The 60948-nt window shown below is 45.9% G+C and overlaps 3 protein-coding genes across 4 annotated transcripts; 2 read left to right on the top strand and 1 right to left on the bottom strand.

The window, feature by feature from the left end:
* Nucleotides 1-4366: 4366 nt before the first annotated feature.
* On the top strand, nt 4367-12249 carry NACC1 (nucleus accumbens associated 1). 2 transcript variants are annotated; one of them, XM_060240673.1, is made up of 5 exons: nt 4367-5309; nt 9185-9355; nt 10641-10746; nt 10950-11047; nt 11428-12249. In XM_060240673.1, the coding sequence occupies exons 1-5, from the start codon at nt 4394-4396 to the stop codon at nt 11685-11687; spliced, it is 1551 nt and encodes a 516-aa protein (XP_060096656.1). In that variant the 5' UTR covers nt 4367-4393; the 3' UTR covers nt 11688-12249. The 2 variants fall into 2 exon arrangements, with proteins under 2 accessions (XP_060096656.1, XP_060096655.1); XM_060240672.1 differs by having other exon boundaries at nt 9182-9355.
* Nucleotides 12250-26393: 14144 nt separating this feature from the next.
* On the bottom strand, nt 26394-43058 carry STX10 (syntaxin 10). The gene is given in 9 exon segments (XM_060238864.1): nt 26394-26465; nt 27208-27248; nt 28434-28524; nt 30396-30515; nt 34460-34549; nt 35184-35246; nt 36848-36929; nt 37220-37349; nt 42989-43058. Coding segments are annotated over 9 exon segments (759 nt in total).
* Nucleotides 43059-53666: 10608 nt separating this feature from the next.
* On the top strand, nt 53667-54151 carry IER2 (immediate early response 2). Its single transcript, XM_060238348.1, has one exon. The coding sequence runs from the start codon at nt 53672-53674 to the stop codon at nt 54149-54151; it is 480 nt and encodes a 159-aa protein (XP_060094331.1). The 5' UTR covers nt 53667-53671.
* The last annotated feature ends 6797 nt before the right edge of the window (nt 54152-60948 follow it).

Genomic DNA, 60948 nt, shown 5'->3' with positions numbered 1-60948 from the left:
GCTGCTGTGAGAGCCCTCTCCAGCCCCACCCACCTCACAGGGTGTCTGTTGTGAGGGGAGAAGACATAGGAGATTGTAAGCCGCTCTGAGTCTCTGAATCAGGGAGAAGGGCGGGATATAAATCTGCAATTCTTCTTCTGCTGCTGCTGTTCCTTGCACGCCTACATACACATCTTCCTTCTTCTTTCAGGTACTTGAGTTGGCATATTCATAGGCTCCTCTGAAGGGAACAAGACCTTGCTAGGGCCAAGCCAAAAGAATACTGGTTGGCTAACTACATGTGCCATTCATTGGACCCATCAGATTAACTTTTATTGAATTTACCTCTTTGTAGGCAAATCTGGCAATTGTGCTGTCTGCATATGGCAGATGATATGGGCTGATTTCACGGGGGAGTTTGGGTGTGGAAAGCCATGGCTTGATGTTGGAGGAAAGGAAAGTTCCCCTGTGCAAGCACCAGTCGTTTCCAACTCTGGGGTGACACTGCTTTCACAACGTTTTCATGGCAGACCTTTTTACGGGGTGGTTTGCCATCGCCTTCCCTGGTCATTACATTCCCCCCCCCCCCCCCCAGCAAGCTGGGGACTCAGTTTTACTGACCTCGGAAGGATGGAAGGCTGAGTCATTCTTGAGCTGCCTACCTGAACCAGCTTCTACTGGAATCGAGCTCAGGTCGTGAGCAGAGGGCTCAGACTGCAGTACCGCAGCTTTACCACTCTGCGCCACGGAGCTCCTCTTTGATGTTGGAAGCAGAGCCTAAATGACATTTGGGTTTTTGTTTCAAGACCAATACATATCTTGTCTTGAATTCTCAAGGGACTGAAAAAAATAGCTAAAATTAAAACTTTTATTATTTGCCCTCCATGGCATCCTTAATCCCAGAATTTTTAAAATTGGCTTGTCTTCTGTGTGCATGGCTCCTAACCACATTTGTGATTTTTTCATTGGTTGTTTCTGTGTTCTGTTGCAGGCACGCAGTTCTCTGTGATATATACCAGTCTGTTGTAAATATTGAATATCGACAGTCCTGAGCCTTCGGTTCAAGAGAACTGTGTGCCTGTAACAGAACATACAAACCACAAGTTGAAGTGGGCTTCTGGCTCGTCTTCATCCTTGTGCACCTATGATGCAAAACGTTTCAAGAACCCTATTTGAAGCTTAAATATATAAGTGGCCAAAAGAGTTTCTGCTGCATGTTTTTTGTGTTTGCAATTTTGGCTGGTTTGTTTTAAATTCTGCTTCCCAAAATTTAAAGCAAAACATTTCTGTTTCCAAAGTATTTTCAGAGCAAACGGTTAATGGGTCCAATTTTGTAGAAATTTTCACTGTATGTGAATTGTAGCAACAATATTTAGAAAAGCTTAGTGATAAAAACATACCTTGACTAAGATTAGAATCAGGCATTTGTTTAACTGAGGAAAGGGTGCACTAATACATGTTTTCCTGAGACCTCCATATCCGTAAAACTTTCTTTCTTGTATGTGTTTCCATACAGTTTCAGAGGGTAGCTATGTTGTTTGATAGTAGAATTGCTAGATTTGAGTCCAGTAGCATTTTAGAAACCAACAGTATAAGCCAGGAGGGAAGCTTGAATCTCAGAAGTTTATACCCTGAAAATACACGGTTTCTAGGGACCCAGATCTAGCTATTGAAACAATGCAGACAGCCTACTTATTGCATGGTTGCTTGGTTATCTGTTTTACTAAAAATGTGGTCAGATTTTTCTGCCTTGAGTACTTGTGTGGTAACATTTAGGGTCTTTACGAAGTGGTGAGACTTCCTGATATAGTCACATAGTCATCTGGAGCAATAATCTGTGACTTCAGGTTGAGTGGGGAAGTATTCCTTTCACTTGTATCATGGCCAGTGTTTTCTTTTAAGTAATGGTGTTCCTTACTTTTTATTCCTATCGTTTCAAATTTCAGATCACTGAGTGATATTTGTTTACATTTAAAGATTTAAGTAAGAGTTTGCACAAGGCATTTCATTGTTATAATTTCAATTTCTAAGAACTAAACAAAATTCACCATATTTCCTATGGTCATCCATATTCATTCCCTCAAAAAACATTCTTCCATCCAAATTCAACCTGTGGTACTTTTTTCTGTTTTCTTCTTCCTTGCCATTATTGCCTTAAACTTAAAACAAAATCTAGTCTTTTTGTCTACTAAAAAAGTATAGAAAGTGGTATACGTATACAGTGTAGTAATGCAACTGTTCATAATGTTGTCCCATAGAGACTTTACAACAAATGGCTTTCTTTCAGCTGTGCTGAATTTCAGATCCTCAGACCTGTATCTGCAAAAGCAATTTCACAAGTACCCTTTTCTAGGGTTGCCAATCCCCAGGTGGGGGCAGGGGATCCCCCGATTTGGAGGCCCTCCCCCCGCTTCAGGGTCATCAGAAAGCGGGGGGGGGGGGATTTCTGCTGGGAACTCTGTTATTCCCTAGGGAGATTTATTCCCATAGAAAATCATGGAGAATTGATCCGCGGGTATCTGGGGCTCTGGGGGGGCTGTTTTTTGAGGTAGAGGCACCAAATTTTCAACACAGCATCTAGTGCCTCTCCCCAAAATACCCCCCAAGTTTCAAAAAGATTGGACCAGGGGGTCCAGTTCTATGAGCCCCAAAAGAAGCTGCCCCTATCCATTATTTCCTATGGAAGGAAGGCATTGAAAAGGTGTGCCATTTAGAAGAAGAAGAAGATATTGGATTTATATCCCGCCCTCCACTCCGAAGAGTCTCAGAGTGGCTCACAATCTCCTTTACCTTCCTCCCCCACAACAGACACCTTGTGAGGTGGGTGGGGCTGGAGAGGGCTCTCCCAGCAGCTGCCCCTTTCAAGGACAACCTCTGCCAGAGCTCTGGCTGACCCAAGGCCATTCCAGCAGCTGCAAGTGGAGGAGTGGGGAATCAAACCCAGTTCTCCCAGATAAGAGTCCGCACACTTAACCACTACACCAAACTGGCTCATTTAAAGAAAAGGTCCCTTTAAATGTGATGGCCGGAACTCCCTTTGGAGTTCAATTATGCTTGTCACAGCCTTGATCCTGGCTCCACCCCTAATGTCTCCTGGCTCCACCCCCAAAGTCTCCTGGCTCCACCCCCAAAGTCCCCAGATATTTCTTAAATTGGACTTGGCAACCCTACCCTTTTCTGATCCCACTGCCTCCTCTCAGTTTTTTGTGTGTGACCCATTTTTAGTTGTAACTTTCTCTATAGCTGGGAATGAATCTTGTGGGTAAGTGTGTGTGTGTGTGTGTGTGTGTATCACCCATGTTATGGCCCAGGAACAAGGTGCAGAACAGTCCCATTCTCAAAGCAATGGTAGTATAGAATGAATACTGCATAGTTAAGGTCCACCTTGGCAGGGCCCTTAGCCTTAAACCCTCATTGTTCAAAACCCCCCTCCAAACCGGCTACTGAAGCATGAAAAAGAACCGTAACGTGTTAACAATGTTATCATTTCTAAAAATTACACCTTCGTTTGGATCCTACAATTCAGCCATGTGCGGAGCTTTCATCTGACTGCTGTTCTCCGGTGTAAAGCTGAGAACTTAGCTGAGCCAAGTGGTAGGATCCAGTGTGTAAAATATGATTGGGTGGACTAGGTGGGTTAGATACAGCAGTCTTGTAAGTGGAAGGGTGCTGATGGTCATGGATCTTTCCTCTCCCTCCAGCAGTCCTTTCCAGGATCATCACAGGACCCAGTGGAGTACAAGCCATGTGGGTTGTGACAAGGGCAAGCATGAGAAATAACTCCCTTTTCTACTGGTGGAGTTTCACATGCAGGAGCAAGCTTTGGGATTGAAGCCACTGAGAACACTGAACTTGTATTATTATCATACACATCAGCAGATTAATTGTGGATAAAACCAGTCACATTTAAACAATTTAAACATACCCTTGAAAATTACATGTATGTATTTACAAAATGTATATCCCACCTTTCTGCCCGATCAAGACATAGATGTCCACAGGAATTATTATTGTTCTGTAGATCCTTTTAAATAAAAATCTACTTGCTTTGAGCTACTAAAACTTCGTCACAGAAAGTATTACACTTCCAAAAGACAATATATTTCATTGACTTTTTTCAGTGCTTCTCAGCATTTTTTTTTTCTGCATTGGAAGGTGGTTCTAAGACTTTGGGGGGAAACTGGGGGAAACAAGGATATTTTTAAAATTTCCATCCCCCCCCCTCCCCCAGCCTTCATATCTCTCCCTACCAGGTAGTAAAAGGAAATGGTTACCCTTCCCTTCCCTTCTCTTCCTTGGTTGTTTCTGCTCTCTTTTGGTTCTGTATGTATATTTCCATATTGGTCCCATATACATCCTCTCTGGCTCCTTATTTCCTTTGCAGAAGACCTATCCAAGTGAGGAGAAGGAGAGGATGGCTCAAATTCTCCAAATGGAGATCCCCAACTTTGGCAACAGCATCTTGGAGTGTCTGAATGAACAGCGGTTGCAAGGTCTGTACTGTGATGTGTCGGTGGTGGTGAAAGGCCACGCTTTCAAGGCACACCGGGCGGTGTTGGCTGCCAGTAGCTGCTACTTCCGGGACCTTTTCAACAACAGCAAGAGTACAGTGGTAGAGCTTCCTGCCGCTGTGCAACCGCAATCCTTCCAGCAGATCCTCAGCTTCTGCTACACTGGCCGCCTCAGCATGAATGTGGGTGACCAGTTCCTCCTAATGTATACAGCGGGATTCCTGCAGATCCAGGAGATTATGGAGAAGGGGACTGAGTTTTTCCTGAAGGTCAGCTCACCCAGTTGTGACTCCCAAGGCTTGCACGCTGAGGAGGCGCCTTCATCCGAGCCACAAAGCCCTGTGGCACAGACGTCCACCTGGCCCTCTGGTAACACACCCCTGCCCCTGGTCTCTCGCGTCAAGACGGAGCAACAGGAGTCGGACTCTGTCCAGTGCACATTTGTGGTTAAGCGGCTTTGGGAGAACAGCCAGAAAGAAGGGGGAGGTGGTGGGGGTAGCAATGGCAGCCGCAAAATGGCCAAGATCTCTTCCCAGCAGGAGCTGAGTGGTGGTAACCGGCAGTCCCAGCAGCAGCAACAAGCGCAGCAGCAGGGGGCGCTGTCTGGAGGAGGTGGAGGGGCAAATGTGGTCAGTGGCCCCAGCACGTCAGACCAGACGAGCCCCGGCACCTCCAGTGCCTACACCAGCGACAGCCCTAGCTCCTATCATAACGAAGAAGATGAAGAAGAGGATGCTCCCGAGGAAGGTTCCGATGAGCAGTACCGGCAGATTTGCAACATGTACACTATGTACAGCATGATGAATGTAGGACAGACTGGTGAGTACTGGGCAGAAAATGGTGATGGGTGACATTCCTGCTTCCCTCCTCCTTGAAAGGGTGGGATTATTCAAGTGGTCTGCCCAAGTTTTCAGGAAGAATTCTGAGCTAGTTCCAGACTGGGAGTTTGAGAGCTTGGAAACAATTGTGATAAATGGGCTCTGACTTGCAAAAGCTTCTGTCACAATAGATGTATTAGTCTGCAAGGTGCCTCAAGAGTGTTGTTTTGGACTGTAGCAGTTTAACACAGTGCTCATCTTAGAGCTTGATCTGGTTAGTCTGTGGGCTGCTTCAGATATTCAAGTGGAAGTATTAGTTGTGTGTTCATATCTACCCTGAACACAGGCTGTATGTCTTTTTTTTACATTTATATGTGAAACAAAGTGAGGAATTGTTTCTAGGCCACTCTCAGAAGCTGCTGGCCCAAAATGGGGGAGTTGGAACACTAGGTTTTAAGATAGATATAGTGAGCATAAAAGAAACCTGGTGGAAGGGAGAGAACCAAAAAGAAACAAACTCTATAGGAATGACAGTGAAGGACATATTGGAGAAGATGTTGCTATGTACATCATGGAGGGCATAGTATCTAACTAACTAGAATCCTTACAGGGGTTGACTCCACCACAGAATCACTGTGGGTGACAATAGCACATCCCAAAGGAAATTTAGTACTGATGATGTGCTGTTGGCCCTGTGAACAAAATGCTCAGGGTTATTTTGAGATAGAAAATGAAATCAGTGAGGCATCCAAAGGAGAGAGAGTTGTACTAATGGGTGACTTTAACTACCCTCATACCGATTGGATAAATACATGTGCCAGTCATGTCAAAGAGTAAAATATTGTAATGACTGTGCCCTAGAACAGCTGATCATGGAACTGACCAGAGAGGAAGCAACACTGCCCTTATTCCTCAGTGCTGCTACTCAGGGCCTAGTGCAAGGTGTGGAGGTGGCTGAACCAACTTGAAGCAGTGGTCACAATGGCATCAGATTTATGCATGTGGGAAAGTGCCAGGGAACGTCAACACAGTAACATCTGACTTCAAAAGAGGAAACTTCTCTTAGATGAGGAATCTGGTGAAAAAGAAGTTAAAATGAACAGTTAAGAGGAGGGTCAAATCCCTTGAAAAGGTTTGGGGGTTATTCAAAACCTCAGTACTAGAGGCTCAGTTAGAACGTATACCACAGGTCAGGAAAGGTGGCACAAAGTCTAAGAGGTCACCAGCAGGGTGAACAAGCAGGGTGAGGAAGCATTCGAGTGAAAAAAAGACTTCCTTTAGAAACTGGAAGGCATACCCAAACAAGGCAAACTAAAACCAACATAAAGTTGCAGAACGAAAATGCAAGCAGACAATTGGAGAAGCAAAGAAAAGATTTTGAGGAATGCATAACTACAAGCATAAATACCAACAATAAATACATTAGGAGCAGGGAAACACTTGAACCATTAGATGACAATGGATTAAAGGAGTACTAAAAGAGGATTAGGCAAGCAGCAGTGACAGTAAAGGACATTCTACAGTTTATAAGACTGCAAACTAACAGATCACTCGGACCAGATAGTATCCATCCTGGAGTTCTTAAAGAACTCAAATGTTCTGTATCTGAGAGGGAGATATGAGAGAGAGAGAGCAAGTAATTCCAACTTCATATAGATACATGCTGACTATAGTTAGAACAGCATGTATCTATATGAAGTTGGGATTACTTGCTCTCTCTCTCATATCTCCCTCTCAGATACAGAACATTTGAGTTCTTTAAGAACTCCAGGATGGATGGATGGATGGATATATATATATATATATATATATATATATATATATATATATATATATATATATATATATATATAATGATCAGGGGACTAGAGCAACTGCTCTATGAGGACTGGTTAAAACGCTTAGGGCTGTTAGCCTAGAAAAAAAGGCAAGTTAGGGGAGACAGGATAGACATTTATAAAATGATGCATGACACGGAAAGAGTGGACAGGAACGAACTTTTCTGCCTGTCTCATAATACTAGAATCCAGGGTCATCCACTGGAGCCGAAGGATGAGAGATGCAGGACAGATAAAAGGAAGTATTTCTTCACACAGCGTATTTAATTTGTGGAACTTGCTGGCTCAGGATGTAGTCATGGCTGCCAACTTGGAAGGCTTTAAAAGGGGAGTGGGCATAATCATGGAGGACTGCCCTGTCAGTGGCATGATTGATGTCTACGTCCTCGAGTACCAGAGGTAGCTTGCCTCTTTGTATCAATTGCTGGAGAGCCCTGGCGAGAGGAGGCTGTTGCGGTCTTCCTGTTTGTAGCTAGCTCAAAGTAGCTGGTTGGCCACTGTGTGAACAGAGTACTGGACTAGATGAGACTTGGGTCTGATCCAGCCTGGCTTTTCTTATGTTGTAGGGAGCTGCAGTTGGCCTTTATTATTTTGATATGTTTTGCACAGTATACTGATGGTATAAAAGATGTAAAAAGGTCTTACAAAGTAATTGTAAAGATGATGGAGATGATGTGCGCAAAACACATTGAACCCTTAGGAAAAAAATGTCATATGAATATGAAATACTGTTATAATCTTAAATTCTAGAAAGGTAGTCCTGTTAGTCTGCTGTCGTGAAAACAACAGAGTATAGGAAAGGAAAGGTCCCCTGTGCAAGCACCAGTCATTTCTGACTCTGGGGTGACATTGCTTTCACAATGTTTTCACGGCAGACTTTTTGCAGGGTGGTTTGCCATTGCCAAGAAGAGCCCCATGGCGCAGAGTGTTAAAGCTGCATTACTGCAGTCCTAAGCTCTGCTCACGACCTGAGTTTGATCCCCGGTGGAAGCTGGGTTTTCAGGTAGCCGGCTCGAGGTTGACTCAGCCTTCCATCCTTCCAAGGTCGGTAAAATGAGTACCCAGCTTGCTGTGGGGGGGGAGTGTAGATGACTGGGGAAGGCAATGGCAAACCACCCAGTAAAAAGTCTGCCGTGAAAACGCTGTGAAAGCAACGTCACCCCAGAGTTGGAAACAACTGGTGCTTGCACAGGGGATCTTTCCTTTTTCCTTGCCATTGCCTTCCCCAGTCATTTACACTTCCTCCCCAACAAGCTGGGTACTCATTTTACTGACCTCAGAAGGATGGAAGGCTGAGTCAACCTCGAGCCGGCTACCTGAAAACCCAGCTTCCATCGGGGAACGAACTCAGGTCGTTAGCAGAGCTTAGGACTGCAGTACTGCAGCTTTAACACTCTGCGCCACGGGGCTCTTTTGAACAGAGAATAACTGGACCTTTAAAAATTACTGTGGTACAAACTTTTGTACACCAGAGACTGCACCGGCTCCAGAAAGCTTGTGCAGCAATAAATTTGTTAGTCTTTAAGGTGACACAAGACTCTTGATTGTTTTTATGATGAACACCAGGCTCATGTTTCAGATAAGCAGAATGGATACATAAAGCATTCAGTCCATAGGGGCTGTCAGTCTTTTTGCCACTTGCTGGTATTGCATCTCCATTTATGCAATTGCATGTGGGCAGGATGAGGTAAGACATGCTGAGTCAAGGCCTTTTCCATGACTGGCATCCATCTTAGTAACAGCAGTGCAGAGCTCTTCCCACCCTCGCCTGTTTAAGGCTTTTTAAATGAAATGTGAGTTGAGGCATCCTGAGTTCCGTACATGGCAGGGGGGTGGGGCTGGAAACCTCTGTTACCTTGCATAAACATTCTATTTAAGAATGTGAGGTTTTGGTGACAAATTTACAAGCTTTGTAAGTGTCTTTCTGGCTAAATCTAAGTGTCTTTCTGGCTAAATCTTTCTTTGCTTGTTCTTTCACTCACTTCCTTGCTGTTTATCCCTTTCCTCTCTTTGTCCTCCCATTCTGCTTGCCCAGCAGAAAAAGTGGAAGCTCTGCCAGACCAGGTGGCATCAGAATCTCGGAACCGGATACGAGTGCGGCAGGATTTGGCTTCGCTGCCTGCTGAACTCATCAATCAGATTGGAAACCGCTGCCATCCCAAGTTGTACGATGAAGGAGACCCTGCTGAGAAGTTGGAACTTGTGACAGGTAATACCCTACGCCCTCCACCATTAACGTAAAATGCGTGCATGTATTTCTCGCTATCTGCGGTGAGCAAAAATAGTCTGAGTAGGTTTTTGACTGGTTGCGTCAGGTTTTGATGGCACAAAGTAGTTGTAGTTTATCCTGAATCAACTGTTTATTCTTTCTCTCTCCAAAAGCAGGGTAGAGCTGATTATTAGCCTATGAGATGTTGGTACTTGGAAGGTGTTTACTAGTTATATATTGTATTTCCTTAAAGATCCATCAGATTTCAGATTTCCCTTTCATATACAAAACTAAGTCATGCAGTCGCACGCTTCCCATGATGGCAAGAGTTGGACAAAAAGGAAAGGCTAATTAAGTGGCAAGATGAAGTTAGAAAGCAATGTGTGCATAGAAATGGAGTTGGCGTTGTGGGTGTGCTTAAATGCATGGCCTCAGAGACTGGTTAGCCCTTGGGAATATCATATTTAATCATCTTCCAGATCAGCTTCCAGCCATCCTTGACATTCACAGCTCTGGGTAGCAATTCTTTTTTTAATGAAACCTTGTTTCACTTTGTGGTGCGAACGCTGTAAGCGCATAATACCTGGCATGCTTTGTATTAGCTGGAAAGACTTAATTTCCTCTCTTTAAACACTATAAAGGAAAAAAAAGGCAGACCACAGAGCTCAGAGGAAATTAATTTCCTTACCTTGATGCCTTGCTTATAAGTTAACCCACTTACTGAGGCAGGAAGGGGAGAAAGTTGCTTCAGCAGCCACCTTTGTTTTAAATAGTTCAGGTTTTGCTAGAGATCTTAGAAGATTTTGGTTTGCTGTAGAATGGGCTGCTCAGGATTCAAACTTCTGCAGGTCCAACAGACTAAACTTTTCTCTGATGACTGTCCCACAGAAGTAAACTTCCTCTTTCCTAGGCATTGGTCTGAATCCACCTTCTGAGTATTTGTCCTGTGGCCAGCAAAATTGTTAGCCCCGAGCATGTCTCCAAAAGCTTTGTGTAATATCCTTGGGATGTTTTGTGCAATGTGGGGATGGCCTCTCGGGCAGCTTGAATTAATAAGAAAGATTGGTTATAAAATGTACCCTTTAATGGCTATTAGGCAACCTCATGCTTTTCATTTCTCTGGAAGTGTTATTGGAAGTTGAGAGGAAATGGATCCTATCACAACTGCATTGTTTCTTGTCACTTCCCTAAAGCATCTGATACTATCAATATTTGGTTCCTTGGTCTCTATCCAGTTTTGAAGTACGCTTTTTTCAAAACAGGCTTATCTCTCTTCCCTGTTCAGGTACCAATGTGTACATCACTCGAGCACAGCTGATGAATTGTCATGTCAGCGCTGGGACCAGGCACAAAGTGCTTCTCAGGCGGCTACTAGCATCCTTTTTTGACCGGTGTGTATTTTTCCAATTGTTTGTGGTAATGGGAAATTCTGGTTCTCTCCTTCCGGTGGGAAGTATATGAGATTTAGTTAGGAGCAAGAAGTTCAGCTAGTAGCTGAAATGATGGTAAAGATGGGCAGCATTGGGCAGTTAGAGACCATAGTATACAGAAAGGTGGTTCACTAGGTTTTAATTGCTTTCTCTTCACTTTCTAGGAACACCCTTGCCAACAGTTGTGGCACCGGAATCCGCTCCTCCACCAATGACCCTAGCCGAAAACCCCTTGACAGCAGGGTGCTGCATGCAGTGAAGTGTGAGTGTCCATTCAGTAGGATTTCCCGGTGGGGGGGGGAGGGATGTAAGCTTGTATTAATTCTGCTTTCTTGAAAAGTAGGGAGCAGGGCTGGGATCAGGACACTTGGCTGTCTATCCCATCTGAGTACACAAATCTATGATTGTGGCAAAGGAGGTAAATTTGGAGTTGTACCTGAAACCTTTGAAGTAGATCACTGCCTCATTGTTTGTGAATTTTATATGTTAAGTGTTAAGTGTGCAACTGACGTAACTGAAAGCCTTGGCAGACAAGGGGAGATGGTGGTGTTGGAGTCTAGAGGGGGAAGGAGCTGTGGGGTACGTTCCCAGTCTCATGCCGTACTAGCATCGATAGAGATTTGTATCCTTTCCTTTTGTCAGTTTACTGCCAGAACTTTGCCCCCAACTTCAAGGAGAGTGAGATGAATGCTATTGCTGCTGACATGTGCACCAATGCACGGCGTGTTGTCCGCAAGAGCTGGATCCCCAAACTGAAACTACTGATGGCTGAGGGAGACACCTACACCACCTTCATCAATGACACTGGCAAGATGGAGCCAGACATCATGGGTGTGGAGCACAGCTTTGAGACCGGCAGCCATGACGGCGACGCAGGCACCTCCACTGAAGGCCTCCAGTAAAACGTGCCCATCTCTTTTTTTTTTTTTCCAATCAATGATTTTTATTTCCTAATTTGAATTTTTGTAGGATCGTTTTCCACCTTTTTTCATTTCCCTTTTTTCCCCTGTTGTTGGTGTGGTTTTTTGTTTTAATTTTGGGCTGGGGGTTGGCAGAGGGGAAAGCAAACGTTGTACCATCTTTAAAAAAATGAATATCCAGTCGGGGCATCGATGCCTCAGGCACTACAAACAATGTGAGCTCAGAGGGGAGGCTGTGCTGCTTCGCGGGCAGTTCCGGCTGGTGTCTTCTCCTCCCTCTCCTCTGTTCTCATTGTGCTGTTGATTGTTTTTAGACATATATTTTAATAGCAATTGTTAAAAACCAAATCCATTTGCAAATGGAGGCCACAATCCAGAAAAAATGTTTTCCCAGACCACTTCTCCTTCATCATATCTGGTTCTCCCAGGTCGGGCTGTACCGCAGAGACTGACCATCATCGAGTCTTTCCTCAGGGTCATGCCAGAAAGGGGGAAACTCTAGTGCCACAACAAATAAATACAGGGAAAGAAATGGAAGTCTAAAGTTGCTGTCATATCTCAATTCCTCCCTTCCCCATGCTTAGGTGTGCACAGGCTTTGACGGTGAGGGGAATTACTTTCCAGCTATTCTCAGTACCCTTTCCTTGAGCTTTGCTTTTCCACTCCCCCACCCCCCACGCCCATGCTCCTTCCAGTCTGTGGCAGCTCTTTATTTGGGGCTAAACCAGTTACCTGTAAGACACTTCAATATGTCAGAACAGGCCCCATTCAGTGAAGGGAACAAGAATACCTCCTCAAACAACTAGGTAAGTGAGGAGATGCAAACATTTCATTTTCTAAGCACAACAGTGCTTGTGCTGAGGATTTGTCTCAATTAACCAACATCCTTTGGCTTAGCTGTAACTCCTCCCTTTTCTTCTTTGAGGTGGTGAATTTTAACACGGGGCGTAACTTCCAAACAGTTTTCAGTCAGCCTAAATTCCTGTGCCCTGATCTGAATGGCCCTGGCTGGTTTGATATTGTTAGATCTGAAGAGCTAAGCAAGGCCGGCCCTTGTCAGTGCAGCGCTCCTGTGTCAGCGGCAAGCCTAGAGTCAGCTTTGTCTGCCACTCCCTGCTGCCCTAGTCTGGAAACGCTCCTGTTGTCTAAAAGATCTCAGCCAAGTAGTGGGACAAATAGCATTTGCCAGCTATTTCTGCCTCTTGAATTAGGTTGTCCCCAACAAATATCGTGAGATTTGGAAGTTGGGTACTGAAGGAAGGGGGGAATCCAAGGGGGAAGTATCGAATCGTTGTTCCTAACTTTGCCACTAGCTGTCCAGCACTGTTGTCACTGTTACAGTGCAGCTCATGGAGCAAGGAGGAGTAGCATCGGTTGGACTCTTAAGTCCAGTGTGTTTTATCAATGGTTGAAACTCTTGATTAAGCTCTGTTCTCCAACAACTCATCATAGGCTTGTATCAGATCTTGTTGCATTTTCATCTCAGGGAGAGGGAGTGACAACTTCTGCAGCTTTTTTCCACACACTGTGGTCCCTCACTTTCCCCCTGTGCCGTTGCCGAGGTTATGCTGACTGGTGGGAACAAAGGCGCAGTGGGCTGTAGTGGTAGAGGGAAGCAGGAAGGTCCCAGTTATGTGAAGAGAACTTGTTGAACACAGAGTGTGGGAGCCAGCATAGTCTGTGAAAGGAGAGGCAGAAAAAAAGTCTTCTGAACAATTTATTACGTGTGAGGATAAGGTTCTGCTTCTACCAGTTGTGCCCATGATGACTAAATAGACCCTCCATTTTCAAAGGCAGTGTATCCCTGAATACCAATGGCTGGCAGGGGCAACAGCAGCGGAAGGCACTTCATCTATTTGATAAGGGTTGTCATCCAGTAAAGTTTACTCCATAAGAACGCTGTTACTTTTTAAAGGTGCTACAGGCCTCTTTTTTTGTTTCTACTCACCAGATGAAACTTTACCCACTTGCCTGCCTTCTTTCCCCCCTATTCCTGGCTGGTTTTGTATTTGTTATGCTTCCAAGTGGTGCTAATACAGAATGAAAAAAACTTTCATCCTTGGGCTTGTAGACTATATCTTAGGAACAGGAAGTAAGCGGGGCACAGACAGGGTTTTAGAATGTTTGTATTGTAGTTGGCGTGGAGAACATGCTCCCAGTGTACCAACCTGGCTTCCTTTTTGCATTTCTATTTGTATGGTTGAGATAATGCCTCTTAAATCACGTTGGGGGAGATCTCCTCTCCTTGGAAAGCTTTGAAAAATGAACTAGCTGCTTACCTGAAATCAAACCCTGCAGACACCAGTTTTCAGAAAGCCTCTTTGTTAATAGCAAAGTCAGTGCTGCAATCTTTAAATGTTTGATAAGGAGCGGGGATGGGAGAGGCTTAGTAACACCTTTCTTTGAACAAATCAAGCTGTTCTTTCAAAATATGAGGCAGTGGGCAGAAATCTTTTCTTTAAACAAATCAAAAACATTTTAAAAGGGTAGCAATCCTTGCCCTTGAATTCCCATGGAAATAAATTCCAGCGCATTAGCCATGTCAAATCTGTAGCAGCAGAACGATGGCCAGTTTTATGGCACCTAGAAGACTAGCAGTTCTAAGCAGAGTTATACCCTTGTAAGCTCATTGATTTGCATGGATTTAAAAGGTTTAAGATTGTGCTATAACTGGTTTAAGGGTAGCTGCTAGTCAGAGTACTTCAGATAGGTTCTAAACTTCTCTGTAAGTTGAAACAACTTTGTTTTGGAAAGAGTTCCTCTAATGAGGGGTTGCTAGCTGAGTCTCTGTCATTGTTTGAAAAGGGGAAGTGATTCTTAGAAAGAGAAACAGGCCCAGTTGCATCTTGTGAAATTACCTTTTTATAATCATTTATAGACCGTTTTACTGGATATTGGGCCAACTGTACTGGGTGTGTTTAAGTCAGGGCTGCAGTCTTTAAATGTTTGGTAAGGAGCGGGGATGGGAGAGGCTTAGTGACAAATGGAACGGAAGTCTTTGCTGCAAAACAGATTTAAAAGCAGCCCAGCAGAGAGAGAGGTCCCTTCAGTAATCTGTGAGTGCCCCTCAGTAGCTAGTCCCAGTTTATTGAGAGGAGACAACTTTCACTAATCACAAAGGAGCTCAGATAACATCAAAAGGCATTAATGTTTACAACACAGGCGGGACATGTCAATACAAAACAGGCTAACTAATTTTGGTTGTATTCCCGCGCTCTGGAGAAAACATCTATGACACGAAGAACACATTTTGCGATTCAGCATCTTGGTCAGAACTTTGCCTCCGTAATTGGACAGAACTGCCACCCACCAGATAAGGGTACCAGCATTACCGGAGAAGAACTGTGGTATAGCCAGGGGTTGTTTTGTAGAAAAACAGATGGTGGAGCTCATCCAGGGATTGATATACAGGTGCACCTACTATTCAGTGGACAAGGTAGGTAGGTGGGGAGGAGAAGGGGGAACCTTCAGAAAGGTTCAGGAGCTGTGAATCCGAGGCCTGAGTATAGCTGATTTTAGAAAACCAGTGTAGGATTTTGCATGGCCCGCACACATTCATTTATTTACTTTATACCCCACCTTTCTTTCCAGGGGGGGTCCCAAAGGGGCTTACTTTGTTCTCTCCTCCGTTTTATCCTCACAGCAACCTTGTCATGTAGCTTTGGCTGTCAATACTTAACAGACCCAGGCTTGCCTTCAAGCTTCTATTGGCTTGAACCTGAATCTCCCAGATCCTATTCTGCCACTTTAACCACTACACCCCACAGCTGTTGCTTTATCCTGAAAGGGTTGGTGGCTTCTTCAGAGCACAGTACTGGTTTCTTCTGTTAGGACAATTGGCAGTTCTGCTTCTAGGGTTTGGGGGGTGCTTTGTTTTTGAGGAAATTCTTTGCTAATAAGTGCAGGATACTTCTCTTACCCACCTGTGCCACTGTGTATTCAAAAATCAGTATTTTTAAGAGGTGGGAATACAGCCAAAATTAGTTAATAAACCTGTTTTGTATTGATATGTCCCACCTGTGTTGTAAACATTAATGCACCAGGGACCTATTTCATGGGAGACAATTTTTCCACAAACCGATGGGGGGGTAGGGTGGTGCTGGGGTTTTTGCTGCCTCCCCAATATGTGGCCAGGTGCCAGAGGGCCAATCTACCTCCCCCTCCCATTTAAAGACCCCCATTGATCAGCTGATCGGTGCGGGTCTCTAAATGAGGGGTAGGCTAAGGAGGCAGCAGCACTGTCCCTTCCACCGACCTGGGACCCGGATGGATGAAAGAAGCAGCGCAGTCTTGCTCCAAGGCTGCCTCCCTTGGAAGGGGAGGCAGCCACTGAGTGAGGCCATGCTGCTTCTTTTGTCCACCCAGGACCCGGGTGGGCGGAAGGGGAGGCGAGGCTGCTCTCAGCCCAGTTGCTAGCAGGCCATGGACCAGTATTGGTCCGCAGCCTGGTGGTCGGAGAGCCTTGCATTACACAATTGGCTGAGGACGCTCAGTTAACTGGGAATTGAGGAATGAAGCACATTACGCTGGATAGGCAGAACCCCCAATTCTGGTGTGCTAACCCAGGGTACTAGTACTTGATATCAAATGTTTTTAATAGGGTCAGTGACCATCCTATCATAAATTTACTTTACAAATCTAGGTTGATTTTATACTGCTTTAAATGGCATGCCTTCCCAGAGGAACCCTGCAAACTGTAAGTTTGTAAAGGAGAAAGAAAATTTCTTTTACTAACGTTTTTTTTTTTAAAAAAAAAAATTTGTGAAAGCCAATGATAAATGTATAGCAGTGTAGTCATGTCTTGACTATTTCACTGTTTTGCGCAGTGCTTTGAGAAATGAATAGCATTTTACCAACATCTGAAACTTAAGTTTTTGTCATTGACAGAATTTCAGTAGAACACTGAATTTTCAGTTTCCTTTTCCCCTCCTCTCTCTATAGAACTCAGGAAAGGGTTCTGTTATCACCAGCCACTAATACTGCATGTGTGGTTATTTATGTAATTAAACCCATTCACTCTTGATGTTATTTTCCCATAAAGAATGATAGAACACAGATTTTTTTTGGGGGGGTGGGGTGGAATAGACATTTACTAGAAACCAAATAGGGGTGTGTGAATAGTTGATTACTTATGTTTAATAATCTTTAGTCATGCTCTAGTTATAGGAACAGGGGAGGGTAGAGCATGGCTTTGAAAAGATAAGTAATATATCTGCACACAAAGTGTGTTACATGCTAGTTTCCCTCTTCTACTTTCTTAAATGGCTTAAGAGGGAAATCTAATGAGCTATCAGGCAATGATTAGCCTTAGTCAAGTTATGGAGAACACTAGCACTGAACAACAACCAATTTCTAAACCAAACACCTGAACAATTACAAAGCATTTCTAATCCCAATCCAACAAGGAAAGTGCATGCACGTAAGTTTAGTGTTAGTGTTGATGTCTGGAAGCACATCTGTGTCGCAGTGCTCATCTTGAGTCCTGTAGAACTGGCTGTCCAGATGCCTTGATGCATTTTGGAATATACAAACAGATGGGAGGCTGCCTTTTGTCACAGGTAACTAGTTGTCTACAGCCGTAGCTTGGATCAAGGTCAAGCCCATCCCTTTTCCTGGATGCCTTAGTCACTCTTCCCTCAGTGCTCCACTGGCCAACCGCTGCATAAATACACACATTGTCTTTTCTTCCTCCCATCCCAGACCTCTCCTGTTCACTTGTGGAAGGGTATGGCTCAGTGGTAGGGCACCTGTTAACACATGCAGAAGGTCCCAAGTTCAGTCCCCAGCCCCACCAATTGAAAGGATCAGGTAGGAGAGTATGCAAAAGACTTTAGCCTGAGACCCTGGAGAGCCGCTGCCACTCTGAGTAGACACTACTAATCTTGATGGACCAAGGATCTGATTCAGTATAAGGCCGCTTCATGTATGTCCATGTGAATGGGTTCTAAACTGAAGGAGTGCAAGGATATCTCCTGCTTTTGCAGTGATGTCAGTACTGAAATCTGTAGCAGAGAGACCTGTGAGAAGTGAAGACTGGGCAGCTTAGATTTGGTTCGGAGGTTACTACAATAAATGTGGAACTAGAAGTCTTCCCCACAGACACACCCCCTCTACCCCTTTCAGTTATAGAGAATTGCTTTTCAAAGTCCACTGGAGTTTGGGTACATTCCTTGTCTGATCCTTCATACATCAACACAATTTGCTGGAACTGTTTTTCCCAGTGCCTTCCCCCATTCCCACCCCCAAAAAGTCTACCCTGAAAGGTATAAACTAGATCATATAAAACCAGGGCAAGTGAAATGTACTCCGCCACACACACACACACCACCCAGGGCTGTTTTCTATTAGTGAAAGTATTGTCTGGAACTAGAGGAATTGCTTCAATTCTGGAATGACCAGCAGATCCAGAATTACTATTCTTTTTAACAGTCCTATCCAAAAGAGTGGTTCTGCCCAGCTAAGGTCCTAGCAGAACATTCTTTGTTTTTACCTTCCAACTGTGTTGGGTGTTGGGAGCTGTATTAAGTTTTTAGGTATATTACTTTAAAATTTAACTCATGCTTGCAATAAATGCCACCGTGTCTATAACAAAGGGCACTTGCACATGTGACTGGCCATGCCTCGCTGCATGTTGGTGACTTTGGCTATCTGCTACACCATTTCTACTACCAATATTAGGATTTGTCCTTTTAAATGGTTTTCCTTCTTCTTTTTCCTCCTTCCACAGCTGATTTGAAAGTGGGGGCAGGGAAGTGGCAGTGAGCATAGAGCTGTCTTACTAGGGCAGCACAAGAAATGGACATTCCACATTCATTTGGCATTTCTTTTGTGGCTCTACCATGTGATAGTCTGTGAAAAGGGAAGGTGGGACAAGCTGGTTGCAGACTCATCTTGTTTACCTTTTACTCATCGTGTTTACCTAATTACATGGCTTAGCACCTTTTAAGCCTGTGGCTAAGCGCTTGTGGAGTAGAACGCATTTCAGCCTCTTTTCCCACTCCCTTCTACTCAACCAGCTTTGCACTAGCTGCCCTTCCATCATTCTTGTTCCCTTATGCAAGGCTTGTGCTTTCAGAGTGCATCTGAAAACTTGCTTGAACTGAGAGGGGGCAGCTTAGAACAATACAATAGGCTAGTGTATTTCAGTGAGTGTAAACCTTTGCATTTTGTAGCCTTCGTTGAGCCTGGAACTCTTCTTGGCAAAGGGAGACAGTGGGGCTAATGCAATAATAGTGGCATCTGCTAAAGATTGGTCGTTGATTCAGATTCTTGTGGTGTCTTAACTTAATGCAAAAATTTCCTGGTTTTTAAGTGTAAAAGGGAGGAACATATACCCTATTATGTTTATATTTATCTGTTCCAGAGGCCAGTTTCTATGTGGACCCTCCTGACTGGAACCAGGCGGGTTTATTCCAGTTCTGCTAAACTTTGAGCAATTCTGCTTACATTGCTTATACTGGAACATAAATCAAAATAGCCTCTAGAGTTGTACAGGCAGACCTGTTGTACTAAAGTTGGTTTACTTAATTGTGCCCAAATCTTATGACTAACTGCAGCTCCTTCGTTCTCCAGTCATCTTTCCCCCTGCCACTGCCCCCCACCCCCAGCAAGTGCTGGGAAAATACATGAGGGAAAGCGCAGGCAACCTGGTTCCTTCTGGCCATCGGCAGCTTGGAAGGTGACGGGCATTGCCTCATGGACCTCTGGACCTGCCAGCTGAGTCTAATCCATTGCAGGAGGAGGCAAAGCAACAAAATACCCTGGACCTGCTTTCTGCTGGGGATGAGAGTAACTCCAGATTGCGGAAAGGGAGTGTGGCCTTCTTGTGTGTTTTTTGTTCTGTCTGCATTGTCATCTTTCATTTTGATTTTTTGCTGTTTTTCTAAACTTAGGGCAAACTTTTTTTTTTTAAAGGACAAAAATGTACACTGAAAAGCACTAACAAAGCCTGATAATATGTAACCTTCGGTGCAGATGCAGCATGGACTGTCTCTTACCCCCTTCCAGGCGCTTTGGGTTGATGCAAGCAGCTGCTCCAATATTGGCCCCCTTCCCTTCCCTTCCCTTGCCCCTTGTAAAATCCTTCCAGAGGAAAACAAATCCTTTAAAATAAATTAACAAAAGCAACCTTCCCCTCTTCCCACCCTGCCCCACCCTGCACTCCCCTGCTTTTACCTCGAAAACCACCTTTCCACCCCTGGATAATGCCAGTATTTGTTCTGTGTTATAAAGTGCCAAGAAAAATTTTGTGACTCCCTCATCCCTGTGACCTGAGAGTATCAAGAATTGCACATTAACTACTGTAAAGATTGAAAAAAAGGAATTCAGAAATGTTAATAAAAAAAAGTTTGTAACAATTGTGTGCTTGGTCCATTTCACTGCCGAGCTGATTATTCTCTTTGAGAATGATATCATGGAACAGCCTTGACGTTACAAAGAAACTGCATTAGTTTTAGAGCCGCGGTTTCAGTCTTGGGATAATTCAGGGCATTCATCATATTAAGGAGCAAACATTTCCAAGCTATGTAGTCCATATAGAACTAATCAGAGCTGTATACCCAGCGTTTCTTAAACTAGAGCTGTAGTCAGACTTTTATTTGGCACAGTTTCTTTCAGCAACACTCACTGAATTAATAACTACTTTGCTGAGTCAGTGGACTAAGGCTGCAATCCTACACACATGTACTTCGGAGTAAGCCCCATTGCACAGAGTAGGGCTTAGTTCCAAGTGAGCATAAATAGGATCACAGGGTAAATTTGCATAGAGAGAATATTAGATCTGGTTATATGAGAAATAGGAAGACACAATCCTGTTATGAAAAAACAAGTTATTTGGTTGCTCAAAACAAAGTCTGCATTATTTGTTAAGGTGATTGAAAACAGCTTTGGGGAGGAAAATCCAGAAGTTCCGCTTTGAGCATTACATCATTAATTTATGAAATGAATTCATGTACAAAGGACTAGTCAAATTCATAGAGGGCAGATTTATCAGTAGCTATTAACCATAAGAGCTAGAGCTGAACCTCCATGCTCAGCAGTTGAGTCACACTCTGCTTGTCAACTTCTAGAAGCATCCACAGACGGCCATTTTGATAATGCTGTGAGAGCACACGAGGATCCATTTAGTTCAAGCCAGACCCTCTCGTTTTCAGCAGCAAAAATACAGAACTAAATAATGTGTTAAATAGAAATGTAAAATGTTTATTTCAAAAGCTGGTTTTGCTGGCTAAAAGACTGCCAATAAAAACAGAATTGCTTGCAAGAACTAAACAACCACAAAGACCTATTGTCCAGGTAAGTCTAGAGGTCACAGGGGCTTTAGTCTCTGCCAACAGGCAACAGTAGTTGGCTTGGATGTATATTTAGACTTTAAGTGGAGGGGACTGAGTAGACTCATTTGCAGGAGCACATAAATAGCACTGACGCCTAGAACTGGGGGAGAGGACTGTTGCCTTCTGCTCCCAGTGTCAAGAGGGGGGCTTTCACCTGATTAGGAGAAGGATCTTGGCCACCTGAATTTTATTCTCCCATTTAATAAGCAAGGTTAGGCTCTTGGAACTTAAACTTGCAAGAGAGCTTTGGATCATCCTCAACCCTGAGTAATTTTATCTTTTAAGAAAGCAAGATGAAGTATCACACCGTCCAGTGCAGCCATAGTTAACATCTGACAATCAAGATGACAAATCAATCACAGCTAGTCAGCAAATAGGACTAATGTAGAGCCAACTAGCTTCCCTTCAACAAGATGATATAAAGATTCATATTCTTCAATGTCAGTTCTCTGTGTGTTTTCAGCCTCTTGTGTGGTTCAAAATATAAAGAGGCATCCACTCAGAAGACAGAAATTTGAACTGGTGCCTCTGCTTGCAATATGACAATAAAAATGCATGTGTAACATGCTCTCAATGTGAAAGAATACCTTCTGTGTGTAACTTCATTCCAATCTCATTCCAATCTCTGAAGTGTCCACATCAAAAGGAAATTCTACAGATTTGCCATATAAAGGTACTAAGCTTCAGCTTTCCAAGTCCTCCTGTTCGGAACCCAGTCAAGAGGCTTTACTCGGCAGGGTGACCACTTTAAATTTCTCCCCGGTCACCTTCTTCACTCCCTCAGAAACACTCCCAAAAATCCTGTCGGAACTCTTAATAATTGGCACCAGACTGTTTTAAAGGCAAAAGCCACAAAATATTTATTAGGTAACAAAAGGCAAGGGAGAGGGGTGAAATAATATTGATCGTGATGGTTCAATATGCAGGAGGCAAATCAGTTGGCAGTGGGTTGGCAGAATAAAACAATTACAGAGAGTAGATACAAATCGGGCTGAGGTAAAAATATAACAAGACTTTGGCAGAATATCTTTAAAATAAACAATAAACCAGGCAGGTTTCAGAGTCCCCCTAGACTCTCCTTCACACTGTTTGTGACTTCTGGGCACTCAGAATGCTGTTTCTTCAGATGTTTTACCCTAACTTAGGCAGAACCAAATCATATAAATAACAAACTTCAATCACTCTTCCACACACACATAGAGAACTGACTGGTGTCAGTATTCTCCCTCACAGAATCTTTCACACTAGCTATCTTCCAGGACTCGCACCCCTCAATTCCGATGCGTCTCAGCCCCCACAGCTAGTCCTCTGGTCTGACTCTTGGGCAACCCTGCTGACCCCCAGAATCCAGTTCTCCCCTCAGTGTGTATTTGTGTGATCTTGTTTGTACTTGAAGATTGCCTGATGCACTGGCAAAATCTCCCTCAGAGAGTTTCAAACTCTCTGAAAACTCCCTCTTCCAGACAGAGTCCACTCAGCTCTGTTTCCCACAAGGAGCTCAGCCATTCTGGCTGCTCTCAGCCCCTCGTCCAGCTGGTTTTACAACTGCCCAGCCTAAGCCCACTATCTTCACTTCAGAATGGTATACTGAAGACTTCTCTCAAAGACCCCCTGGCTCTGACTAAAAATTCTGAGGTGAATTTCTGCTGAGCAAACCTCAAAGGGATACTTTTCCGTTGCTCGGGCAACGTTCCAGCCAATCGCCATAAGCCTGTTTCTCAGCTAAGGGCCTGAGTCCGTCACACCTCCCTTTCCACCAAGTCTGCAGCACTAAACAGTAATTCTGTAGCAATCCCTTCAACAAAATGACTTCTTGATAGGCTTTCTCACTTTTGCTCAAGATACAGGGCTCTGGCAGTTCCAGGTAGGGTGACCATAATGTCTGAAGGCCAGCCAGGGACACTGGGGGGTGGGTGGGTGGGTAGGGGTGTGCGCGCGCGAAGCGCGCGCGCCGCCGGAAACAGGAAGTGACGTCACTTCCGGTGACGTCACTTCCGGTGACGTCATGCCACCACCGGAAACAGGAAGTGGCATCACTTCCTGTGACATCATTTCCCCCGCGTCACCTGCCGGAAACGGGAAGTGACATCACTTCCTGTGACATCATTTCCCCCAAATGACATCATTTCCCCCAAATGCCACTGCCGGAAACAGGAAGTGACTTCACAGCACTTCCTGTGACGTCCCCAAAAATCCCCCAAATATCACCGCCGGAAACAATTTTGTTCTCAAATCCTGTATATACTTCATCAGTATATGGGATAAGGCACTTTCTCAACTGTGCTGCATAATGCAGCCTATTTATTTTGTCCTGTTGGCTCTGTTGGCTCTATCTGCGCCACCATCATCACTTTCGGGGTGTGGATCCCCCAGTGGGGTGGTCTCCCGACTCCCTCCGCCGACTGTTTCTGATAGCCCTGCGCCCCCTCTTTCATTTGATATGTGTCCCGTGCGGGTGCCACCCTCCCGCCGGGAGATGCCACAAAATGAGCCCCCTTGAGGCTTATGGCGGCAGGGCTCGGGGGAAGCGAGCTAGACTGCTGTTCTTTTGAGGGGTTATAGAGTGTTTCGAGCCCGTCCCTGTGGCATCGGTCCCATCGTTGAGGGACCCAGGGGGCCGGCGCAGCGGCACGCCGAAGCAGCCTGTCACTAATAACACCGGTCGAGATGCAGGACAGGAACCTGGAAGTGACCGACAGGCTGCTTCAGCGTGCCGCTGCGCCGGCCCCCTGGGCCCCACAATGATGGGACCGATGCCACAGGGACGGGCTCGAAACACTCTATAACCCCTCAAAAGAACAGCAGTCTAGCTCGCTTCCCCCGAGCCCTGCCGCCATAAGCCTCAAGGGGGCTCATTTTGCGGCATCTCCCGGCGGGAGGGTGGCACCCGCACGGGACACATATCAAATGAAAGAGGGGGCGCAGGGCTATCAGAAACAGCCGGCGGAGGGAGTCGGGAGACCACTCCACTGGGGGATCCACACCCCGAAAGTGATGAAGGTGGCGCAGATAGAGCCAACAGGACAAAATAAATAGGCTGCATTATGCAGCACAGTTGAGAAAGTGCCTTATCCCATATACTGATGAAGTAAATACAGGATCTGAGAACAAAATTGCACTAGAAGACACAAACACAAAGCTCCCTTACACTGAATCAGTGCTTGGGTCCACCAAAGTCAGTATTGTCTACTCCAGTCACAAACACAAAGCTCCCTTACACTGAATCAGTGCTTGGGTCCACCAAAGTCAGTATTGTCACATAAGAGAAGCCCTGTTGGATCAGGCCAGTGGCCCATCCAGTCCAACACTCTGCGTCACATAAGAACATAAGAGAAGCCCTGTTGGATCAGGCCAGTGGCCCATCCAGTCCAACACTCTGCGTCACATAAGAACATAAGAGAAGCCCTGTTGGATCAGGCCAGTGGCCCATCCAGTCCAACACTCTGCGTCACATAAGAACATAAGAGAAGCCCTGTTGGATCAGGCCAGTGGCCCATCCAGTCCAACACTCTGCGTCACATAAGAACATAAGAGAAGCCCTGTTGGATCAGGCCAGTGGCCCATCCAGTCCAACACTCTGCGTCACATAAGAACATAAGAGAAGCCCTGTTGGATCAGGCCAGTGGCCCATCCAGTCCAACACTCTGCGTCACATAAGAACATAAGAGAAGCCCTGTTGGATCAGGCCAGTGGCCCATCCAGTCCAACACTCTGCGTCACATAAGAACATAAGAGAAGCCCTGTTGGATCAGGCCAGTGGCCCATCCAGTCCAACACTCTGCGTCACATAAGAACATAAGAGAAGCCCTGTTGGATCAGGCCAGTGGCCCATCCAGTCCAACACTCTGGGTCACATAAGAACATAAGGAGGGAGGGAGGGAAGGAAGGAAGGGAGAAAGGAAGGAAGGAAGGGAGGAAGGAAGGAAGGAAGGAAGGAAGGAAGGAAGGAAGGAAGGAAGGAAGGAAGGAAGGGAGGGAGGGAGGGAGGGAGGAAGGAAGGAGGGAAGGAAGGAAGAAAGGAAGAAAGGAGGGAAGGAAGAAAGGAAGGAAGAAAGGAAGAAAGGAGGGAGGGAAGGAAGGAAGGAAGGAAGGAAGGAAGGAAGAAAGGAGGGAGGGAAGGAAGGAAGGCCACCCCCTCCCGCCAGCCCCCCCCCCGGCCCCCTTACCTGCGGCTAGTCCGGCGGCGGCGGTGAGTCCGGCAGCGGCGGCGGCGGCGGAGAGGGCTTTCCGACGCCCCCCCCCCGGCGGAGGAGAACGGGGGGGAATGCTAGAGGCCCGGGAGGGCGTCGGAAAGGCCCGCGGGGGTCGCTGGAGGGCCTCCAGCGACCCCCGCGGGCCTTTCCGACGCCCTCCCGGGCAGGTAAGGACGGGGGGTGGGGGTTGCGAGGCCGGGGAAGCCTCGGGAAGGCCCGCGGGGGTCGCTGGAGGGCCCCCAGCGACCCCCGCGGGCCTTTCCGACGCCTTCCCGGGCAGGTAAGGACGGGGGGTGGGGGTTGCGAGGCCGGGGAAGCCTCGGGAAGGCCCGCGGGGGTCGCTGGAGGGCCCCCAGCGACCCCCGCGGGCCTTTCCGACGCCTTCCCGGGCAGGTAAGGACGGGGGGTGGGGGTTGCGAGGCCCGGGAAGCCTCGGGAAGGCCCGCGGGGGTCGCTGGAGGGCCTCCAGCGACCCCCGCGGGCCTTTCCGACGCCCTCCCGGGCGGGGAAGGACGGGGGGTGGGGGTTGCGAGGCCCGGGAAGCCTCGGGAAGGCCCGCGGGGGTCGCTGGAGGGCCTCCAGCGACCCCCGCGGGCCTTTCCGACGCCTTCCCGGGCAGGTAAGGACGGGGGGTGGGGGTTGCGAGGCCCGGGAGGGCGTCGGAAAGGCCCGCGGGGGTCGCTGGAGGGCCTCCAGCGACCCCCGCGGGCCTTTCCGACGCCTTCCCGGGCAGGTAAGGACGGGGGGTGGGGGTTGCGAGGCCGGGGAAGCCTCGGGAAGGCCCGCGGGGGTCGCTGGAGGGCCTCCAGCGACCCCCGCGGGCCTTTCCGACGCCCTCCCGGGCCTCCGCCGCCACCGCCGGGCCCCGTGGGCGGGCGGGGAAAGCGGCGAGGGAGGGAGGGAGCGTCCCTGCGCGTGCGCAGAGCGATCTGCGCACGCGCAGGGTCGCTCCCTCCCTCCCTCGCCGCCTTCCCCGCCCGGGCGCGCGGCCCCCGGCTCTCTGGCTGGCTAAACCGGGACCTCTTAATGGTCCCGGTATACCCAGGCCGGGAGCCGGGAATTGGGGGCCAGAACCGGGAAAGTCCCGGGAGACCGGGACGGTCTGGCCACCCTAGTTCCAGGTGTTTCACTCAACTGAGGTGGGAGTGGACCCTGCTATTTGATCACAAAGTGAACAGGAGAATCAGCACCATGATGACAATGATGAGCAACACGACAACGATGCACCACTGATACTGGTTTGAGAAGGAGAAAGCACACAGATATGGATTGAAAACAGGGAGACCAGCCCCACTTCCTAGAAAACCTCCATTCTTTCCATCACAGATGGTAAAAAGTGAACTGTTTACAAGTGCATGATATTAACCTAGGGGATATAAACCAAACTGGAGTTCTAGGCTTTATTCTTGCAGTCGGGGCTCCAGCTCTGAGCCATGTGCCTAGCCTTGCTTTTCTGCACTGTCGCTCCCGCTTTTTAAAACTGTAACAAGACTGAATATGTTCCCCACTTTGGAATTTCAGCATTATTTCTGTACAGCTTAGAATGTAGACTCTGGTTGCTTGGCATGCGATAAGGAAATGCCTAGCTCATTTGGAAAATCCTCAATTATATAGAGTTTTAAACTGGGATCCCATTATAGGGAACAGGATAAGATCAAACCAGCCCCAAACGAAACATAGTGGCTAGGAAAGCAGTTTGGCTGGTTAATCAATATTTAGCCTAATTGTTAATCTATGCCAATAGTGGCTATTCTGTAGCACAGAATGTATAGACAGCAAGTGTTTGAGGCATTCTTGGACAGGAATTGAAAGAGGCCTTTGGACCTGCTTATGATCTCAGGCCTGCATTTCTGCCTGCCTCTTTCCATGTCATGTAGCTGCCTTCTCTCTACCCAAGAGACAGGACCAAATCAAGGCTTGGGTTGCCTATGTTATGCAGCATGCACTAGATGGCACTGTTAAATACTTTGCACTTGCCTTGTGAGAGACTTGCCAGAAAAGCTGGCAGCCGAGGACTTCTGAAAACGACAGAGAATGAACAGTGAAAACTTAAGATCCAACTGGAATTCTCAAGGTTTTATTCCCTGGAATCATTCTGTTTCTTTTCTACTCCCTTCACCCTTCCCCTGTGATAAACCTGACGGTGGGAGACTTGGCTGAAACTGTCCCTGCCTATCTAGTGCTGCAGCTTGCTGCTTTGGGGATGGGAGAATCCACCAAAATTGCAGTGCAGCCCATTCTCTTGTTTATTATTACTGAAACAAGACAGAGTCTTTTGGCTTCTTCAGTGTGGCATAGGTGTTCATCAGCTGAAGCCTACTGCATCAGATACATCACTGTCCTCTTAAACATAACCTTTGATGCACCTGACAGAGTGGGCTCAGAGACATAAAAGCTTATGCTGAACTACATGTGCTGGGCCACAAAATTCTCTGGTGTTTTGGCTGCAACGTATTCTCAGCACTACCTCTGGAAATTATTATTGAAAACATTTCCGTCTGACTTTTCTGCTATGAGGGCACCCAAATTGGCCTAACAAAATGTAAGAAACATAATAAGAGCTACCAAAGCATACACAAAAACAACCCAGGGCACCAGAGAAGAAAAAGTATTGAACAAGATTTGTAAACCACACTTCTGTATTCCCTCTAGAATGATATGGTACTGACTGTGAAGCAAAATTCACTGGTCCATCCTCAAGCAAATGAGCTAACCTCATTTCGTTGCTCTCTTTTGTTGAGAACAATGACAATAAATTTATCTATCTAATCAGTCTGCAAGAGCAGAGCAGAGAGGCAGAGCATGTGCTGGAAGGAATGGAGAGAAACACAGCATATGGACTGTGCCTCTTGAAAATGGCCAAAAGTACCCAGATGGCAGCAGTCTTATCAATAAACTTAGGAAATCCATATTTAATTATTTTAGGAAAGTAGGTAGGCAGGCATTCTGGCACCTGGACTTGCTCCCCCCCCCTTATCATTTCTCCAAACCTTCTCAAAGCTAAGAACTGAGGATGGGTGTAAAGGAAATCAAGGAATTAGAGGGGTTTCATTTGGGGGGAAGGGGTCAAACCTCCCTTGTACCAAAACAGTCCCAAGTGTATATGATGGCTCTGCAAATCTGAAAGGTGATAAAAAACCAGGAGTTGTGGTTTCTGTTCTAGGTTTGAACAGGAATGAGTCATGAAAAGCTTTATCCTTTACCTGAGGTCATGTGTGAGATTCTGGCCATCTTTATGAGCGCTCCATCCATGTCCATCTCATGAGCGAAGTCTTCCAGCATCCTGTGAAGTCACTAAAGGTATCATCAATTCAGGCAGCATCTGTGCCTTGTCCAAAGCATTCATGCCTTGCCTTTCCCAGTTGCCATCGAGGGATCAGTCCCAAATACATGGCTGCACAAAGGATCTCAGTAGGGTATGAAAACACCATGTTCCATGTATGTTTGCTCTTTTTGGATGGTCTGCTTAGCATTTGGAGTCTACTAATTCAAGTCTGATTACAGATAGGAAATAAAGGGTTGGGGATTCAATCTGACCCCCTCAGGGAAGGTCTTCCTATCTCTCTCCCAGTCCAGTCCCTGATTCTGAGAATCCCACCTAATTAAGGCTCAAATATTTGCCGTTACACCCCAGGCCCAAAGCCAAGCAGGAGGCAAAGGACTCTTTAGATCCCTTCTGCCCTACAATAGAGACTCTGACAGAGTTTCCCCCTTGTGAGCCTAAGTTCCTTCCTCTAAGGCACAAGCCAAGGCAAATGGAGGCAAGAGCCAAAGTGGGAGGGGTTGTGAGGCAGCCTCTTTTGCTGCTCCTGCTGAGTGGCTTCGGGTACCTTTTGCCTGGGTCTAAGCTGACTTGAAGTTGAGTCAATGGCCAGAGGCTGACATTAAGTTGACTAGGTTTTCAGTTAAAAATCAGTTGCCAGGCACAGTTCTAGGTAAACGAGGGTCCTGGATCCTGGCCTCTGATCAAGCCTGTGTTACAAGAACAGCTAGGGAGAGAGGCACAATTGCCAGATCTGTACCATTGGGGAGGAGGTATTTGTGCCCTTTCTCACTCACGATGATGACAGAGGAAGATTGGTAGCTGTGCTAGCCTGTGTTGCAGTAGGAAGAGTAAGAGCCCGGTAGCACCTTAAAGACTAACAACATTTGTGGTACGGCCCTGACCTGAATAGCCCAGACAAGCCCAATCTCATCAGATCTCAAAAGCTAAGCAGGGTCAATTCTGGTTAGTACTTGGATGGGAGACTTCCTTGAAATACCAGAACTGGAGGCAGGGGCAGGCTTTATTCAGCCACTTCTCTGAATATCTCCCGGGTCCCCAGTAGGGGTCAGTCACCAGAAATCACCATGACTTCCAGATGCAGGCATATATACACACACAATACAAAAATATCCCAAAAAAAAATCGTGATAGGGTAGGAGTTTTCATAAGTCACTGCTCAGTTCTTCAGATACCTGAAGAAGTGAGCAGTGCCTCGATTCAATCCAATCCAAAAACCTTTATTGGCATAACAATAACTTTTAAAAAACGATAGCAATACAAATCAGCCTATATGCCAGCAAGGAGAAACAATCAAAGTACAATGATTTGTAATATTACGCATAGTAATAATAACAGGACAAAGTGATAAAAGTTTGGAACAGTAATCTCAAGTATTACAGTAATTAAAACACTTACAGTAAAAAGTTTAACTCTGGACTTGTTATTTTTCTAATGCATTCCTTATTTGCAACACATCTGGTTCTTTGTATTCTGTTATCATCCTTTGTATTTGTCATTCCATAAACTGTATCAATGTATTGACATATATTGGTTTGGTGTATGTTAAAAATAAAGATTATTTCAAAATTCAAAAAAAAAAAAGCTTAACTTTTAGAATAGGAATCATAGATACACCTCATTTCTCTCATTCACTCTTCCCCCCCTTTCCTCTTCCCACTTTTCTTTCCTCGTTTTCTTGGCCCCTGAGTACGTTTGTCAGGAACTCTGCCGCCAAGCAGTGATTCATGAAAACTCATGCCCTACCACAAGTTGTGTTAGTCTTTAAGGAGCTTTCGCTCTTTTCTACAGACCCACTATGTTAGGCATTTCTTTGCACATCCTGCAAATGAGTGGTTTCCATGGCCCCCTGCATTGCTACAGCACCCCTTGCTGTCTGCACTTCCACAGCCTGCTCGTCCAGTTCCTCTCCGTCCCGCCCAGACATGTATTTCAGCACTCGAATGCTACCAGAGACCAGCTCCAGCTGCTCCAGCTGCTCATCCTGGGCATCAATAATGAGCTGTCAGGGAGGGAGAGGTCAGGGAAGTTTGCACAACAGAAGAGTCTTGTGGCTATTGATTTGGATGGCATAGGCTTTCTGAGAGCCACAGCTCACTTCTTTAAATGAACGAAGTGAAACCCGCAGAAATATACAAAGGGCAGGGGGGGGGGGGGAATCAGGACGAAGAAGAAGAAGAAGATATTGGATTTCTATCCCGCCCTCCACTCCGAAGAGTCTCAGAGCGGCTCACCATCTCCTTTCCCTTCCTTCCCCACAACAGACACCCTGTGAGGTGGGTGGGGCTGGAGAGGGCTCTCACAGCAGCTGCCTTTTCAAGGACAACCTCTGCCAGAGCTATGGCTGACCCAAGGCCATTCCAGCAGGTGCAAGTGGAGGAGTGGGGAATCAAACCCGGTTCTCCCAGATAAGAGTCCGCACACTTAACCACTACACCAAACTGGCTCTCCACGAGAAGATGCTATTAGAAAAGGAAGCAGAAGATACGGCAGTCAAGGACATGGGGCATTTTATTTCACTATGTAAGAAACAAATGAACATCCATGCAAAAGAGTCAATGGTGTGGACCATCCCCAACTGCTGATGAACTGGCAAATCAAAAGGAATAATGTACAATACATATATCTTTTAAAAGGGACAATTATGTACTTCGCATACTGAGCTACAAAGACAGTTATCCCCAGGCCTTATAGAAACCTATATTATTGTATCTTCCAACTGAGTTAACTCTCTCTTTGAAACTTTAATGGTCAATTGTGGTAACCATAGCTGAATATCCAAGGGACTGAAATTCTCCCCTTAAGAAGCCTGTTTCCAGAAAAGAGCCAGCCAATAAGTCTATAGAAAGGAGACGAGATTTTCAGTAGTCAGACTCAAAGAACAACCATGATTGCTCCTGCCCAAGATCCTACAATTCAATGTACCTAAAATTTCAGGAGAACCAGGTTTTCCTAAAAGCAACTGTGAGAAGATGAAGTAATGTTCTTGTGTTGATCAGTTTTTCCAGCATTTTGTTGATAAAATATCTCACATCTGTACAAATCTGGACTTTGAGTGACAGGGTCAGATGGTGCTGGCTTGTTCAGTTTTGTGGGATATTTTTTCAATCTATTCAGTCTAAGGATGCAGACAAGCTTCTTTGAAGTCTACCTTCTTGCATGACCCTTTCTTCTCCCGGTTGCTTCAATGAGTTGTTGGGTGAGGGGTTAGTCTCTGGGTCCAGAAGACAGCAAATGCCTTCTTGAGAAGGGGATGGTCACTTCAGCCTTGAAACAGGTGCTGGTTCATTCGCTCCTAAAGAAATCTACTCTGGATCCAGGGATTTGAGTATTATCCAGTCTCAAACGTACCACTCTTGAGCAAGGTAACTGAACAAGTGGTAGCTGGAAAACTTCAGGGATCCCTGGATGGAATCTATTGTTTGGATCCTTTTGAATCTGTTTTCAGGCCTAGCTATGGAGTTGAAATGGCTTCAGTTGTCCTGGTGGATAACCTGTACCAGGATATGGAGAAGGGAATGGAATCCTACTGACTCTCCTAAACTTTTCTGCAGTTTTTGATTCCATCAACCATTATATCTTTCTGGACCACTTTTGGATCATACCTAGAAAGTAGGTATCAAAAGATGGTGCTGGGAAAATGCTGCTCAGCCCCTTCGCCTATAGGATCCCAAAAGCCCCTTTGCCTCTAGGCTCCATTTTGTCCCTTATGCTTCTTAGCATCTATAGGAAATCAATGGGTAAGGTCATCCAGAAATTTGGGCTGGGTTGTCAGCAACATGCAGATGATACTCAGTTCTAACTAACGCTTCCTGAAGATCGTGGAACCCTTGAACCAGTGCTTGGTGGCGGTTTTTGGATGGATGAGGGCTAAATAAACCAAAGCTTACTCCCAACAAGGTGGAGGTGCTACTGATGACCAGAAACACTGACCTAGGAACTGAGTGGCACCTGTTCTGGATGAGGCTGAACTCCCCTTAAAGGAATAGTTTCATAGCTTGGAGGTGTTGCTGGACCTGGACCTCCTGTTGAATAAGTTGACAGTGGTGGCTAGAAACAACTTCCACCAGTTTCAGTTGGTGAGCTAGCTGCAGCCTCTCCTGAGTAACAATGATCTTGCACTGTAGTGTATGTCTAGACCAAAACCAATTCCACAGTCACTGTTGCTCTGCTTTTGTCGGATCAAGTCATCGATTCCCCGCTAGTTGCGGCGTGGCCGCATTTTGACCCGCAGCTCCCTCCAATTTCCCTCACATCTACTTAATTGCTATCAAACAAGATCAAGCAGATGTGAGGGAAATTGGAGGGAGCCGCAGGTCAAAATGCAGCAACTGGTGGGGAGTCAATCGCTTGATCCAAAGCAACAGTGACTGTGGAATCGGTCCAAGAATAGAGTACTACAATGCACTGTATATGAGGCTGCCCTTCAATAGGAAACTATAATAGGTACGGCAAGAACACTGATTAGACTGGGATGTATTGACTATATCCCTTCAGTCTTGTTCCATCTACAATGGCTTCTAATTTGCTTCTGGGCTCAAGTCAAGGTGCTGGTATTGACTTTTAAAGCCTTGTAAGACTTGGGACCACTGTACCTTAAAAATATCTATTCCAATATGAACTTACCCAACCATTACAATCATATTCGAAGGACCTGCTTGGATGTAATCACCCAGCCATAGTCTGAGACAAGAAGGGTGGCAACCCAAGAAAGGTCATTTCACCAAAATTATTGAATTCCCGCCCCAGGGAGATATGTCTGTCTACCTCTATCTTTGTTTTCCATCAGTTGGTGAAGATTTTTGTTTTGTTTTGTTAGGCATCCCTTTACTGATCCTCTTTCTTTTTAAATGTTGTTGTCTTAGAATGCCCTCCCTTTTCAGGCTCACCTGGCACCTACATTACATTTAGGCACTAGGCCAAACATTTCTTTTTACTCAAATTTTGAATTAGGAATTCTACCTTTCCAGCTTTTTATGGTCTACTTCTCATCTAACATTTGTTTTATGAGTAGTTTTATGATGTTTTATGTCCCTGGTCATGTTTCAAAACTTTGTTGCTTTTATATCGATCATTTATTATTGAGCAGGTCAGTGGAGATGGGGCAAAAAAATCTCCTAAATAAATAACACAGTCATTTGGTAGAATGAAGCAGGAAAATTAATAGAGCTATACTATAGCTGTGAAACCAAAGTTAGCTATTTAGATTTGTAACCAAATCTATCCTAGAGCATACAACTATGCTTGCTTACTTGTTTTCACATGACTCATTTGAGGGAAGCCATCTGCTTCACAAATAATGACCTAATACTGAGTGCCTTATGGTCCATGTATGAGCTTAGGTGTGAATCCGAGTTCTAATAAGAAAGCAGGTCTGCAAAAATTTCTCCCACCTCTAGTCAAGAAGTTGGATCCAGCACAGCATTTCTACTGGAAGATTATTACTTTTGCAGGCTTCTCCCTTCCATAGCAGCCCAAAATGCCATTTGAAATCTTACTGCTGGGGAAGAAGGGACACCCCCCCCCCCCAGAAAATTATGAAAATGTAGTGTTGGATCCAACTCCAGCACTCTGAGAGGAAAAGAAGAGGAAAGCTGCTTCTTCCTGCAGGAAGGAACCTAGAGCTTGAAGGTGGGGACAAGATGAGATAACAAAAAGAAAGCCTATGCAACCACAAGCCCAATTAATAGTGTTTGCACTACAGTCCATGATTTTTCTTAGTGGCTATACTAAACTGGAAGGTGGGATGTATCCAGCTTGGCTGAGTTAGAAACCTTCCACCAACAGAAGTGCTATTTAAATTGGAGAAAAGATCCTTAAGCTAGAGAGGAGCTTTGGCTGAATATACACTAATGTCTGCTGGGCTCTGAAGGAAGGGCTGGTGGTGAATTAGTGAGCTCGACTGGCCCGCTGCCACTGAAATGGAGAGAGCATTCCCATTCCTACCTTCTGATGCAACTGCTGCTCTTCCAGAGCATATGAACTGAGTTCCTCTGCATCCAAGAGCTGACATCGTTCACTGCTCACCACTGGCATCTAGAGGGGAAGGAAGCAAAAATCTGAGCAGTCAGGATTGAAGCACCACACAGGAAACTTGCAGGGAACAATAAGTGAACCAGGTAGAAGTGAACCAGGTAGAAGAATTAACAGGATGCCTCTCACTACCAGGAACTCCACTCTATTCTCCTGAAATGAAATGGAGATTCCGCCCCTTCAGTCTAGAATCTCATGTAGACCTGGGAATATCATTGGAGACTATAATACATAGGAGGCCTATACTGCCTGGTGATTTTACTTGCTAAAGGAGGAACTGGTGAATATGGTAGTGCTTTTTTTTTTTTAAATTCAGAGACACACATCTGTACCCCAAGGATGGATATCTAACAATGAAAAAGAGGAAGGTCCACTGGGAGAGAGACCAGCCAGTTGAGTCCTTTGTACCTTGGAGGAGGAAGGTGCAATTACCCTCAGCGAGAGAACTAATGCAGATCTGCCAAAGAGCTTGTGGTGGTAGGAGAAGGTGGATCTCCCTTCTTTCATTTTATTCTCACCACAATCTTGTGAGATTTGGCTGAGAAAGAGCAAACAGATCAAGGTTTCCCAGTGAGTTTCAAGGCAAGGATGGAGATTCCCAGTTCAGCACACAGGTGAAGAGGCAGAATGCATTTACCTCTCTATTTTTCTTCTCCAAAATGGCTTGTGTTGTTGGACTCGATACGTGGTCCCATATTTCCTAAAGTAAAGAAAAGGAAGCAATAAAGACAGTGACCTCAAAGGGTGCATCTGTAACGATATTAAGGATATTTTTTTTTCCAAGGACTCCTAAGGCACATAACCACCTATTACAAGCCCTACCTGTCACTTTTGTAAACTGTACCCTAAACTCAAGAATACACTGCTATACAAGAAATTTTTATTATATTCTTCCTATTCTTCAAGGAACTCAAAGTAGCATACATGATTTTCCACTCTTCGATTCCATCCTGACAACGACCCTTGGAGACAGATTAGGCTTAAAGAGTGACTAGCATCATGTCTCTCAGTGAGCATTGTGGCCAAGCAGGAATTTGAACCCAGGTCTCCTCTGTCCTAGTCAAATGTAGTTAATGGAGAGCCTATTTGCAATTACTGTCAACCAAAGCCAGTTTGGTGTAGTGGTTAAGTGTGTGGACTCTTATCTGGGAGAACCGGGTTTGATTCCCCACTCCTCCACTTGCACCTGTTGGCATGGCCTTGGGTCAGCCAGAGCTCTGGCAGAGGTTGTCCTTGAAAGGGCAGCTGCTGTGAGAGCCCTCTCCAGCCCCACCCACCTCACAGGGTGTCTGTTGTGGGGGAGGAAGGTAAAGGAGATTGTGAGCCGCTCTGAGACTCTTCGGAGTGGAGGGAGGAATATAAATCCAATATCTTCATCTACCTCACAGGGTGTCTGTTGTGGGAGAGGAAGGGAAAGGAGATGGTGAGCAGCTCTGAGACTCTTTGGAGTGGAGGGCGGGATATAAATCCAATATCCTCATCTACCTCACAGGGTGTCTGTTGTGGGGGAGGAAGGGAAAGGAGATTGTGAGCCGCTCTGAGACTCTTTGGAGTGGAGGGCGGGATATAGATCCAGTATCTTCATCTACCTCACAGGGTGTCTGTTGTGGGGGAGGAAGGTAAAGGAGATTGTGAGCCACTCTGAGACTCTTCAGAGTGGAGGGCGGGATATAAATCCAATATCTTCTTCATCTTCTTCTTCTTCAAAACAGCGGCAATCACTTCCATTCCTGGCAAGGGGCCTGCACCACAGAGACTTGCAGTGTTCCGCTGGCAATACCTGTTTCAAGGTGGGAACCACCTGCCAACTACAAGCCCTGCCAGGCAAGAACCTTACCACTTGCCTGAAACATGGGACAAATGCCACACTGGGGAACAGTGCTCAGAAGAGCCACAGGTGATTCCACAATATCACACAGTCCCCCCAGAATAGACACCATTGCAGTCTCCCTGCAGGTATAAGAAATTAAGGAGATCTGATATAGCATTTAGCCTCATCCCAGCTTCAACCATCTAACTCCATTTCTTCACCACATTTGGGAATAGATTTCCACATTCCTTACTCCCAACCACACTGTCGCCAAGATGCCAAAAAAAATCCCAGTTTCACATTCTGGTTTTTCAACAGATATATTTTGAATGTCTTCAATATAACACAACCCTTCTGCTTTCTAAAAGTGTCTCACCTCATATGGGTACATAGTCCCAAATCTCCCCATGTACTACAGAACTACTTTGGTATTGGAAGCTACTTACTTGTGCTTTTCTCAATGTCATGACGGTGAGCTGAGGAAAACTCACCTTAACCGATCCTTGCATCTCTGTGATGAAAGCACGCCGGGCTGCTGCCTCAGAGGGCTCAACTTCGAACTTGTGGGTTTGACTCCACAGTGTGTGTGCATAAGTAAAGTGCAAAGAGCTTTGAGTCATTCAGCTTTGAGGGTAAAGATTACAAACATTCTGTAGTTCTCCAAGAGGCCCTTCCCACAGCAGGAGCATTCTTGTATATATTTCCCTTCCACTTCCAGCAATGGACTTCGTAGACAGCAGTGCCCAAACAATTCCCTGCTATTCCAGCACCAAGCAGAACACAATGAAGACAGAAAACTGAAGCGATTGCAATACCAGGAGACCAATTCCCACAACTCCAGCCCATTTCCATAGGGTACCAGCCACAAAAGGATATAAATGGCTTTCTCCAGATCCTCCAAGTCCCAGTCAATGTCGTGCAAACTGTTGCAGAGTTCATTGGTCATCCAGTCAAATTCCTCTGTGCTGACACCAGTGAGTTTTCTGAATCTCACTGTGGAGCAAAAAAAGAGGCTTGCAGAATGAGGGGGCAAGGGAACTAGGACTAGGTGTTGCCTTTCCACTTCAAGTCTACACAACACGTGAACACCTAATGGAATGCTGCCAATCAGCCCCGTTGCTTGACAAGCTGTCCTTTTTTCTAGCGCAGTCTCAGACAAGCAGCAGCATAAACGGTCTCTTGAGCCCGGCCTCTGTAAGTGGTTTGTTGGACTGTATTTGATTTGGAGGGTCATGAGTGGTGCAGCTCTGCCCTAGGGTTTAGGCAGTGAGCAAGTTGTGGCTCGCCTGCAAAGCCAGATGGACCCAATGTGGCTTCAAATGGCTTTGTGGGATCCCTGGCCCTCTGGGGACTCGTTGGATGAGCTTGCGGAGATCTGGAATAGCCATCAACGAGATTGCTCCTCAACGTCCTCTTCACTCCCGTTCACGATCCGCACTGTGATATATCCCGCAGCTGCGATCGATGAAACGGAAACTAAGACAACTAGAGAGGCAGTGGCGACGTACTCGGGATGAAGCTATGAGAACATCTTATGGGTCATTTATGCACACCTATGAGATGGTAGCCCAGGGCACAAAGAAGGCTTATTTTGTGTCCTGGATTGTGTCTGCGACCTCACACCCAGCCCAATTATTTAGCATAATTCAGTCACTAACAACTTCACCACAAGGTAAACCAAACTTTAGAGAATTGGAAATTGGCTGTGAGGCTTTTGCGAGTTTTTTCGCAGATAAGGTCTCGTAGCTCTGCCACGACCTCCCCACCGCAATTGATACAGTGCAGGAACTCAAGGCACTGAGCACATCTTCCGGTCTGTTTCTGGATTCCTTCACTCCACTCAGCCTGGAGGAGGTTGACAGGATTCTTTTAGCTGTACGCCCTACTGCCTGTAGGTTGGACCCGTGCCCATCCTGGCTTATAAAAGCTAGCCAGGTAACGCTACGTGAGCCACTGCAGGTTACTGTCAATAGATCCCTCGTAGAAGGGATCTTTCCCACGCCTCTTAAAGAGACTGTGGTCCGTCCCCTTTTGAAAAAACCATCTGCAGACCTGGCGGTATTGGCAAACTATCGGCCGTTGTCAAACCTTCCCTTTTTGGGAAAGTTCATAGAGCGGGCGGTGGCGATTCAGCTACAGGGATTCCTGGATGACACTTCCACACTGGATCCATTAGAGTCTGGCTTTTGGTCAAGTCACAGGACGGAGACGGTTTGGGTCACCCTCATGGATGACCTCCTACGACATCTGGATCGGGGCAGCTTAGTACTGTTATTATTAGATCTGTCAGCCGCATTTGACACGGTTGACCATCAGTTACTGTCTAGCTGCCTTGCCATCGTGGGGATCCAGGGGTCTGCCTTTCAGTGGTTGGCCTCTTTTCTCCAAGGTCAGGGACAAAGGGTGGTGATAGGGGAAGAATCATCCCAAAGACACCTACTTACATGTGGTGTGCCACAGGGCGCAGTTCTGTCCCTGATGTTATTTAACATCTACGTGTGCCCCCTTGCCCAGATTGTCAGGAGGTATGGGCTGGGATGTCACCAATATGCAGATGACACCCAGCTCTATCTGTTGATGGGTGGTCACTCTGACTGTACCCCGGAAAATCTAGACCTGGCTCTTCAAGCCGTAGCAGCTTGGCTCAGATTGAGTCGGTTGAAGCTGAATCCGACGAAGACGGAGGTTCTCCATCTGAGCCGGGGTGGCCCAGGAAGGGGGATCCCTTTGCCGGCTCTTGATGGGGTGTCACTGATATTGGCCCCTAAGGTCAAAAGCTTGGGAGTGCTCCTGGAGTCCTCTTTGACAATGGAGGCCCAGATAGCAGCCACTACCAAATCCGCCTTCTTCCGTCTTCGGCGGGTATGGCAGTTGGCCCCTTTTCTGGAACATGACAACTTAGCTATGGTGATCCGTGCCACAGTCACCTCAAGAATAGATCACTGTAATGCTCTCTACATGGGGCTACCCTTGAACCTGACTCAGAGACTACAGCTAGTGCAGAACACTGCAGCGCGGCTGTTAATGAGGCTCCCTAGATGGGAGCACATTTGGCCAGTGCTGAAAGAACTGCACTGGCTACCTATTGTGTTCCAAGTCCATTTCAAGGTGTTGGTTTTGACCTTTAAAGCCCTTTATGGAGGGTGGCCCTGCCTATCTACGGGACTGCATTTCTCCACGTTCCCTGGAGAACATTGCATTCAGGGACACAAAACCTTTTGTCCATCCCCGGACCAAAGGAAGCCAGGCTCTGTTCCACACGGGCTAGGGCCTTCTCGGTGGCAGCTCCAGAAATGTGGAATACTTCCCGGAGGCCATAAGGACCCTACGGGACCTTTCTCAATTCCACAGGTTCTGCAAAACTGAACTGTTTTGGCAGGCCTTCAACACCTAACCGGGAAGAACTGCCACCTCACTTCGCTGAGAAGTTACACTAACAGCAAGAAGAAAGATCCCGCCATACCAAAAATTGTACAGCCCCACAAAATGTTTTTAAAAATGTTTTAAACTGTATTTTACTGGTTTTTAAAATTGTATTATACTATTGATTGCTAGCCGCCCTGAGTCCGCTTGCAAAGAGGGTGGGATAGAAATGGAACGTAATAAATAATAAATAAATAATAAATAACAGGGTGGCTGGAGATCTGCCACTATTACAGTTTATCACCATGTGACAGACATTGGTTCACCTGGAGAAAATGGCTGCTTTGGAAGGTGCCAATGAAACACTATGCTGGATAGAGAACTGTAGAACCGGAGGATGGTGATCTTGAAGGTGGATAGTTTCCAGAATCCTTAATGTTGATGATGAATTTCCCTAAACAAAAAAAAAATAATGCTGTTATTTTATTATTTATACAATTTCTGATTATTGTATTCATTGCCATGCAGCACTGCCCAAAAAGGAATGTTTGTTTGAATATTCGCATCCCCTTGCGACCAGAAATATTTCTATTAAACTTACGGTCTTTCTATCCTGTCAAAATGTCCAAAATACCTCTATTGAAATATTTCTGTGCAGCAGCCAGGTTTCTCATAGCCTCCTCATGGAAAACCCTTAACCATTAACAATAGCAAACTGGTTCACCACTCTACAGGGATTCTGTATATTAGACAAATCAAAGGACTCGAATTCAAATCCAGACTCTGCTTGTCACAATTCCCTTTTCGAAACTATTTGGTTTCCCTTCCTTGAAAGCTTGGCATCACATGACAATTATGCAGCTTTTCTTGACACAGTAAGTGTAATATACTGATTTAATGGTAAAACAACTGTTATATGGTTGAATTAAGCTAAGTAACCAGCTATGTTGTAAAGACATGTTTTATTTTGCTATGGTTGACTATGTATACAAGACAGAAATTACTAACAAAGAATTGTATCTTTGAATTTACAATAAAGCTTTAATATGTGAAAAAGAGGATAAAAATAAACAATAAATTAATCGCACACACCCCAGCAATAAGAACAATTTGATGTTGAGCAACATTCTCTCATGTTATGATCTACTCCAGTAGGAATTATGGGAGTGTTCAGTAGCAATGGCATAAACAATTAGATAACATGTTTCGTGGCAAACTTCTAATTAAACTAAAAAGTGCTTTCTCAAGCCTACCTTGAAGCCAAATCCCTCTGACCAGTGCCAGGTATGTACACTGGTTACTTAGTACTGAGCAGTTAGGGAAATGTACTGTGAACATCTTCCATTCATTGCTGCTTACCACGTTCTAGGCATTCAAAACACATTATGTGAATGAGGTAAGGCTCCAGTTAAGGCTCCAGTTAAGAGCCAGTTTGGTGTAGTGGCTAAGTGTGCGGACTCTTATCTGGGAGAACCGGGTTTGATTCCCCACTCCTCCACTTGCACCTGCTGAAATGGCCTTGGGTCAGCCATAGCTCTGGCAGAGGTTGTCCTTGAAAGGGCAGCTGCTGTGAGAGCCCTCTCCAGCCCCACCCACCTCACAGGGTGTCTGTTGTGGGGGAGGAAGGTAAAGGAGATTGTGAGCCGCTCTGAGACTCTTCGGAGTGGAGGGCGGGATAGAAATCCAATATCTTCTTCTTCTTCATTAAAAAACCCTAGCAGTGTAATCCTATGCACACTTGCCCAGATCAAACTGTGTTCAGTAGGATTCACTCCTGAGTAAACGTGCAGTGTGCATTACCAATACATCTGGATATACTGGCTATAGTCCATAAGATCCAATGCTCACGGACTTGGGATTCTCTATTGCTTCTTTTCTCAGTTTAGGTATGCACTGAGGATAGGAATCACACACGCTTCCACACACGCTGAATAATGCACTTCCAATCCCACGTGCAACTGGATTTTACTCTGTAAAATGGCAAAATCAATTTGCAGACAATTGCTAAAGTGCATTAAAAGTAGTGTGTGTGAAAGAGATAAGCAGAACTAGCTCCAGGTCTAGTGGTGAGAGTACTGAACCTGTGAGATCTTAATTCTGACACAAATTACCTTCTGAGTCTTCACTGTTTGCTCTCGCTCTGTAAAACAGGAAGTTTATTGTGGTAGCAAATTAGGTTAAAAGCATAGACCACAATGTTCAAAATGCTGTAACAAGATAAAAGGGGTCCAGGAAAGGAGAAAACACAGCCTTGTAAATCGTGAATATGAATTCCTGTCTGTTGTCTTAGTGTATGGTCTCACTGCCAGCCTATCCTCTCCCGTCCGAAAAACAAAAGTGTCAAGATAATTCAAACTGTGTCTCATAGCTGTTCCGGTAAACTTAATTGATAAATGAATAGTATTCAGCCAATCAAAGAATTCCTGTACATTCACTAAATTACTATATACAAGAAAAATATCATCTATAAACCAAAAATACAAAGATATATTTCCATAAAAGGGATTAGTGGCCAAATTACGAATGTACTGTTCCTCTAACCTGGCCATAAAAATATTGGCCAGGCTAGGCGCCACCGCACTGCCCATCAAAATGCCTTTTATCTGGAGAAAAAAATCTTCCTGAAACCTAAAATAACTTTTCCAAAATAAGATCTATAAGTTCCATCAAAAAGAAAGAGGGTGGGTTTTTTTCTGTTCTTTTTTCCCAATGTGTCCTGGAGGCATAACCTTCCCTCCTTGTGAGGAATGATAATGTATAACGATACCACATCTAGTGTCACTATGAGACTTTCTGTAGGTATGTGGACATTCTTGATTTTATTTATGAAGTCCTTGGTATCTTTCAAAAGACCAGAAATCCTTTGAACAAAAGGCCGAATATGACAGGAAAAGGTGGCAACAACGCACCGCAGACAAAAGGAATGCTGAGCTTCACAGCAAATAGACGCGGAGTGCCCAAGTCCAGGGCACTCATCTAGAGCTTCCTTCTAGAGCCTATTGTATTTATTTCAACATTGGGTCTTATTCCCAGTTCACTATAAAAGTTGGAAAGGAAGCCACTACTTCCAAATGGTCGTTCCAGTCCCTTATGATTCCACTGTTAAATGGATAAGCTAGTCTACTGGACTACTGAATGAGCCTGCTCTGGCAGGGAGGGCGGGATATAAATCGAATAAAATAAGTAAATAAATAAAATCAGTTTGTTTTCAGAGTAGCAATGGCAAACAAACAAAGACACCTAGTTTGGAAAGCACAGGCAGCACTTACCAAATTTGTTCTGATGGACAATTAAAGCTTTCACAAAAAGCATAGCCACACTGGGTCCATAACTTCTCATGGACGACGTTATCCCAATATTAAGTCCTTTAAGGGTGTCTGGCAACCTTAAAAAAGTGCTTTGTACAGCGTGATGTATACATTGTGTTACCCTGGTTTTTTTGATGCCATGGATGCCCCCTGTGCCATACGACAGGCTTTGACAAATCCTAGGCACTGGGTCATCTAGAAACTTGTGGCAGCTGGTATTTTCAGGAACAACTTTATTGCCATGTCTTTCAGCAATCTCAGTGGAAATACAACCTTGTTTATAATTTTGCATCAATATGTTTTCTTGTATGACCCCAAAACGAACATGCATTAAGTACTTGTCATTGCCGCTTTGCATGTAAATTTAAATTGACACCATTACGCCTGTCTCTCAATCTGTGAATGATGTTTACACTGTTGACGCCGCCTTATTTCATTTTATTTAATGGTTTTAACTGTTTAATTTTTTAATCGTTTTACTGTTCAATTTTAACTTTTATTGTGTTGTAATCCGCCCACAGCCCATCCTGGGAAAGGGCAGACTATAAATGCGCAAAAATAAATAAAAATTAAGTAGTGGTGGATAATTTCATTTCTTAACCAGATGCTTTCTGTACTGCCTCCAGTATTCATTTAAACTGAGATTTTCAAAGCAACACTGGAATTATGAGGAATTGGGGGCAGATTAGATTAGAGGTTAGTTTTTTGTTGTAGTGGTTACAAGGGGGAGGTTATGGTGACGGCAACCAACCACAGTTGCAGCTACACATAGTACAACACTTCTGCCACAGTTTAAAATGACAAGAAACTGTGAAGAGATTTTGTGGTAGCAATGATTAGAAAATACGGTCATTAAAATACAAAAACTCTGAAGTTTGGCACCTAAAGTTCAGGGCCAGCTTCTAGATCGAAAGAAAATCAAAGCCTGTGTTACAAATTTGTTCCAAGGAGTTTCTGAAGAATTTTTAAAATGGACACAACTTCTCTAGGGGGGAACTAGACGGCTTCTGGAGCAGCTGAGACTTCTGCCATAGTTTAAAATGACAAGAAACTGTGAAGAGATTTTGTGGTAGCAATGATTAGAAAATATGGTCATTAAAATACAAAACTCTGAAGTTTGGCACCTAAAGTTCAGGGCCAGCTTCTAGATCGAAAGAAAACCAAAGCCTGTGTTACAAATTTGTTCCAAGGAGTTTCTGAAGAATTGTTAAAATGGACACAACTTCTCTAGGGGGGAACTAGACGGCTTCCGGAGCAGCTGAGACTTCTGCCATAGTTTAAAATGACAAGAAACTGTGAAGAGATTTTGTGGTAGCAATGATTAGAAAATACGGTCATTAAAATACAAAAACTCTGAAGTTTGGCACCTAAAGTTCAGGGCCAGCTTCTAGATCGAAAGAAAACCAAAGCCTGCGTTACAAATTTGTTCCAAGGAGTTTCTGAAGAATTGTTAAAATGGACACAACTTCTCTAGGGGGGAACTAGACGGCTTCCGCAGCAGCTGAGACTTCTGCCGTAGTTTAAAATGACAAGAAACTGTGAAGAGATTTTGTGGTAGCAATGATTAGAAAATATGGTCATTAAAATACAAAAACTCTGAAGTTTGGCACCTAAAGTTCAGGGCCAGCTTCTAGATCGAAAGAAAACCAAAGCCCGCGTTACAAATGTGTTCCAAGGAGTTTCTGAAGAATTTTTAAAATGGACACAACTTCTCTAGGGGGGAACTAGACGGCTTCCGGAGCAGCTGAGACTTCTGCCATAGTTTAAAATGACAAGAAACTGTGAAGAGATTTTGTGGTAGCAATGATTAGAAAATACGGTCATTAAAATACAAAAACTCTGAAGTTTGGCACCTAAAGTTCAGGGCCAGCTTCTAGATCGAAAGAAAACCAAAGCCTGCGTTACAAATGTGTTCCAAGGAGTTTCTGAAGAATTTTTAAAATGGACACAACTTCTCTAGGGGGGAACTAGACGGCTTCCGGAGCAGCTGAGACTTCTGCCATAGTTTAAAATGACAAGAAACTGTGAAGAGATTTTGTGGTAGCAATGATTAGAAAATATGGTCATTCAAATACAAAAACTCTGAAGTTTGGCACCTAAAGTTCAGGGCCAGCTTCTAGATCGAAAGAAAACCAAAGCCTGCGTTACAAATGTGTTCCAAGGAGTTTCTGAAGAATTTTTAAAATGGACACAACTTCTCTAGGGGGGAACCAGACGGCTTCCGGAGCAGCTGAGCCTGGAGATTTCAGGATGACTCATATCTTCCAACAATGTGGTGCTGGTCTACTTGCTATGGCTGAAATCCCCACTAGCCGCCCAAGGGCTGCGCTGTGCTGTGCCGTGCTGGGGAGAGGGGCATCACGAAGAATGGGTCTTGCAGAGACCCTGCTGACTGCTTAGGGTTGCCAATCCCCAGGTGGGGGCAGGGGATCCCCCAGTTTGGAGGCCCTCCCCCCGCTTCAGGGCCATCAGAAAGCGGGGGGAGGGGAGGGAAATATCTGCTGGGAACTCTTTTATTCCCTAGGGAGATTTATTCCCATGGAAAATAATGGAGATGGATCTGCTGGTATCTGGGGCTCTGGGGGGGTTGTTTTTTAAGGTAGAGGCCCCAAATTTGCAGCGTAGCATTTGGTACCTCTCCCCAAAATACCCTCCAAGTTTCAGAAAGATTGGACCAGGGGGTCCAATTCTATGTGCCCCCAAAGAAGGTGCCCCTATCCTTCATTATTTCCTATGGAAGGAAGGCATTTAAAAGGTGTTCAGTCCCTTGAAATGTGATGGCCAGAACTCCCTTGTGCTTGTCACACCCTTGTCCCTGGCTCCACCCCCAAAGTCTCCTGGCTCCACCCCCAAAGTCCCCATATATTTCTTGAATTGGACTTGGCAACCCTATGACTGCTGGAGGCAGTCGCGTCGAGTCTCCTGCGGAAACACGGAGGGGGCTGCCCGCACGTGCGTGGCGAGCGCCCCAGGCTTTTCTCCCTGCGACTCGGGGAGCCGCTTTGACTGCAGGCGCCTCTGCCTTCCCCTGATCGGATTTCCCCCGCCCACCTCCCGCAGTGGAACCGGCCTTTCCTACAAGGAGGAGCCGGGCGAGAAGAAAGTCCCCCGCAGGGGTTGGCTGGGGAGAGACTGCCTGGGCTGCTGGCTGCTTTGCGGGCTCGCGTCTTTCGCTCCGCCCCGCTCCAGCTTCCCGGCAGTGGCCAAGGCGTCACACGCCGGAAACCCGGCCAAGAATAGCTGCACATCCTCCTGGGGCTTCCCATTCATTCTTTTCTGCCTCTTTCTCGCCTACTTCAGCGAGGGTGCGGGAGGAGGGCGGAGGGCTTGGGTCTTTTCACGCAGGGTTAGAACGGCTGAACACTGGGGTTGGGTTTGGGGGGGTTTAAAAAACGGGGTTTTCCTGTTCTTTCAATGCACATTTAGGAAGGTGGCGATTTTAGCTTGTCTTGCTTGCTGCCCAATCCGCAAGTGCGCCTCTGATTTAGGGTGGCCAAGTCCAATTCAAGAAATATCTGGGGGCTTTGGGGGTGGAGCCAGGAGACTTTGGGGGTGGAGCCAGTAGACATTAGGGGTGGAGCCAAGAGCAAGGCTGTGACAAGCATCATTGAACTCCAAAGGGAGTTCTGGCCATCACATTTAAAGGGACAGCAACACCTTTTCAATGCCTTACTTCCATAGGAAATAATGGATAGGGGCACCTTCTTTTGGGGCTCATAGAATTGGACCCCCTGGTTCAATCGTTTTGAAACACAGGGGTATTTTGGGGAGAGGCACTAGATGCTGTACTGAAAATGCCTTCCTTCCATAGGAAATAATGGATAGGGGCATCTTCTTTTGGGGCTCATAGAATTGGACCCCCTGATCCAATCGTTTTGAAACACAAGGGGGGGGTATTTTGGGGAGAGGCACTAGATGCTATACTGAAAATTTGGTGCCTCTACCCCAAAAAACAGCCCCCCCCCAGAGCCCCAGATCAATCCTCCATTATTTTCTATGGGGATAAATCTCTATAGGGAATAACAGAGTTCCCAGCAGACGTTTCCCTTCCCTCCCCCCCCCCCTTTCTGATGACCCTGAAGGGGGGGGGGGGTTGAGGGTCTCCAAACGGGGGGATCCCCTGCCCCCACCTGGGGATTGGCAACCTTATCCGTACCATCTGGGAAATCAAGGACGGCCTTTATGCTTCCTATATTTATTTATTTATGCTTTGTATTTGTATTTATGATTTGTTATTTATGATTTGTATCTTCGTTTTAACTGGCCAGTCCTTAGAGTGCTGCACCCACAAGTGCCAACTGATTGCATCTGTTCATCTCCCTCGTGAGCAGCGGGGGGGAGCACCGCAGGGAATGCGGCCACTTCACTCCTTCCGCGGCTGAGTTCGCGGCGTCTCTGCAGCGCCCAACTTCGCAAGCAACGTCTGCAAGCGAGTGGCGTGAAAGGCGTCTGTTGCTGCGCCAGGGCTTCGTCGCGCGCGTAAACAGAGAAGTTTGCAAAGCGGCCGCCCCTCCCTGGACCAACTCCCGGAAACGCCAATAAACCCTCGTCACCCTTGCCCATATATGGAAGCAGGAAGCCGCGCCGCGACCCACGTCAGCATTTTGAGAACGGCGGTGGACGCAACTTTGGCTCCTCCCCCTGTCGTCATTGCCCAATAATAAACGGAGGGGAACGATCACCAAGGCGACTGGGGGTGACCTAAGCGGGGGGGGGGAGTTTCTTTCTCCTTGAGATTGGAGCTGGGGGTCCATCTCGCTTCGTGCTCTGGCTGCATTGGTGCAAAGGCAAAGCTGGCCTCCCAGCCCGCGTGCAACAAAGCACTGCGAGGCGTGTAAAGGCTGACCGGTTTTAAACTTGGTCTTTTGCAAGCTGTGTCAAAGGGCGTGAAAGTGCACGCTTCAGACCTAAACTGATGTGTGCAAATAGTGTGCACGGTACTGTCAGTAAACAACATAGCCAGCTGAGTGCGGAAGGCATGGCGTAAGCCTAGGAACCACTGGAGGGCAAACCCGATTAAGCATGTGGAGAAACACCATTTTAGGCCTGTGCTTGTCTGGGAGTTGGCCGGAGGAGTCTTAAACTCTAGGCAAGGCTTTGGCCTAGTCTTCCTCCTTCCCCTTCCGTCTGGAAGCAGCACTTCTGAGGAGGCCTCCGAGAGAGGCAGGAAGTCTTTCAGGCTGGTCTCCCAGCAGGCTGCAGGGGGGAAACCAGCTCCTGGGCGGGAACTGGGTTTTATATTATAGGTTTTGGGAGGGAAAAGCAGTTTTGATTGGAGTCTTGGTGAGTGGGTCCTGGACGGTCTGCTCAGGGCCAGTTACATATTAGGGAAAGACGGAGCGTTTATCTCTACTTTCATTCATTATTTCTGTTCACCCCGTATTTAAAAACGCCTGTAAATAGCTGCATGTTTTAAATAAATGTTTTATTTGTTTAAAAGCTAGTCCCTCTGTACCACCAAGTTTCCCCAACTGCCTTAGACCACACGACTGCAAGAGGGAAGGCATGCAGTTGGCAAGGGTGCCAGTCCTCCAGGGGTCTCCCAAAGAAGGACTTAGGTCTCTGTCATAACCAGGTGCTGGGATGGCAGAGGACCTTGAGGCCACAGAACTGGCCAGGGGGATTGGGAGTCCTGTTCCTCTCAGTCAGGAACCCCTAAATTGAACAGGTGGTGGCAGCGTGCCCTACTGGTGGGAAGATTAGCTCTCTTTAGGAGTTGGCGACTCAAAAGGGAGTTGACGGGACTGGGTCTGAAGGCAGAATCGGGCCGGTTCCGTCACAAAGCACAATAGGACTTAATTCCCAGTTGGCATGCATAGGATGAGGCCTTGTCAGTTTCCAAACTTGGTTTAGGCCTGGCCTGAGTCAGGGTTCTGAGTAGGTTTCATTAAAATTGCTGGCATTCATGCATAAACGTTCCCAGGGTTGCAGTGACAATCTGTTTGGTTTCCTTTTGGTGGAAGTTGCATTGCAGTTTAGTTTAATTTTATAAGATGTACTAATTGTACTTTTTTAGTGCTAAATTGTACTTTTTTAGTGCTAATTGTACTTTTTCTGTGCTAGTACAATAACAGAAACACTTTCTTCCCCTGGTTTCTGAATATAAAGCAAGGCCTGAGTTAGGAATACTAGTTGCAGTTTAACAGGAATTATGACATGTTACATCAAACAACCAGAAAAAAAGTGCACTTTAGTACAGTAAACTAGGTTGCCAGTTCTTTGTTTCACATCCTTATCCCAAAGGCTAAAAACTTGCTGCTTTGCTCAAAACTGAGGGAAGATAAATTCTAATGCTCAGCTTTCAAGCAGCAGCAGTCCCAGGCAAATCAACTGCCAGCCCCGTCTACTAGACTCCTTTTCCCTTTTGTGCCTCAATGGCAGTATTGCCATGGAAGAGAAGCAGCCTGCATATCCACACTGTAGAAGGAAGAGAGGATAGAAAGTCTCCTCTACATTCTGACTTTGTAGATGCCACTAAGGGGTTGAGGGGGAATCAAATGACCAGAAGTCTTTGGAATTTGGGTGGGACAATAGAAGTAGTAAAGCATATTTCAACAGTAGTGCATCATTTCCAGGCAGACACATTTGCTGGCTATTGGTGCTGTCCCAGTTAGTGCTGCCCTAAGCCACTGTGATTTCTCATTTGTATATGAGAGTGCAAAGTGTCATTCCTTGAACGGAGGAACTTAGTTCTTACACATGTACAAAAAATTGCACAGTGTAGTTATGTTTATTGAGGTACACCACAGGCAGCATCTTTCATTAAACGTATCAGGCCACAGAAAAGACCAGATACAAGAAGAAACTCCACATGTAGTTGGGCCCCTTTCTAGTGTTCTATCACAGACTAGGAGGAGTGGAGCTGCCCTTTTCTTACACTTTGGGAAACAATTGGTATGCCTGATTTAAAAGTGAGCAACTAGAAATTAAAACGAATGTCTCAGATCTTTGAAGAGAAAGAAGAATGTTTCACACATTGCTTGCCCTTACGCTGATCCTGCACTCACATCCTCAATTTAGTTTACATGGGGGGGGGGGGTGAGATCGTTTCAGGAAAAGTGTAGGTTGCTCATGTTGTACTTTTACCACTAGCACCCATAAAAAGCTTGTGCATTGTTCAGTTTCTGCAGATGATATTTGTTATCATTGTGCTTAGAATGCAACAATCAGCATCACTTCTAATTAAAATGCCTTTTGCATTTTGAGAGCTAGTAGGATCCATCCATTTTAGAAGAAATATTGGGATTGTAAACACCAGCTTTCCACCTCAGAATATACATTTACTTTTGGATTCAGTCCAATTAGTAGGTGAAAGTTACATTTTACTTTGCAGTATTAAAAACAATTTTAAATGACATTCGGTGCCATACATGTACAGGATATTTATAATTTGTTTTAATAATTTATCTGCATAAATACACCAGATTAGTTCTCCACAATGAGTCTTGCAGCAGCATCCTGGGCAGAGGTATACCAGTCTAAGGTCTTAAGTAGAGTACTTAAGTAGAGTACTTAAGAGTAGAATAACTCTGTTTAGGACTGCACTGTTTAATGACATAGTGAGTTTCCAGATGTAAGAAACAATATCACCTGATACTCATAACTCTCAAAACAAATGCATTCATCCTTGTCCCAGATATATCCGTCCTCCCCCAATAGTAAATCCAAAGAGAGGGACTCCAATGAAGCAAAACAAGGGAACGACTGCATTATTTCCCTAGCTTGATTGACTGACACAAATCATAAAAGCTGGAAGGGGCCATGCAAGCCGTCTAGTCCACACCCTGGCTCAATTCAGGATCATCTTAAATAAAGGTGTTTTTATTGCAGACGCCCTTCATTTGCAGTCTCTTGAAACCCCTTGATATCTGTGGGATTTAATTCCAAGTAAAATGTTCAAGGCTTCAGTCCTAATAATGCTTGGAGCATAGATCTTGTGAACATTAAGGCAGAAAAGAAACACTGAAATCAAATGCACATTCTAACCATCAAACGCTTTCGTTAAGTAAGTAATGTGGGAAGCGCAAAACAGGTTTTTGTCTCATCCCAAAAATCAGACTTCCAAATGAACAAGGACAGGAGTGAGTTGTATGATGGGGACTGATAAGGCACAAGCATCCATTTTGTCTTGAAGGTTCACATATGTGTATCACAGTACAGATGTAATCCCACAGACAGAGCTTTCGCAAATTCAGCATTAATTGAAGCAAGTGCAGTAATCAAGCATAGAATAATCATGTGGTGCATATACATGGGTGAATTGGGCAGTAATAGTTGGGAAATGAGTAGGTGACCTTAGTGAAACTAAGGTTGGTCAGCATGGAGGGAATATGTGCCCTAAACTTTGGATGCACTAAAGCCTGCCTTTTACTTCAATAACCCTAGATCTACAAGTTTTGCGGCAGGTACAAAGAAACTGTATTGTCCTAATTGATACAGAATAGTTATATTTTTAGCAATACTCCCAAGTTACACCAAGCATAGGTTGAAATTACTTTATTTCACACTGAATGTGCACCTGTGTTTATTGCATGGCGCCTGCAGGCCCCCATAGCTCATTACAGTCAGGTTGTTGCAAAATTGAGTGATGACTTTCATGTAATGTAAAGGGGCCAAGCACAGATACAACCTATGCATGTTGCTGTGAGGTGTTTTTCCAAAAAGTCAGTTTATGCATCAATTGCCAAGTCAGCGAGTGTATTCTGGAATGTATTCATCAAGGGACGGGGCATAGGGTTGCCAAGTCCAATTCAAGAAATATCTGGGGACTTTGGGGGTGGAGCCAGGAGACATTAGGGGTGGAGCCAAGATCAAGGCTGTGACAAGCATAATTGAACTCCAAAGGGAGTTCTGGCCATCACATTTAAAGGGACCTTTTCAATTCCTTCCTTCCATAGGAAATAACGGATAGGGGCACCTTCTTCTGAGGCTCAGAGAATTGGACCCCCTGGTCCAATCTTTATGAAACCTGGGGGGTATTTTGGCAAGAGGCCCTAGATGCTATACTGAAAATTTGGTGCCTCTACCCCAAAAAACAGCCCCCCCCCCGAGGCCCAGATACCCATGGATCAATTCTCCATGATTTTCTATGGGAATAAATCTCCATAGGGAATAATAGAGTTCCCAGCAGACATTTCCCTCCCCTCCTTTCTGAGAACTCTGAAGGGGGGGGGGTCTCCAAACCGGGGGATCCCCTGCCCCCACCTGGGGATTGGCAACCCTAGACGGGGCATCCACGAGCGAATCGACTCCAGCCCTCGCGCCTCATTCTTAGCCCTTCAGGTGCTCGTAAACCAGTCCCACTTGTTTCGACTGGACCGGAGCGTAAGAAACGTGCTTCCCCCTGGGAAATCCCGGCCAAACCACAGCAGCTTGACTCTGGAAGAAACGATAGGAGAAAGCCCCAGCCGCAGCCCCAGCTTTGGCACTCCTTTTAGCATTGCATTCCTAGGAATGCGCCGTGTTTTTTTTTTGTTTTTTTTCACACTTAAATTTTTATTAATTTTTCTAAACAAAATATTCATAGACATTAAACATAATAAACAATAACACAGATAAATACTAAAACAACATAAAGAGTACTCTTACAGTCTTCTGTTAATACATATCTAAGCATTTACCATCCATGTTTCAAGTATATTATTTCACAATGTATCCTATCTTTTTTTTCCAAATTAAGAAGAAATTTAGTAGTATGAGAATGCGCCGTGTTATGTGGACCACCGTGCAGCGCGGCCCCCCCCGAGCAGCGCCCAGCCGAAGGGCTACTAGCGCCAATTGGGGAGGGACGGTGGCTCAGTGGTAGAGCATCTCCTTGGGAAGCAGAAGGTCCCAGGTTCAATCCCCGGCATCTCCAAAAAAGGGTCCAGGCAAATAGGTGTGAAAAACCTCAGCTTGAGACCCTGGAGAGCAGGGGAGAGACAGTGGCTCAGTGGTAGAACATCTGCTTGGGAAGCAGAAGGTCCCAGGTTCAATCCCTGGCATCTCCAAAAAAGGGTCCAGGCAAATAGGTGTGAAAAACCTCAGCTTGAGACCCTGGAGAGCAGGGGAGAGACAGTGGCTCAGTGGTAGAACATCTGCTTGGGAAGCAGAAGGTCCCAGGTTCAATCCCTGGCATCTCCAAAAAAGGGTCCAGGCAAATAGGTGTGAAAAACCTCAGCTTGAGACCCTGGAGAGCAGGGGAGAGACAGTGGCTCAGTGGTAGAACATCTGCTTGGGAAGCAGAAGGTCCCAGGTTCAATCCCTGGCATCTCCAAAAAAGGGTCCAGGCAAATAGGTGTGAAAAACCTCAGCTTGAGACCCTGGAGAGCCGCTGCCAGTCTGAGAAGACAATACTGACTTTGATGGACCCAGGGTCTGATTCAGTATAAGGCAGCTTCAGATGTTCATATATATGTTCAATCCCCTCCCTTCCCCCCTCGCCGGGCCATTTCCGCCTCCCCTCCCCGCAGCCAGAGGGCCGGATGCGGCTCGCGGAGGGGGCGGGGGAGGCCCGCGCGCTGAGATCACCGGCGCTATAAAAGGCAGCGCGCTGGGCGCGGCTCCGCTCACTCGGCGCGGACGGGGCTGGCGTGCGGGAGCTGCGGAGGCACAGCGAGGGAGGGGCGGAGAAAGGCCGAAGGTTCCCCCGCCGCCGAGGGCGCCATGGAGGTGCAGAAGGAGGCGCAGCGCATCATGACCATGTCGGTGTGGAAGATGTACCACTCGCGCATGCAGCGCGGCGGCCTCCGGCTGCACCGCAGCTTGCAGCTCTCGCTCGTCATGCGCAACGCCCGCGACCTCTACCTGGCCGCCAAGCTGGAGGGGGAGGAGGGAGACGCCGGAGAAGGAGCCCCCGCCAGCCCGGAGCCCATGGACGCGCAGCCTAGCTGGAGCCCGGCCGCCAAGCCGAGCCGCAAGCGCCGCAGCAGCAGCCTGGGCGCCGCCGAAGCCGGCGCGGCGCCCAGCAAGAGAGCCAAGCTGGAGGAGGAGGAGGAGCGGCAGCCGCAGCGCCAGGAGGGGCCTTTCCCGGGCTTGGCGCGGGTCTTGCAGCGCCGCTTCTCGGGCGAGGAGGCGGCGCGGGCGAGCTGCAGGCGGGGCGACGGGGTGCTGAGCATCGTGGTGCGCGCCGTCGTGGCCTTCTGAGAGCGCCCCCCGCCTGCGCGCCACTCGCAGCCCGACACTTGGCGCTCCGCAGCAGCCGGAGCCTGCCGCAGCGGGAGCTGGACGCCGCCTCGGGGGCGCCCAACGCGGGAGACCCTCCGGCGGGCCCCGCGACGGCTCTTGGAAGGGGCCGGCCGCGCCTACGCGAGGGGAACGAAGCCTCCGGCGGCACGGGAGAGACTCGAAACCCGTCGGACAATCGCTGGGATTCCTGGCGGTTGACTCATGCGGGAAACAACCACTCTCTGCACGGCGTGTGCGTGCGCGCGCGCGCACGTCCTTATCCTGCCCTGTTCCTGGCTTTTGAAGAAGTGGTTGCCTCTTCTGGGTGGCCCCCCCCGAAGGTGGAAAAGACTTGCTGAGAGTAGTTAAAGAAAAGCAGTTTTTGTCGGTCTGCAGCGGGGGGGGGGGGAGAGATCTGCCCAGCGTTCTTTTTCTCAGGGCCGTCCCTTTTTTCCTTCCCTAGTAATTGATGATGAAGTGGCCTGTTTCTTTGTGCCAAAAAAAAAAAAAAGATCTCAAAATCAGATTAGTCTTTGCTGGTGTGCATATGATGAGAACAGAAACTGAACGGGGAGGGGGGGAGAGAACCAACCGGTCGTACTAGTTATGACACATCCGTCATATGACTAGCATTTGCATTACACTGGGTCCAAGAGTGCAGGGGATTTCCTGCTTATGCTGCCACAACATTGTGTGTGTGTGTAAAGGTGTGGGTAGAACCCTGAGTGACCGGTGTATATTGGGAGGAGGATGTTAAAGACTTACTAGCAGCTTTCCCAGATGTCTGAAGCTGTTGAGATATACATTAAACAGCGGTGGGCAGGGCTGTTTTTACATAAAACAATGTTTTCCTCTTGACATTTCCACCTTGGACATTTCGCGCTCAGAGACTCAGACTGGTGGTGGTTCAGCATCGTTTCGTTTTTTAAAATACATATGTTAAAAAGTGGTCATTTTGTGAAATTCCAAGACGCGTTTTACCCCTTTGCTCATTGCAGTGTTTCTTCCACTCGGTCTGTTGTGAAATGCTGCTTGTTGTCCTATGGAAGTTTAGCGTAAATGCTTCTCAATTGTGTGTTTAATGCAAACTCTTGGCTCAAGAGTTGGGAATGTTCATTAAATGCTGTTTTGTTTCAAAACTGGCAAGTTGGTGACTGTCAAGGTACTCTGTAATGTTACCTGTATGTCTTCAAAGTTTTGTAACTTGTGTTTATCCCTCTGTTGTTTGAAATGGGGGGGCAATAAGGCTTCTTTGGTTCTGTTTTTCACCCTCATTGTATAAATAATTTTGGTCACAAAAATAAAAGACCTGAATTTTTTAATATCCTGTGGTGCTTTATTCGTAATTAAATTTAAAAATGTGTACATAAAGGGTTATCATCCCTGGTAGGTGTGAAAGGAGGGAATATTCAAACACTGGGTCCTTCCATTTTTGCCTCTTACATTAAGAACGGTTGATGTGCAGAGGATAAGGAAATAAAGAACCAAAGGGGCTTAAAGGAAGAGCAAGGTGGTGGCAGGAGAGCAGAATTCCAAGTGTCATAGCTAGACAGAGAACTGGATGCAAATCTGAATTTAACTCCCATCTCCCATAGCTCAATGTTGTGCTCTTAAAACCAGCTCAGAAGTACTATGACTGATACACTAGACTCCTAGTGCAGCTAGAATTAAATGACATTCTGCAAGAGTAGATGGAGAATGAGCAAGTGTTGCCTTGCTTAAGCTAGGTAGTTATTCCTGTTTGGCTTTTAGGACATCACTTTTCAGATCTATCTCTGCCAGGTAGCTTAGGTCAGACTATTGAGTTGCATAACAATGTGTGGCTTCAGGATGGGCGTGTGAGAGCACAGGCAGCTTATATATAGAACTGCAGTAACAGAGCTTGTAAACTTGTTTATGATGAACTAAAATAGCATTTCCATAAACATGGGCCACTAGCCAGCTGGACAGTACTGGCAGGCAGGAGTTTGGATAGGAGTGCTTCGCAAAACATTAGCAGCTGCAGTGCCTCAGGTAATCTAAAGGTTTACCTTGTGTTTGTCTGCAGTTCTCAGATCATGAAATGAAAATGTTATCGGGGGTTTGTTGACACAGTGCAGTTTTGTCAAAGGCTGGTTCCTATCGGGGCTGGGTAGCACCACAGATTTTCACAGGTTATGAAGGTCCCCTCAATATAATTGCTTCATAAGAGAACATATATGTTCCATTTGGGTGATATCTGTCTTGATAGAATTCCTGGCCAACAGAACAAACCTTTAGTTACATGTTCCAGCATGATTTTTGTCATTTCAAAATGTACTCAGGCGTGTAATGGAACTGAAGTAACTGATTCCTGATTGTTTAGGAAATTATGCACAGTATTGAAGAATGGGAATAAAGTGTTTCTCATATCAATAGCCCCTCCAATAATTCGTTAACTTGAGGATTTATGATTTTGGGGGAAGTAACTTTTAACTACTTGTTTTTAAAAGTGCCACCCATGCATCTGGCAAAGTGGGAAAGTAAGTATATGCTGTAATAATTTTGTCTTGTAGCACCTTTGCAGTAGATTTTCTCTGAGACAGCTGGGGGAGACCTAAATTTGATGGTAAATGAGCCCCAAGGGCTAAAAGAGCCCTTTTGTGATTCAAGGCTCAGGAATTCACTTTTAACCTGAGCTGCAGACACTTAAAGGCCATAAACTGGTAATTTTCCCTCCTCCACAAGTTAGGGAGTTCCCTCCCTAACTGATTTTATGAAATAAGTTCTTAGCTGGTGTAAAGGGCTTGAGGTTTCGGTTGGAGGCACAGCAGACAACCTAAGCTTTTTTGTTCTACAGCAAGGTTTGGAATGACTGTCAACGTTAGCAGGGACAGGAGTCTCTGGCCTAGTTTCCCCCCAAAGTGGTAATGCAGTGTCTAGGCACTTCACATTGCAGGTAGAGGGTCAAAGGAATTTTTTAAAAGCCTCCATATAGAAATGTAGATATTGCAGAGGGTGACAGTCTCTGTCATTAGTTTCCCTGTGAAGAATTTTAAAAATTTTGTACAGAGGTCTGTTCAAGCGGAAGTAATACAACCAAGACCTAAATTTCCCACCAACTGACAACTGGGCATCAGGTTCAGCCAAACCCTATTTCTTCCCACACAAAACCTACTCCACCCCTCTCAGTGAGTCAGCTGGAAAGTCATTCTTGGTCATAGCTTGGTTGCTCTGATACTTATACGCAAAACACCAAAGCGGTTATGCTACAAAGTACTATGACCTATTTTTCTATGAGAGCCAAGCATTCTGTACAAATGGGAGAGAACAAGATGCTATTCCACTTTGGGATCCTGCTGAATGTAAAGGTTTCCCTCTTGTAGCATACAGTAGGAGTGCTGAACAGAATTGGGAATGACTAGATATGATTAAAGATGCTACACCCATATGCCTGTAGGCCTTTTCTGTTCCTTCCAGCCAAAGGAGTTCTCAGAAGGCCTACCTGCTCTTGTGCATGAGCTGCTTTGGATTTACAAAGGGAAGAAAAATCTCCCTTTGGAACAAGCTAGGACAAGATAGCTTTCAGAGTTGGCAGGGCTTTGTGGGTGGTCTCTCACACATCTTCCCTACTACAAAATAAAATAACATCCCAGTTCTGCCTCCCACAGAATTATCTGTCTGAGCGAAACATGAGATTGTGTAAAAGTTTAAATCTGGCAGAGACCTGAATTATATTTTCCCTCTTAAGACACCTGGAAGTTCTCTAACCTCTTGAGCTTTCATAACACACTACATACTTGGAGATGAGATTGTTGTCTGTTTTAAGAAAGTTATAAATCCATGCAGTTAGGAAAGTCAAAATCCATTTGTAATCTCTTCACATCTAAAACGGGGAGGAGGGGGGAGAGAGCTGTAAGTCTTTTGGAAGCTTTTTAGTTTTTAAGCAGGAAATAACAAGAAACATTCAATCTTTTAAAAAAGTAACAAAACAGTCTGAAACACTGCCAAATTTGAGATCAAATGACGACAAGGCACGGAACATACGCAGCCTTTTAAACAAATGTGCAGGTGAAGGATCCAGTCCTTCCCCACCCACCTTACTGCATGCTGTTGCTTTCAGCACTTCTGACCCAGCTCAATTTACAGTATGGGAGTTGAGGTCAAAGGAAATGCTAAAAACATCTAAGCAAACTGAGGTAAGTTTGGCAAGGATTTCATAAGAACATAAGAGAAGCCATGTTAGATCAGGCCAATGGCCCATCCAGTCCAACACTCTGTGTCACACAGTGGCCCCCCAAAAAATTATATATATATATGGACCTCTGTTCCATATTTTTATCTAACCCCCTCTTAAAGCTGGCTATGCTTGTGGCCGCCACCACCTCCTGTGGCAGTGAATTCCACACGTTATTCACCCTTTGGGTGAAGAAGTACTTCCTTTTATCCGTTTTAACCTGTCTGCTCAGCAATTTCATCGAATGCCCACGAGTTCTTGTATTGTGAGAAAGGGAGAAAAGTACTTCTTTCTATACTTTCTCCATCCCATGTATTATCTTGTAAACCTCTCTCATGTCACCCCGCAGTCGACGTTTCTCCAAGCTAAAGAGCCCCAAGCGTTTCAACCTTCCTTCATAGGGAAAGTGTTCCAGCCCTTTAATCATTCTAGTTGCCCTTCTCTGGACTTTCTCCAATGCTATAATATCCTTTTTGAGGTGCAGCGACCAGAACTGCACACAATATTCCAAATGAGACCGCACCATCAATTTATACAGGGGCATTATGATACTGGCTGATTTGTTTTCAATTCCCTTCCTAATAATTCCCAGCATGGCGTTGGCCTTTTTTATTGCAATCGCACGCCGTCTTGACATTTTCAGTGAGTTCTCTACCACGATAACCTGCATATTTTATTGCAGTCTAATGGTGAGGGGAGAGCAGATCTATTATCTGCTATGACATCAGTGAGAAATATATATGTGAAAAGCTACACGTGGGTTCTTCCCATCATGTCCTTTGGAGCCCAGATCACTAGATCTGAATTAGTATGCAACAGAGTTTGGTGAAATTTGAAAGCCTGAATCCTTTTCCACTTTTCCATCGGTGGAATCAAGAAATGGTGTTGCCTATTTCTGTGCATCCTATGCTATGATAGAAAAGCCAAGAGTTATCATTGAAGCCACTAACCAGGGAAGAATGTGTATGAATTCCTCTGCTTTTTGAGCACATAAACCTTGTTCTGCCAGATGATGAAACAAACTGCAAGGCATTTCATTCTAGCCAAGGCTCTCCACATTGCCCTGTGTCGCTTTGAAAATCCTCCTCTCTGCTAGTCAGAAGGCATTTTGAGCCTGTGAAATAAACATTAGACCATCCTAAACTAGGTTTTGGGGAGATCATTGAGGCTTTAAAAAATGGAATACCGTAGCTTTATATATCTTTGCCAGTTGGGGGCAGGGGATCCCCTGGTTTGGAGGCTCTCCCTCCCACATCAGGGTTATCAGAAAGCAGGGGGTGGGTGGGTAAATGTCCACTGGGCACTCTGTTATACCCTGTGGAGACTGGTTCCCATAGAGTATAACTGATCCAAGGGTATCTGGGGCTCTGGAAGGGCTGTGTTTTGAGGCAGAGGCACCAAACTTTCAGCATAGCATTTTGTGCCTCTCCTAAAACAAAACCCCAACTTTCAAAAAGATTGGACCAGGGGGTCCAATTCCATAAGCCTCAAAAGAAGGTGCCCCCATCCTCCGTTATTTAAATGTGATGGTCAGAACTGCCTTCGGAGTTGATCCTGGCTCCAACCACAAAGTCTCCTGGCTCTGCCTCCAAAGTCCCCAGAGATTTCCAGAGTTGGACCAGAGTGTATGAACACACCCATAGAGAGCAGCAAGATTCTGGGAGTAGGAACATTCAAGAGTCAAAACTGCAGTATGGCTACAAGATAGCCCTCTAATCTTATGATCTTCCATAAAGTGCAATATGTTTTCATTATTTTTTTTTAAATCCTGTTTGCTACATTACGCTATTATTATTTATGATGTGTCTGAATCACAGAGTTTCTACTCTTTAGCTTGGGAGACAGGGAAAATAGAAAGAGGACAAAGAGGGGTGGGGGAGGAGAAGCCTTGCCACAGTCAAGGTTCCATAATGACAAAGACAACAATCCTAATCATTGCATTGTGGGAAACCCCCAGAAAACGCACACTATTCTGCATTGCACCTAGGGCCCCCGTCACGCCATTCATCACCTGTACAAGGCACTCCCCTTATGAATAGACAGAAGGGTCTTTGATAATGCCCCAAGCACATCTCCAGCAGAACAAAGGCAGCATAGCTAATGGCTCCCACTCACAGTGTGACTCTCTGCCAGGAATCTGAACTCCCTTCTCCCCCCCCCCCCCAACCACACAAGGCACAGTCTGAAGGACAGCAAAGAAAGAAAAGGAAGGAAGGAGAGGGAAGGAAAGAAAAAAGAAAAGAAAAGCAAGCCAGGATATGGGGGCTGCAGTGCAAGGAAGGCCTCACGCACCAAATGCAGAGAGGTTGGTTTCCTGTGCGTCGCCTGCCTCTGGAGACAGGATACCAAAGCAGATGTTCTGCCTTACCAGGAGCCAGGCTGTATCCAGCACCTGCTGAAGTTCCTGTGTTCTCACCAGTGAGGGCAGAAGAGCGGAGAGAGGGCAGCACCACGGCGCTGTGTTTGTACACTTAGATGAGATTCTTTGGCCCAGCGGCCACAGCTCTCCCCCCATGTTCCACTAAGTAACAACATATTTGTAAGAGGCATGGGACTTTAATTTTCTCCCTTTTGGTTTCAC

This window comes from Heteronotia binoei, chromosome 5, assembly GCF_032191835.1.
Source record: "Heteronotia binoei isolate CCM8104 ecotype False Entrance Well chromosome 5, APGP_CSIRO_Hbin_v1, whole genome shotgun sequence".
Classification (NCBI taxonomy): domain Eukaryota; kingdom Metazoa; phylum Chordata; class Lepidosauria; order Squamata; family Gekkonidae; genus Heteronotia; species Heteronotia binoei.
This window is presented reverse-complemented; position numbering and strand designations above follow the sequence as displayed.

Coding starts and splice junctions, on each gene's coding strand:
- NACC1 (XM_060240672.1), top strand. CDS start 4,394: ATGGCTCAAATTCTCCAAATGGAGATCCCCAACTTTGGCAACAGCATC. Junction 9,356..10,640: donor GAAGTTGGAACTTGTGACAG/GTAATACCCTAC, acceptor TTCCCTGTTCAG/GTACCAATGTGTACATCACT. Junction 10,747..10,949: donor CTAGCATCCTTTTTTGACCG/GTGTGTATTTTT, acceptor TTCACTTTCTAG/GAACACCCTTGCCAACAGTT.
- IER2 (XM_060238348.1), top strand. CDS start 53,672: ATGGAGGTGCAGAAGGAGGCGCAGCGCATCATGACCATGTCGGTGTGG.